Source organism: Ambystoma mexicanum, chromosome 3p (genome assembly GCF_040938575.1).
Source record: "Ambystoma mexicanum isolate Mex_15411 chromosome 3p, UKY_AmexF1_1, whole genome shotgun sequence".
NCBI lineage: Eukaryota > Metazoa > Chordata > Amphibia > Caudata > Ambystomatidae > Ambystoma > Ambystoma mexicanum.
In genome coordinates this window covers 588,235,498-588,307,586 of record NC_090925.1, presented here as the reverse complement: position 1 = coordinate 588,307,586, position 72,089 = coordinate 588,235,498, and positions in this window count along the sequence as shown.

Genomic DNA, 72,089 nt, shown 5'->3' with positions numbered 1-72,089 from the left:
ACTCTGGAGCGGCCCCCTCTGGTATTGCAGAGGACTCCTGCAGTTGCTGTAACTGATTTATATGGACCCACTTGTCTTCACCTTCTGCCACACTACCTTTGGGGATGCGGATCTTGTAGGCAACTGGGGAGATCTTGTCTATAATTTCAAAAGGTCCCTTCCATGTAGGCAAACATTTTCGCTGTTTGGCCTGGTTCCTTTGGAAATTGTATAGATAGACCCGGTCTCCCACATTATATTCCTTCCTGGCGTTTTCATACTCTCGGCTGATCTTTCTAGATTCTGCTGAGCATAGGCAAAAGCATGTTGGAGGTGTTTCCTCAAATTCTCCACATACTCATGAGTTGTGGAGGCATTTATCAATGTCTGCTCTTGGGTCCTGTAGAGCAAATGCTGGGGAAGCACCATCTTGTGTCCAGTCATCAACTCAAATGGTGACATTTTGGTTGCAGATGAAGGGGTAGATCTGATGGCCATTAGGACCAGAGGTAATCAGATATCCCAACTTGGCCCAGAATCTGCCACAAACTTTTTTAATATGCTCACAATGGTTCTGTTGTATCTCTCTACTGCACCAGAAGAGGCTGGCCGGTAAGCAATATGTAGCTTCCTTTTGACCCCCAGTATCTCCCACATCTTTGCCATTACCTCGCTGGTGAAATGGCTACCTCTGTCTGACTCAATCCTTTGAGGTAGACCAAAACGGGAAAAGATGTGGTTAATCATCAGGGCAGCTGCTGTTTCTGCCTTGCAGTTTGGGGCCGGGAGACATTCCACCCACTTGGTAAACACGAATGTGACCATCAACATGTACTTGTTTCCCCTAGACGAGCAAATCACAGGGCTTACGAAGTTGATTTGCAAATCTGACCATGGCAGTGTCATCCCCCTCTTTTGGAGAGGCGCACGGTGTGTGAGGGATGATGGCTGAAATTGTGCACACACCAGACACCCCTTCAAGTATTGGTCGAGGTCCTGCCCCATGTGTGGCCAGTAAGCAACATGCAATCTCTCTTAAGATCTCAAGTGTTGTATGAAACCCCCTATGACCGGCGGTGGTCGCATCATGGGCGTGACTTAACATCAGGCTTCGGAATGAGTTAGGGACCACCCACTGATCATGGCCAGCTTGGGATTTCCTTACCAACAAGCCGTCTTGGATTCGGAACATCTTGGGACATTTCATCAACACTCTAAGGTCCTCTTTCCCAATGTAATCGGTATCCGTCAGGGGAAAGTTCTCAGGGTCCTCAATGTGTTGGTAAAACTTACCAATTATTGGATCCCCCTTTTGAGCCGTAATCAAATCAGCATCGGGGGTCTCCTTACTCCATTGTGCAGTTGAAAGATCATTGTGAGCATTTGTCTGGGACCTAGTGACAGCAGTGACCTGGAGTTCCCCCAACATGGACTCAATCTCTATTAGATCCCCTTGGATGGCCCCAGTTTTGGCCAGCTGATCAGCTAAGTCATTTCCAGTTTTGTCTGGTCCCTCTACTTTGGAATGACCCTTGATCTTTTTCCAGTAGATGGTCATCCCATTCGATGTGACCAGATCATCAATATTTTGGATTAACTTCCCATGTTTCAGGGGTTTGTTATTAGCACATAACATGCCTCTGGTTTTCCAATTAACCAGGTGCTCCACAAACCCGTTCCGTACATAATCTGAATCTGTGATTATGACCAGTTCGTGGAGTTGATGTTGGACAGCAGTGAGGATGGCTTGATACACCGCCATCAATTCTGCCACCTGACTACTTCGGGGACCAATTTTGTACCCAGCGGAGGGTTCTGGGGACTCATTCACCCATGCATTCCCTACGCCGGCCACCAGTTCTTTCTCCCCGTTGTTGTCAACATGGTAAGAGCATCCATCCACATAGACAGTGGGTATTCCTTCACACTTGTCTTCTTCAAAGACTTTGTGTGGGGAATTAAGGTATGCCTCCAAGTTGTCCTTGGTTTTTAGACTTTCGTCCTCGAGACAGTTTTCTCTGGCACAATCATGCAAGTCAGCCAGACCTTGCGCGAGGGGACTCTTCTTGTTTTGGCCATACCTGACCTCCACAGGAAAGCCTTGCATTGACAAAATCCAGGAAGTAATTCAGGAATTACTCACATTTCCGGCCCGGATTCTGTCACTTTGGAGATATTGCAGAGGCTGGTGTGGAGTCTCCACTATGATGTGTTCCCCCTGGATGAACGGGCGGTAATTCTTCAATGCCCACACCGTTGCCAAGAGTGCCTTCTCACAATCGTTGAATTTTTCCTCCACAGAGGATAAAGTTTTGCTCGCATAGGAGATTACTTTATTGACCTTGTCATGCTTTTGGTATAATACTGCCGTCAAGCACGTATTAGAGAACCCTGTCTCCAGGAAGAACTCCTTGTTTCTGACAGGGTAAGCTAGGCAAGGCGCTTGTGAGAGGCTTCTTTTGAGTTGTCTTACTGCCTCGGATTGTTCTGGACCCCATTCCCACTTGACCCCCCCTTCAAGAGATGAATCAGGAGTCTGGTGATCTCTGCGTAGCCCTCAATGAAATTTCTGCTGTAATTAGACAGTCCAAGGAGGCTCCTTAGTTCCCACAGAGTTGTCAATGTAGGGCAGAGGCTATCGGGAAGTATGGACCCGTTTGTTGAGCTCCCTAAGGTCGGCACAGAGTCTCCACTGGCCGTTTGGCTTCAATATTCCCAGCACCGGATTATTGAGGGTGCTGTGTACTGGACGGATTATTCCCCGGGATTCAAGGTTCTTAATTATTTCAGTAAGGGACTCCATGGATGTGAGAGGCAAGCGATATTGCTTCACAAACACTGGAGTCATGCCAGGGTCCGTGGGAATTGTTGTTGTGTGGATGTCGGTGCAACCACAGTCATATGAGTCTACCGCAAAGAGATCTTGGAAATCTAAGAAAACTTGTTTCAACTTTTGCTTGTGTTCCAGAGTCACGCAGGCATCAGCTAGGTTGACTCTCTCTTCCACCATCTGCCTGAAGCCTGGAAAGACTTCTGGTTTTGCTATCTCAGCGGCCTCCTCCAGCTGGGTGGAGAAGTCCCTGGTCAGAGTGCTGATTTGGACAGGAGGCTTCAGGTGGGAAAGGCAGCCCCCATGGACCTGGAAAATCACCTCATCCCCTCTGAAGTCACAAGTCACATCTTCCTTACCATAAGGGCAAGAAGTGTACACCAGGAAGTTCCCCCCATGCCGGGTAAAGATCCTGTCTGGTGTTGTATTGTCATTACTGTCACTGTCAAAACAGTCCTTGGGGATTGGTCCTAACAGTTAATTTCCTAAATCAATGGAGAAATGTCGGTCATCAACCGCCATTCCAATAATGGTGTCCGCGGCTAGAGTAATACTCTTTAAGTCGCTGTTATCCACCTCTATTGGAATGGTGTCATGTTCTATGTTGACTAATGGTGTTGGGTTTACCCCTAACCCTTGCTGTTGGAGGGAAGCATTTAGATGAATATAAGCATCAGGGGTTTTCAATTTTTGTCCTCTTTTAACTTTCACTCCCAGGGAGAATTGTCGGGTCCTTTCTGGGATGGTGACTTCCTCTTTAACCTGAATTTCAACTGCATAAGGTAGCAATTGAGCTGACCTAAATGCTTTTTCTGGATCATCAAAGCCCATGGGATTATCCGCTAATCGGGACCAAGCTTTGAAGTTTATTAGGTCCAAACTAATGGCAAAGCGATTGAGAATATCACTGCCTAAGTAAAAGGCAACAGTGTCGTCTCGCACGACCCAACAATTATGGACTATGCTCTTGTTGCCAATGGAGATTTTGAGCATACACCTGCTTGGCAGGAGATGTTTTGAATTGGGTGTTTCCAGATCCATTTCTCATTTGTCTATCAGTTTGAATGTGGGAATGGCTGGATCTTTTGGGAGTTGGCGGAACATGGCTTCGCTGATGAAGCTCTTACCGTTGTTCACACACACTCGGGCAAGAACAGAGTCCTTCCCATCATTTAACTGAATAGGGATGAACAACTGCTCTCCAATTTGCTGAACATCAGCCAGGCTCTGAGCTGATTTCACCTCTTTCTGGACTATAGGAGTGGGAGTTTCTGATTGTGGATTAGTAAAGAATTTCAGAGTATTTCCTTCCAGTGTGAAATACCACCTTAAACTGGAAGGAAGGTTGATTTTCAAAAATAGAGAGGACCCCCCCATCACCAGTCTGTTGTCCTACTGCTATTACTGTCACATCTGGAATTTGGTTGTTCTGGAAGTGAAATTCTACTTGGTCAGATTTTTGTTCAACCATGTGGCACATGCCGTTTAAACTAACATGGTTGACACTCTGCTTTAATTTTATTGGTCGTCTAGTCTGGGTCCAGAGGACCTTGTTTATGCAATCTATTAGGGATGACAACCTTCTCAGGAGGTCATTCCCTAGTAAACAAGGGGTGCCCTCTGGAGTCACTACTATGACCGGGTGTTTCACCTTGTGTCGCCCAATTTTGATGTCCAAATCTGCAGTCCCCTCGATGGGAATTTCCTTCCCGTCAAAGTTCTGAAGTTGTCCAGGAAGAGAGGTGAGAGGAATTTGGTAATTCTCCCCCTTTCCTGCATTTAGTTCATCAAAGGCCCTTTTGGACAGAAGGGTAGCTTGGGATCCAGTGTCCACCAGTGCCAAAATTGTACCCTGCCCCTGTACTTGTACTGTGGCATAGTATCTTCCCTCCTTCTCCTCAAGGGGGCACAGATAATGCACCTTTTTTGGATAACTGGTGGGCTAATTTTCTGGTTTTGGACATTGCAAAAGAAGAGATTTGGGCAGAATTCTGTGGAGAGACATGGGAATCTGCAAGAAAAAGTTGGCCACTTGAAATGGTTTTGGGTTCCCCTGGTTCCGGTTCTGGGCCGCCACCCCCCATTTTTGGAGGCAGTCACCAGGATGGGTTTGAGCCAGAGGTTTTCGGTCTTGTTGGTTCTGGGATAGAATGATGGGTGGCGACAGCTCAATCCCCACATCTACCCAGTCTGGGTTGGAATCCCTTGGGACCCATTTTTCCTTGGGAGGAGTTCCCCCATCTCTGAAGGAGAAGATCATTTTCCCAGGATCCTCTGAGGATCCCTCTCCCTCAAATTGGAAGACCTGTACTTCCTCCACAAAATGTGTCTGTTTGGGTCCTTTGTTTCTCCTACCTCCTCTTTGCTCCTTGGGTGGCAGACTTTCAGGGGTAGGAGGTTTTGTTTCCGGTTCCTGGGTTTCCAGGGGCTGTTTACAAGTGGGGAAGGAAGCTTTCTCCAAGGCTTTACACCCCCCTTCCCCTTGTGCCTCCTCCCTGGGAACCGGTGGGTTATCAGGGTGCTGCCCCTGTCATTGTTCTGGAGCACCAGGCCCATAGTTTGGGGCATTCTGCGGTGGCATGCTCATCTGAGGGTTCTGTTGAGCTCTCAGTATGTGACCCAGATCCCGGGCCATATTTTGGACCTGGCGCTCAAGTTGGAAAACCCACTCAGGCTGATACGGGGTTCTGTTTTCGCCCCTGGGCTGATCCCGGGAAGGGTAGCTATCCCTTCTCTGGTAATACCCTGGGTTGGGAAGATTTGGGTACCCCTCCACCCTTGGCCTCCCCTCTCCCGGATTAGGTTGTTGGGCTCAGGGAAGTGGGGAAAGAAGGATGGATGATTTTGGGGCTGGAAGTTGGGTGGATACCTGGGGAACAAGTTCTGCCCAGGATTTGGTGAATTTCTGCCCCCCTGTGGGAAGTTAGGAGGGAAGTTCCCTGGGTCAGGTGCTTGGCTGGATCCCCCCCTTGGGCTGGAGGAGTCCACACGTAACCCAGGATGGGTCTGTTTCCCTTGTAGCGGGGACTTACATAGTCAGGGGAGCGAGGAACCCCATTTGTGGGATTACCTCCTTGACCCCTTGTCTGTGACTGGCCCGAGGGCCTTCTGGGCTGTGAATTGTTCGGTGCAGGCAGGTTTTTAGGCCCCCCATCTCCAAATCTAAAACAGGGGCAACCTTTACCTCTGCCACCTTGGCAGCAGCAGGGGTGCTGTTGGTTTTGGGGTTTTTGGGCTGATTCTTATTTTCCACCGGTTTCTGCACCTCATAGATGCGGGTGGCTTGCTCAATGACCCAGTCTAAAGATCTTTTCTCGTGAAAGTCTCTCACGAGCTGGGTCATTATGTATTTGGATAAGGCATGGAAAAACATATTAACAAATTCTTTACTGTCCGTGCGTACCCTTTTTGTAGTCTGCGCAAATGCACGCTTTAACTCCTGCACAAATTCTTGTGGGGCCTGATCCTCCCCACATTGCAAATTGTAGGCTGCCTTGCGAGCCACTTGAGGATTTCTATGAACAGAAAAATGTTTCAAGATTGCCGCCCTATATGTGGACCATCTTGAATGGTTTTGGTCCTCCAGCCCCGCAAAGAAACTGGAGTATTCTGGGGAGAATGTCCATTTTACATACTGAATGCAGCTACTGCTGTCCTTCAAATGGAAAGTCTCCATCATTTGCTCATAAAGCTCTAAGTGTTCCCAAACAGAATACTTGGCGTTCTTGTGATAAGGGGTGATGACACTCCTTATTGCCTTGATCTGCTTTAAGGGGTCCTTAAGCAAGGCCCTTTTTGCCTTATTGGCCTTTTTGGTTCGGGTAACCCTGGTCCATTCATCCTCTGACTCAGAAGCACTGCTCCCAGAGGTGCCTGTCTGATCTTCCAGGCTCTCCCGGATTCTGCAAGCGTGGGAATGGCTGGCAGAATGTGGGGACCTGGTCTCCTGTGTCCTGGGCCGCTCAGAGGAGTCTTCAAATCCCTCCTTGCTGCCAGGATTTGATGGGTCCCCCCCCCACTGACCTAACTGGGCAGAGGTTTTCAGGATGCCCTTATTGGGCCTACTCTCCTGGGGTTCCCCACTAAATTACATTGTGCTTAGGTGCCCATACCCGGATGCCCGCCCATCCATTCCTGGGAGGTACTGGCCTATGAACCCCATACTTTTGTCTGGATAGTAATCTGCCCTCCCTGTGGCCCTGTGCTCATGTGCACCAGGGGACATGGGGGTGGCAGAGTCCAAGGACTGGGAGAGATGAAGGCCTCTGGTACTAGGGCTCCTGAGGTTATGCTCAGGTGTTTCACTTTCCCAGCGAACTTCATCTCTATCAGCCCCTGCTCCCTGTTGCAATGCAAGAGCCTGCGCTTTCAGTTCCTCAGTTAAGGCCTTACTAGACTCTATCAGTCTCTCCTGCATGGCTACCTGTTGCTGGAGCCTATCATTGTGCTGACAGAGAGCCTCATTCTCTCACTGTGCCTACTGATTGGTCCTGGAATACTGCCAGCAGGGTTACCTCCTGAGTCCCATCTCTACTGGCCTGCTCCTTTATTGCCAGAGCATCTTCCACCCTCCTGGTGTGCTCTAACAAGTTCTGATGCTCTTTTTGGAGTTCACCCAGCCCCTGGAGGGCCAGGTGATTTCCTTCATTTTTTTCTTTTTTAATTGGCAGACTTCCTGGCCTAAGGTGTCCCTTTCCTGACTAAGAGCCTGCATCTGTGCCGTCAGGTCGTCCCTCTGCCTTTGAAAGGCACCAGCTTTCTGGCGTTCTTGATCAAACTCTGCCTGGGTATCCAGGTCTTTCAAAATCAATTTATTGCTTTCCTCTTTCTCTCTGTCTAGTCGGATTTGCAGGGTGAATACCTGCTCTGTGCATGCCCTGTTAAAGTCTAGTTGTTGCTCCAGCTTTTTCTGGCTCTGCAGTAGGGAGTCCAAACCTTCTTGGTACTCCTTCTGCAAGGCCAGAAATCTGGTATCCTGGTCAGCCATTTCCTGTTGCAGGATATCCATATCCTCCTTTATTTTAATAATATACTGCCTACTATCATTTTCTGACTCCTGGCTCCTCTGCAGCCTCTGCTCAGAAGAGACCAGGTCAGATTGGGCCTTCTCTAATGCCATCAGTTGCCTATTTGCCAGATCTTGGCCTTCAGCACATTTGTCCTGTATGGCTCCCATATGTAAATATAAATATGCCGCTACCCTGGCAATCTTGTTGTGCTCATCCTTGGCCTTAGGGGCCATATATAGTTTGCAATTGCCTGCAACCAGACCGCCTGGTCCTGATGAGCCCACTCACCTCTCACAAATAGCTTATGTAAGAGGTGTTCTCTGGCTATTTTGATATCTACCAAGGTCATCATTCTGGAACTTGATTTCCTTCCTGACTTACAGAAGTTTGTATTTTATTTTGCAAAACAGACCGTTTCCTTAGAGCGTTCCTTTGAGGGGCGTTTTTACAGTGTAACACAGCGTGGTGATCCAACAGAATTTATATATCCTGTCAGTTAGCACACTGTATTAATCTGCACAAGTGATAGATCTAATCCAGAATCCCCGGCTACGAGCCCCCACTCTGTTAAATTACTTCAATTCAACAATCCCACTAAGTCAGTGCCTCGTCTGGGACGCCCAAGGGAAGCCCTTATTTATATATTTTTATGACAAGTTATACTCTGGATGATAAACCCTTATATAACACCCCTCTCTTTGAAGCCCCCTGACCTCACTGAGCCAAGACGTAGGTTTGTTTTGCAATTTAAAAGATTTATTGGAAAAATTAAACAATATATATATATTACACTTTTATAATAAATTAATATTTGATATCACACTTAAGAATATGACAGTGATCAACACTGGGTGATGTTACACTAGCACACTGATTTAATTACTTAAGAGTTAGTATAGGGAGGAAAAGGTAACTGAGAATCCTTTTATGGTTTCAAGGAAAAACAATGATGGAAAGAATGCAGTACAGAAATAACTGGTAGGGTTTCACAGAGATAATGGGCCTCATTACAAATCAGGCGGTCCGGAAATAACGGTGGCGGTAAACCCACCGCCACCGTTGTTTCCGGACCACCTGATCCCGACTCCTGCAGGCGGGAGGTGATGTTCCCGCCAGGTTTGACCTGGCGGGTTCAACACCGCCCGCCTGCAGGCGGACGAGGAAACACCGGCAGCATTACGAGATGCTGCCAGTGTTTCCATGATCCCCATTCCCATTGAGTCCCATAGGACTCAATGGGAATGGGGATTAACACCATTCCGCCTCCGTGATTCCCGGAAAACCGGGGTTGTAATGCCCCGGTAATTCCGGGAATCACGGAGGCGGAATGGTAATACGAGTCCGGCGGTAACCAGGCGGTTTTACCGCCTCGGTTACCGCCGGACTTGTAATGAGGCCCAATATGTTCACTTTTCCCCTGGTGGCAATTCACACCCCCCCTATGCAATAGAAGATGGAAAGGAGAGCACACAGTACTCAGGAATACCATCAAATGTAGTTCAGTTCCCCCTAGCAAGCTTAGATCACAGGGATGATTTTAAAACACAGGCAAAATCCTTTTAAAAGTGGTGGCAATGAAGTAAAATATGCTAAAAATGGTTTTTAATTCCCTATAAGTGATTCGGGGTGGGTGATAGCTACTTTAAATTAGTTCAGGATCACTTTAGCAATGCTCTATGAATGATTGTCAGGTTGCAAACGAATTTCAGCAAAGGAAAGCAAGAAGCTGCTATTTTGACAAGTGAAGAAATTTGAGCCAAATCGCAAATCGCAGCACTTTTTCCGAGTGCGTCGAGCGCGATTACGGAAAAAGTATAATGAATAGAAAGTCGGTTCTGGGTTCGTTGGAAAGCCTAGAATCTTAGCTTTAAAATGAAAGTTAAATCTCGCTTAAATCTCGCTTCTAGCACAAGAGATACGGACGATTTCGTGAAGGTAGATTTTCAGAAATGAAATAATGATTCAAAATGGCAAAATTACACTTTTACAGGTTTAAAATCGGAGAAGGGACACACGATTCCTATGATGCAGTTCTGGACAGGTTCAAATGTTTTGAATCAGATTATTTTAAGTTAAGAGATTGGCTTTGCACAGTTCTGGCTGAGTACTCACACTATGAATTTGAAATAGGCCGTCAGGGTCTGGTCAGGTTGGGACTGGACTCTAGGCGGTTGGTTCTGAAGTCACAGCTATCTGGGTCAGCTCTGCTGGTCTGGTATGGATCTCTGGTTCTGCTCACAGCAATCTGGTCTGTTCTCTCTGGATACAGCACTGCTTTCTGGGTTTGCTACCGGTTCTGGCAAAAGTTCTTGGCAAAGCATCCAACAGCTTGCCCGGCTGTAGAATAGTTTGGTTGGATTGCTGGATTCTGAAGGCCTGCTGAAAAAGGATTTAGCTGGAGTTCCAGGCCTCTCTGCTTTAAGTTCTGGAGTGAAGTTCTCCATCAGAGTGCTGCGCAGGAATTCAGTTGAAGGTTGGAAAATGAATGTCCCTGTCTGGCTTCCAGTGGCTCTTTTTATGTCTTTTGAAAATGGGTGTGGATGCTAACTTTCTGTGCCCACCCCACTCATGATTTGATAGGTCAAGGATTTCTCTTTGACCTGATTTGAGAAGGGAGCAGTGAGTCATCAGGTGTCATCTTTATGGCATACAGAAAGAACACTCCCCTTTGCTTTTACCTTAGAAAATCATTTTCATAACTAAACACATTTCCCAGATACACAAGTGGTTGACATTACATATACACATCATATATCACATAAGGTAGTTTCTATTCCAACTCCGATGTTTCTAAGAGCTTAGATTAAGAAACAACAACATTTTGCGCTTTTTGGTTGGTTTACCAATATTGGATTTTTACCAAAAATGACACAGATGCACACCGACTTTCTACACATATTCCAGTAAATTTTCATTTTTCTAGCGTGAACCCTGTGTCTGCAATCTCCATAATTCATGGGGTTTTGCCTCGGAACATGGTACAGAGTTCTAACACCTCTTAAAATGTGCACAGAAAAATCACAAGATTAATGATATTAATTATATAATTTTGACAAGTCCGTACTATGAATTATCCATCTTTTTAAAATTATGCTCTGGCCCAGAGGGGTGTGGTTTCCCAAAGCACATGGTGGAATTTCTGGTTTGTCCACCTCCTCCAACTCAAGTTGCTCACAGAGGCACTGCCCCTCCCCGTTTCTCTCAAGAGGAAGCCATTTACGACCCCCCCTAATTTAACATTTGCCTGAGCCAAGGAAGGCTCATTGTTCAGTTTCCTGCAGTCCCCAGCTGCTCCTCCCCTAATCCAATCAGGGAGGTGTCATCTCCTTTTGGTGGGGGCAGCAGAATGCAGCCAGGCATGGGAAGAGTGGCTGAGCAAGTTTCAACTCCTGTGGGGGGTAGTTGCCGGGCAGAATTCACTCTCTTCAAGCCAGGCTTCAGCCAAATGTCACTTTTGATCCCAGTTTTTCTTCATCCAAATCAAACTTACAATTTTTACACATGCAGCTAGAACGCTGATTCTAAGTTCAAAACTATGACATTTAACAGTTGCAAACTATGTGACACTCAACAGTAGGTCACTCATTTATTTTAAACATTTAGATTTTAGTGTCTTTCAGTCCAATTTCACTTCAGCTGCTGACATCCACAGCTCAGCCAGTTTTGTTATAAACATTGTTTTGGGCTCTTCATCTTCCCAGATTTTGTATGCACACAAGAATACATTCTGCCAAATGTCTGCTGGTGTTGAGTGAGATTTTTGAATATCTTGCAATGTTTAAAATAGGTATTTTTAGCTTGCATTTCAGAGAAACAAAGGTGATTTCAAAGTGCTTTTTGAGCCAACCGGCACTGCTATTTTTCCTTTGGCACACATTTCACCCATGGCACTCCTGGCCCATCACGCTCGCACTGGTGGGTGGCAGGTCAGGGGAACATTTTGGTGTGCGCCAAAACTGCACGGTTTTCCTGGATTCTGGCGCAATGTGGGCTTTTTCGGCCATCTTGGATTTTCTAAGCCCACAGCACCAAATGTTGCAGCATAATAGTCCAAACGTGGGTCAGGACACCCAACAACAGCAACCAGTGTGTTTCTATGAATGGGAAATCTGGTGCGCGAGTGTGTGAACTTTGTTATATGCTGAAGGTATTCAAACACAATGAACACAACCAACACAACAAATACAAACACAATATGCATGGTTGACATTTTAATTATCAGACTACTGCGATATGCCCTAATGAACGACTATGTGAAAGTCTGAAATACATTGGCACAGTAGGCATCTACATGAATAAGTAACCGAATAAATTGAGCTGTTTTGCAAAAAAGTTGAATTGAGAATTCAATTGGACAGTTTAGTACTACTGCAAAGCATGAACAGAGATTTCTGAAACTTTCTACAAAACCACAGAGTGGTCTTTAGGGAGTGCAGCCCTCACCAATGGCTAGATAGCCTTGGTCCTTTTTCCAGTTCTTTCGTACTCAGAGGCACTAATCATAGTGTATGCACCACACTCACACATTTGTATCTAAATGAAAAATGATCAAACAAGGCTGTCGGGGGGGGGCAAATAGAAGAATTTAGCGGTGCCCACTCACCAAACATATTCTTTTTGGTTGCTGCCATCCCAAAACATTGTACAGATTTAGTTGTGGGGTCAAGTATAGGTTTTGGACACGGACAGATTCTTCAGTTGAACTCTTTGACTTCAACATCCTTTAGTTTTCTTTAGGCAAATCCCACTTTAGCATAGCGCAAATGAGGCCTTTTTCCATCCTGACATTTAACTTAATAAAAGTGTTTATTTTTAACTTTAAATCTGTTGTCTGTGTCTTGCTTCATGATGCCTTCACATTACCTACTTTAATACGTAGATCCTCGGTGTAAGGAACCGATAGGAAAGCCCCAGAGAATCCCTGTGTGTCCATTGGTTTGCCTGACAAGGGGAACTCACCTTCCTTGATGAAAGATTTTGAAGCCCCTGTATTGACCATAAATAAAAATATTTGGTCACATACCAGTACACCTATCCAGGGTACCGTTTCTGGATTGGCAGTAATAGATAGGACTCGACTCATCAGAGATCCCTGTGGGCTGTCCTAATTTGGGTACCTATTAGCACCGGGAGCAGAAAAGGATTCCATCCAAAAACACTTGCTATAGTGCAGTGAGGGACCGTTCCTTAGGGTAAAGGATTTTTCTTCCATGCTTATACCACTGCCTGTGCCGGCAACGTCGGTTGAAACGCATAGGATGCCGGGTTCTGTTCAGCCCGCACCACTGTGATTGCACAGAACCTGGGGAATAAGGCATGGTTGTGGGTTGCATTTGCTGGACACCTATGTTAAAATACTGAGGCCTGCTCTGACAATCTTGTGCCATGTGTCCCATCCTTCCACACAACCAACACTGGACCCCATAAAACCCTCCACAATTATTTTCCATTGGCCTGTTTAACTGAGGCCCCATCTGAACCTGTCAAATGACCCACCACCTCCTTTCAAACAAATCTTTGCTAACTTCTTCTTGACGAGCTTGGCCTCTGCCTTTTGTTCCTGCTCTATGCTATCCTTTTCCTTCTCCTGTCTCCTTTGACAGCAATGCACAATATGTGCCTACATTTCCGGCCAACTCTTGGCCTCCACCGCTACTACTTTATCGAGGTCATGCTGGACTTATTTAGAAAGTCGCTTTTTTAGTGTGTAGTTAAAAATCACCACATTCTTATCCCACGCTTCTCCCGTCTCTGTCCACCACATTTCCTGAATTACCTCGATATGTCCGGCAGGATAATCATCTACCTTCATTGTTTTGGCCAAAATAGAATTCTTATCGGGCTTATCAGGATACATAACCCATAGGGCCCCTGTGAGGGGTCAGAAATGTGAGGAGGAAAAGTATATAGAGTAGCCATTTTATTAAATAATAAGGGTGTGATAAACGCCATTTAAACCTAAATCTACAGATGGGAGCAAGCTATGACCATTAAATAATAATAACACAATCCTAGTGGTGTCTTGTCAAATAAAAGGGCCTATACTAAAAAAGAATATTGCCAATCCTTACCTCTAAATACAAATAGTGTGGGGAATAATGTTATGAAAAAAGAAAGAAGTGTTAAAAAACTGTATGTCAGGTTTTCAGACCGTTGGCCTCCCTTCCCCACATTTTCAGCACAGGTTAAGGCAGTTCACTCGAGTGTAGCAGTCTCTGACTTCTTTAGCACAAGGTTACAGTTCAATCATCAGCATCAGGGCCTTCGGAGCGTAAGTCTCCTTGCTTCTCAAAGTCTCTTAACTCAAAGGGCCTGATATAACCAAATAAACAACAAGTTCTTTTCTTCTTCAGATCTTCACAAGTATACACATCGGGTGAGCCACTCTCCACCCCGGATCCCCCACAGCCAGGCTCAGAACTCTTTTGCATAAAGTTCTGTACAGGCTTCCCTCTGCCGGGCTCGGGCCTGCCTTTCAGTTGTCACTTTATCACACAATGTTTGTAGGTTATTCTTTTTCGGGTGACTCACGGTTCATCCTGGATTCCCCCTCAACCGGGCTCAGATCCCTTCAACACATTTAGTCTCCCTCAGCCGGGCTTGGACCAATGTCAATTTTACACCAAGTATCGAAGACTTCGAATGTGCACAGGGTTAGGCTTAACCCGTTGCAGGACACCTTCGATTTCACAATCCTCTTTCTTTTAACGTCCGCACCGTTTCAGTTGGCTACCTAACAGAGACTTTCAAACAAGCACCCACGAGATGCCGGACCACTCTAACTACAGTATCATATCTTAGCTTCAAAGTTCATTCACGCATCTGCTGTTTTAATAATCTGCTTTATACAACATTGCCGCTTGCAACTTTGGTTTCCACACAGACTGGTCTAGTATCAGTCTCCCAAACTCACTGGCTGTGCTGACTTCACTGGTGCTGCTTTGTTGTCGGAGCCAAGGACAGTACCATGGCTGCAAACGCTTCTCCCCACCTTGACTAGCGATGCAGGAGAGCCCCTGGTACCTCCGAAACACCACAATGCAGGATTCTTAAGTTTTAATTTCAGTTCTTAAGTTTTCGATTCTTGGCGGTCTGCTAAGAGTGGAGGGATCTCGTGCAAGCTCTTAGCAGACCGACGAGACTGCAGCATCAGCCTCAGGTGAATCCACACCCAAGACTGGGACCCAACAAGGAAACTCCCAAAGGGGACTCAACCTGGGGCAACATCCCCACATCCTTCAAACATATACCTTGCTTTGATAAAGACCCCTCGAGGTCGAAACACGTATCGGCTGACAACTACCAGACTATAAGTCTAAACCAAAATAAAAATGTCACTGTAAACAAACTGCACTTGCGTAGTAATGAATTCATATAAAGGAGTCTCTAATTTCATGCATTGCGAGTTAACCAGGACTGTCTCTCTAGATTTCAGAACAAGTCTCATATGCGCTTGCAACCTGGTAGCAGTTTGCATAAGGGGAATGAGTGCCTCTTCTCTTTATTCCCAGGTCTCCCATAGAATATCTAGGACATTTCTAGGTTCTCTACCATAAAGTAGTTCAAAAAGAGAGAATCCAGTAGATGCCTGAGGGGTTTTCCTTACTGCAAATAGTGTCCAGGGGATCATACAGTCCCAGTCCTTCCGGTCCTTTTCTACCAACTTTCTTAGGATCATTTTGAGTGTCTTGTTGAATCTTTCTACCAATCCATCTGTTTGTGGATGATAAACTAAAGTTCATAAGGTGGTAATATGTAGTAGCTCCTTGACTTCACCCATGAGCTTGCTCATGAAATTGGATCCTTAATCTGTCAGGATTTCCTTTGGAAAGACAACCCTGGAAAAATATGGTAGGAGGTGCTTTACAATCTGCTGAGTGGTGTTGTTCTGCATAGGGAATGCCTCAGGGTATCTGGTTGCGTCGTCGACAATCACAAGGACATATTTGTTACCCATTGTAGACATTTCTAAAGGTTCAATGATGTCCATCCCAATTCTTGAGAAAGGGACTTCTAACATTGGTAAAGGATTCAGAGGGGCAGCAATGGGATGTGAGTACTGGTTTTCTGACATATTTCACATGTATGAATAAAGGTTTTTATATCAGCATGGATACCTGGCCAGTAAGACTTCCCACTGATGTGTGCCTGGGTCTTGGATTGTACTAAGTGTCCCCCTCCCACTGATGTGTGCCTGGGTCTTGGATTGTACTAAGTGTCCCCCTGTCAGATATGAATGCGTAATCTCTAGTACGAACTTCCAGTGGGATATGGTGATTACTAACTGAGTTTTACTTAGGCCTTCTGTGGATGTTACTTTTCTATATAGCAATCCTTGCTTTAAGAAGAAAAAAGGACATCCCTTCAATACTCCCTCTCCTTCAGGAATTGCTTGTAAGAAAGCATCAGCGAGGGCTGGGTCATTTCAATGGGTGAAGGCCAGGTCGGGAAAGATTGTAAGCTCTTCTTTTCTTTTCTCTTCAGTGATAGATGGTTCGTCAGCTTCCCCAAAGCCTAAGGTACCTCTCTCCATTTTTTTGGTTCACCATCTTTAAAACGAGGAAATAGAGCCTTTTCAAGAATTCCTTCTGCAATTTTATCCCCACAATGTACTTCAAATGGGATTTCACCATGGTTCTGTAAGAGAACCTTTATGTCTCCCTGGAAGTCGGGATTGATGACGCCTGCTAGAACGTCTATACCGAACTTCAAGGCTTGGCCAGATTCTGGGGCCAATCTTATATAACACCCAGGAGGGGGTATCAAAACTAAGTCTGTGGGAATCATTCCCCTTTTCCCAGGAGGAATAGTAGCCGCTCTCCTGCTACAGATATCAAAGTCCTATTGACTCTTTTGTGGCAATAGAGGGGTCTGAGGCTCTATGACTAAGCTTCTGGAATTGTAGGGTTCCCCAATTTGTTTCAGTTGAGTCATATCCTATTCCTGACACCACATGTAAGGAAGGCATGGCATCAACAGTAAGACAGACACAAGTGACCACAGTTCAAGGGTGTTGATTCAACTTCAAATAAGGGTGTGATAAACACCTATCTAAACCTAATTCTACAGATGGGAACAAGCTACGACCATCAAATAATAATAACGCAGTCCTAGTGGTGTCTTCTCAAAATGAAAGGCCCTATGCTACAAAAACATTTTACCAATCCTTACCTCTAAATGCAAATAGTGTGGTAAATAATGTTTTGAAAAAGAAAGAAGTGTTCAAAAATGATATGTCAGATTTTCAGCCCGTTGGACTTCCTTCCCCACGTTTTTCAGTACGGGTTAAGACGGTTCACTCGAGAGTAGCACAATCTCTGGCTACTTTAGCATGGGGTTACAGTTCAATCATCAGCATCAGGGCTGTCATAGTGTAAGTCTCCTTGCTTCTTAAATTCTCTTCACTCAAAGGTCCTGATGCAATCAAATAAATAACAAGTTATTTTCCTCTTCAGATCATCACAAGTATTCACATCAGGTGAGTGACTCTCCACCCCAGATAAACCTCAGCCAGACTGTGGGGAAGTGTGATGGAAATCAGGTGTGTGTAACGATCAGTAATTGCCTGACCCTGCCTCACCATCCAGGTGATCCTCCCACACTGGTCCACCCCCAGGAACTTGATTCAAAAGTGATGGCTGTGTCTTGGCCACCTGGATGACAGATCCCCAGAGTCTAGCGGGTGAAACACCTTCAGGTTTTTCACACAAGCCTAACGAGGATTTCCCTGCCTGTTCAACTAAGACTAAAGGAAACACTCTAAAAAGGAATCTGTCCCTCACACTTATACATACAACAAATCATACATGTATCATAAGGCCGGTTCAACTTAATAACATAACAATAATATTCAAACATAAACTGTATAAACATTTATCCTTGTAACCAGGGTTGAATCCCCTTGCTCAGGATTAATTCAGGATTCTCCAAACCAAAGTTCAGATCAAGAAAGTTCCTTTCAATAGTCAGGTTCTATTCCAGGTACAACACAAAGTTCTTTTCACTCCACAAGTCTTTTACTTGGCACTTGAACTGTCTTATTGTTCAACAAAATACATCAATCTTCAAAATGCTTGTCACAATTCCACAGCTCTTGCTTGATAATAAACAAAAGACCTTCCATTCAGTTTTCAATATAATTTATCTGCTTTGCAAAAACACAGTTAGTTCAGCATACTTCTTTATAAACAACAAGTTTTGTCAGGATGGTTTTTCAATATAATTTCTCTTCTTTGAAAAACACAACTAATTCCACATCTCTTCTTCAAAAACAACAATGTTTTGTCAGGATGGTTTTTCCACAGTTCATTGCACAATTTTATGTATGTTTCCACTTTCTTGCAACCACAACTTTCTACCACTTTGCAGTACTTCAATTGTCTTTTTCCTGGTCCACTAACCTGCCAGGACTAACCACTAACAGACCCTTTCCTGGTGTAGTTGCCTGCCAGGATAAAACCCCTAGCGCTACTACAAGTACTCTGTGGTGAGGTTGCTTTAAGCTTTCAACACTTCAGTCCGTAATGTGGAAAAAGTAAAAACCCAACAACTGTTTTATGAATAGATCTCAACACAATGGCAATGTTTCTCACTTTGATTAATTTGCCCATGGCAATGCAGATTATATTCCTCTCCCCTTGATATTGGTTACAAGCAGAACGTCTGCTCTGCCATCCTTGAGTGTCCTCAATTGCCCTTCTTTGGCTTTGGCAATACTTGTTTCCTTTAATTGCCCTTCTTTGGCTTTGGTAATATCGGTTACAGTTCTCTTTTACAAATGCTCTTTCTAAATCATGTTCATCTTGTTTGACTGTTCTTCCCTTTTGGCTTTGGCTAAGGTGGTTACAATGTTTCTCAACTTGATCTCTCTTAATATAAGAGGCGCGCCCACTTTGACAATGGTGGATACAATGTTCCTCAATCTGTCTCTTTTAACACAAGAGTTATGCATAATTGGCTTTCATTCAATAGTTTGGTGTCCAAAACATTTAGCTGGAATCAGCGTTCTATTTTGCAGCACCGCAGGGTTCCATGACAGAGGCAACCTCACCGGACTTTCCGTGCGCCTCCAATAGACCTGCTGCTCCTTTTCCCTTAATCGGACTAGCACATGTGTCTGACAGCTCCGGTAACGTTTCCCTCACTCGTGCCTCCTGTAGCTGGAGCTTTCTCTGCTCCTATTACACTCCGGTGAATGCAAAACACCAAGGTGGTATGCAGCAGAACCAAGAGAGCTCCTCTCTCCCTCGGGACAGCCAGCCTCTATACCACTTCTGTAAGGAACTAATGGTGGGCACAGTAAAGACAGAAACAAGTGATCACAGTTCAAGGGTGTGTATTCAACTATAAAATAAATGCAGGGTGGAAAAACGCCTAAACTAAACCTAAATCTAAGATGGGAGCAAGCGTTGACCATCAAATGAAAAATAAGACAGTCCTTCTGGCGTCGTTTCAAAATAAAAAGGGCCTATACTAAAAAAAACATATTGCCAGATCCTTACAACTAATCTCAGAAAGAGTGTGGGATAGGGTATAAAAACAAAGGAAACAGTATTCTAATAATAAGTCAGGATGTGATTACCTTCAGGTCTCCCCTCCCCACGTTTTTATCACAGTACAAGGTGGGACTTTGGAGCACAGCACACGCTCGAGCCTTCCCAGCACGAGCTAACAGGTCTGTATCAGCTTTCAGGTTCTTCGTTGGTTAAGTCTCTTTTCAATAAAAGTCTCTCGCCTTCGAGGCCTGATGCTCTCTACAAACAAACACAAAAGTTCTGTTCTACGAACATTTCAGGTGATGGCTTCACCTCTGGGTCCCCCTCTTCTGGGCGCTGACCCTTCAGAACACTTTGGGTAACGGCTTCACCCCTGGGCCCCCCTCTTCTGTGAGCTGACAATGGGGATACTTCCCTTGCCCTTGCCTTGCAATACTTCTTGCTTTCACATTACTTAATGTCTTTTTAAACAGCACTTCAGGCTTCGTCTCCGATTGTCAGCTTCCCTGTTCCGGGTTCCCTCTCGCCAACTTTTACAGACAGTTTACTCAGTTAACTCACTATTCATAGGGACTTCAGACTTCGCCCCTGTCTCGTTAGCATTCCTCTACCGGTTTCACTCGTGCTAACTTCTGCAACAATCTGTTCAAGGGCTCACTTCATCAAGCGGAATTAATTTCCCATGCAGTTCATGAGTTAATGGTCACCATGAAGGATTCACTTCCCTTAGCTTTCTCAGTCATCTGCTGGTCAAAGACTTTAGACAGTACAGAGGATTTTACAAGTGCCCTGTATGAACACTTTGACCTTTCTTCGCCTCTTCCCAAGGGCTTCTGGTTACAGTAGTTTCTACCTTTGGGTAATCGGCCAGAGTTTCCTGCTTGAGCACCCATGTGGTGCCGTACTCCTCTGGTGCTGGTTTTTTCTTCTTTTATCAATGTATCATTAAGCCTTTCAAAGTTCAAATTAGCCGTTGGCTACTTTCAGTTCAACACAGTTTGGTTTCTTATAGATTCTCCCCTTGACTCACCGGCTGTGATGAACCGCAAGCCTTTCCTTAGCCTTGGAGACAAGGTTGGTACCACCGAGACCAGCATCTTTCCCCAGCTTGATTATCAGTAGAGGATGGTCTTTGGTACAGTAGACATCTGCTGTAACACACGCTGGCTATTGTTCGCGGTCTTATACTTTCTGCTGAGGTTTCACAGGCCTCGGTTGGAAAGGGCAAGGTCAATTCTCTCCTTGTCACCCTCTCTGTCTGTGACTTCTTTCTCCTCCTTTTGAACTGCCATGCTGAGTTAACGCTCACGTTGTGCGGTCTGCCTTGCTCATCTTGTGCTCCACCTTTTATCCCTGCGGGGAAGGGAAAGGGCCGTCAGGTGTGTGTGATTCGGGTCAATTGCCTGACCTTGCCTGACGCTGGTATTGGGAAACGCCAGGTAAACGGCTTTGGTGTTAGCCTGTTGTCTTTCGTGTTGTGTGAAAGTGTTCGTGCGGAAAAGGGGGAGGCAGTGTTTTTCAATATCCGACCAGGTAGAATGGGGAAAAGGTGTCAAAAGAAGGGGAGTACAATGTCTCCCCCGTCGGTTTCCCACTGCTACTCCCCAAGGGCACCCCATCCAGGACATCCTCCCTCACTGGTCCACCGCCAGGAACTGGATCCAGTAGCGATGGCCATGTTCTGGCCACCTGGATGCCAGATCCCCAGGGACCAGCCACGGAGAACCCGTCAGGTTTATCATACTTACTGCTGCATGTACTCTTCATCCCACAGGACTTCCAACTTCTGCTTCTTCCATGACACGGGGTCCGGCTTCCAAGCTAGAGGCGGCTCCGTCTTGTCCCACCTGCCTCAGATACTCACACTGCTTCTTCCACAGCTTCTTCCATGGCTTCCTACTAAAGGCCTGCACATGAGGTGGTTTTAAATGTTTTAAATTCCCGCTCAGGTGTGGGTCATGTGAGAAACCTGAGGGCATCCTCACATCTACTCTCCCTGGGTCCTCTTCTCAGGTGGCCAGGGAAAGGCCATCGCTTTTGGATTCTGACCCTGGGGGCGGAGAAGCAAGAGAGGATGACCTGGGTGGAGGGTCCTTGGGGATTGGGGACAAGACACACTCAGGTGAGACACGATTTTCAGCATTTCTATTTCCTAAAGAACCCTCTCTCCCAGACGCAGTTATGGGATATTGTTATCCGTATCCTACTGACCAAGAACACGTCAGGAGATATTATCCAACCAGAAGCACCAGAAAGAGGGCCAAGCAGAGGGGAGTTAAGGGTGAGGTAGGTGAGACATTGTAGCCCCCTTTTCCCTCTGAAAACCAACCTAACCCTCCCCCAACCTTTATTGGCCATTGTAAGACATCTCCCCTCATTTACCCCCCATTTGACCCATCTCAGTACTGAGACGAGGAAGAGCCGACTGGGAGTAGAAAACACCAATAGGTATGTTCACCACTCTGGTACTGAGACAAAGAAGACTCTGAATGCATATCATTGGGAAGTCAAGCATATTCCACAAATAAGTTGACTAGAGGTCAAGCAATTGATCATACTGACCCACACCCGTGGGCCATTAATACTCCTAGGGAGTATCAGAGGTGGGCAAGCCTGTCATTGTGGGGAACCGGTGTGCGAGCAGGGAGAGCAGGGGACGAACCGGCTGGAGAGAAGCAAGTAGGAGCCAGGACTGTGGGCCATGTGAGTCCAGAGGAGAGAAATGCATGGGCCGAGTCCAGGCGCTGAGAGGTTCTAAATATCTGGCTGATCTCCAGTTGCCGATAGCAACCGCAGGAGGCTCTGCTCCACCCGAAGCCCACAGCCACTGCGGCAAGCAGGAGAGTGAAGGAAGCTCTCGGTGTCTGCAGCAACGAATCAATGTTCGTTTTGCCAGGAGGATCCCAGAAGTAGAACAAACAAAGCTGCAGTGCAGGGAGCGGTCGCGCATTACCGGTGAGTGTAATCAAGGGAACACTCTATCCAGAGCGCTCTGCTGCCGTGTATTATGAGAATGCCGAATGAACTGAAATAAGAAAACTATGAATGTTGAATGATCTGAAAGTAATTGAGCATAGTTCTGGTTAACAAAGCAAACATTTTTGAATATTAAACAAGTGGTGAACTTGTGAGAAGGAATATTAAGATAACATTGAATAGCATACTGAATAAAAATTTTATGGGCAAAGCTGTGAGATGATGAAAGGCAAATGGGAAGGTGCCCATTCATTTAAAAGAGTGCATATAGGAAACAGCCTAACATAAAGGTGGGGAATAATTGAGACCACCACAAAGTGAATTGGAAAAGTCAAGTAAACCTTATGAATTACTAACATGTGGCAAGACCAAAGACTGGCAGAAGTTGTGTGGCATATTGTGGCTAATCAGGAGCAGCCAAGAGAGTGTGAACCCGCACATACAGCCAAGAGGCCGACAAAAAGAAAAGAATCTAAGTGAATGTGAATCTGCACACAGGGGCAAATATAGAACAACCTATGTGGGCTGAAGAGCCTAGTGTACCTGGTTGCGCAAGACATTTGTGGAACTTTCTTGAATTTGGGGAAGGGGAGCTAAGAAGGAAGCAACGAGCTAGAAGAAGCTCAGAACGTTGTCTGATCACTGTTTCTTTTGTTATTGACATCCCTACACATTGTTTAGTTTAAGTTGGAAGGTAAAGGATAGGTTTCAGACAAAGACACACTTTTAAGTTGAACTTTCTTACTCAGACTTTCCTTAGTTATGTTCAAGTAGGGAAATCCCACTTTAGCATAGGGCAAGTTGGGCCTTCAACCATCCTGACATTTAATTTAAAAAAAACATTTTGTTTTGAACTTTGAATCTGCTGTCTGTGTCTTACTTCATGATGCCTTCACAGTCATTAGAACAGCTAGACTGCACAATATAGTTCTGCACCTTTGAGCCCTTCTTCCTCGTCCAAGTACCTAGAGCATTATGGGACTTGAAGTCCCTAATGTTCTTGTTCCGTTTTACATCATTTCATTCCCTCTGACTTAATGATTGATTTTATAATTCAAACCTAAGGTGGAATTATAACTACCAGAAAAGGTGGTATTGGTTTCCTGATCCCTACATCTATCCTTTCCACATTTACCATAGGGTTTTTTAGAACTGACAACTTGAACAAAAAAGGGAAGGGAAGCATTACTATGACAACAAGCCACTAGGTATTCCGGTATTAGAGAAACCTCACACTCAGAAGTGGATAAATACTGTGCCTCTCCTAATGAAGCCATCCCATTCCATTGGGCGCCTTCTCCTCCCAGGTGATCCACCAGACGGGGCAGCCTTCCCCTGGCCATCTGGCAGGAGGCTTTCTGCAAGGATTCTGTGAGGACTCTGCAGGATTCATCGCACCCCCCCTACCTGTGCCCTGTAATTATTGAATGCTGCTCTATCATGGATGTTTGTATCCAACTGAACTCCCGGATACCCTACTCGCCTCCAAAGATCGTCTGACCATTCCCCCATTAGAGCCATGAATAAGCTTTTTATGTCCCCTATGGCCAACATGACACCAGCAGTGTGTTTCTTGAATGCATAAATTCACTTCCCTGCTCCTGCAATGAGCGATGGGAGTGTCTTCATTAAATTAATCTGGTCCATGTGTGACCACAGGACATAATACTACGCCCATCGCTGTCATGATTCCTGCCCCTCATGTCCCCAGCCCTCCAAGATGTCAGGCTGGAGCCAGGCCATGATTACCTACATGGCCCCAAGGGCCTCTCCATCCCTCCAAAGACCCACATGGAGTCAGACTTGGCACTTGTGGCACCACTCACTCACTCCCATAGGATAACATTGGGGATTGGACTTGTAGTGCATTGATGGGGACAAGATGGATGCCCCCACATATTTCGGTTCCCAGAACTGCATGTGCAGTCTAGTCTTTTGGGTGTGGTTCAGCCCAGAGACACCTGGGATACCCAGAGACTATTTAAGCCACGCCCAGGCTGAGAAACATGCTTTGTGTTTTCTGCACCTGCAGCGTGACACTCACTGTGTTTGGATCGGTCTCCAGTAGGCCTGCATCTTTCTTCTGCGCTCAGCTCCTGCAAGAACAAGATCACCGTTAGGAACAGCCTTACCTTGCGGCGCTTCTGCCCATCATTCATCGTTTCTTCTGTTCTGCGGGCATCTTCGGCGAGTCATTCCCATCCCAGCACGCTGTTTCCTAAGGAAAAGGGAAAAGAACAGAAAAAAGGCATTAGTAAGCATTCAGCAAATCTTTGCTTATTTTTAAAGACTGTACAAGCTTCAAACGCTTACCTGAATCCCAGCCGCTCTGGGGAACTCTCTCTCCGGAACTTCTCATCCAACTGCAAGAGGGAAAAGACACTCCAGGTTAGCGTGGAAACATCTAGAGGCGCTGCATACCGTGCTTACTCACCGCATTTCTTCTTCATAACCGGCAACCACACTGAAAATGTTGCGGCACCTAAAAGACACAGAAAAAGAACTCAGTTCAATACAAATACGAAAGGGTCACCGCACATCGCGCTCTCACTCACCTTCAGCGCTACTCATCTCAGCAGCATGTGGCCATCCCGGATGCCGGCCATCATCTAAGGAAGGAAAGGAACGAAGTTAGAGAACTGTTCAAAAGACTCATTATACTTACCTGTCGGACTCTTGCCAGTGAACTAACTAGGCAGCAACGAGCCCGCATCAATCAACACGCCCCTGCGCTGAAAGCAGGACGGAGAGCACACTTTCCAAGAAAACAAGGTGAGCTGTGGATCAAAGGGAAGGGTTGGACCCCGGGGAAGAAGGGGTTCAAGCACACAGAGACAATAGGGAGTTAAACTCTACCAATCCTTTGTTTCAGGCTCAGTCTCCAGTCGAGTAGACTCCAGGGAAGGGTTTGAGGTTGTAAGAGGTCAGAACAGGCTGAGTGATGTCCCCGTGGATACCAGGTAAGCTTTACAGAACACAAAGCCTCACAGCAAAATCCACCTGGGCGTCATGGAAACATCAGAAATCGACCAGTTAGCCCACATGTTGGGGCAGCTACGTTCCGAAGTACATGCAGCCAGGCAGGAGATCAACACCCTGAGGAGAGAGCTGATAGTAGCCAAAGAACGCACTGATGATTTAAGCCGGCAACTTCTCCAGTCACAAGCAGGGCATGCACCATTGCCGGGAAGCGTGCCCTCGATGCCAGCACCATCAGCCAATCCTGTTCAGATAACCCTTCCTGGGGCAGTTCCCTTGGCTCCGCCCGAACGATTTATGGGGGATCCCAAGAGGTTTGCAACATTCATGAACCAGTGCCGCCTGCACTTCCTTTTTAGACCAGGGGCCTTTCCGAATGACCAATCACGGGGCGCTTTTGTGCTATCCTACCTGAGTGGTAGCGCCGCGGACTGGTCTGTACCCTTTGTGGCCCAAGACGATCCTTTGCTGCATGACTTCAGGGGCTTTCAGCAGGAGATGGAAAAGATGTTCGCCCGTCGTACTCATGAGCAGGCATTAGACAACGAACTTCTGTCCCTACGCCAAGGGAATCAAGACCTATTAACATACATAGCCACGTTCAATAGACTCGTAGTTGAAGCAGAATGGCCAGTGGAGAAGAGAACCACGTTATTTCATCAGGGGTTGCGGGGGGAGCTCAAGGATGTTCTCGCACAAGTAGTGAACCCCCCGAAAGACTGCTCAGAATTAATTGACCTTGTTGTTCAACTGGATCATAGGTTGCAGGACCGAAGAGCAGATCGAACCAGACCGGACTCTCGCCCTATGTATGTGCGTTCAAAGGACAATATTGCCCGCACAACGGAAGGTTCAGGAGAACCAATGCAAATCAGGAGGGTCAGATCCCCCTTGACTAAAGCGGAAAGGGATAAAAGGAGACAGCAGCAGTTATGTCTGTACTGTGGAAGGTCAGGTAATTTCCTTAAAGAGTGCCCTGTGGGGCCACGGACAAGGAAGATACCATCAAGGAATCGGAAAACTCCCCAGCCCGGCAAGTGTAGGGGTCCACTTGTCGAGCAAAGAAAGTGAACTACAGACCTCCCATTTTGCACTATCTGTGGTCTTGATCAATCACCAACAACTATCTCGGATGCACGCAGTAAGAGCGTACATTGACAGTGGAGCCGTTGGAAATTACATTGACCAGGATCTTGCGGCAAAGATGGGGCTTCCGTTAGCCCTAAATCAACCACCGACACTGTTACCACTGTCGACGGCACGGAAATAGCTTCTGGTCCAGTATCCCAATACACTGCAGCTTTAACCCTTCTGTGACAGGATGGACACCAAGAATCTATCGTTTTCAACCTCATTAAGGCACCACAGTTCTGGTTGATTTTGGGAATGCCATGGTTGGTAGCTCACAATCCTCGAATCGATTGGCGAGCAAAAGAATTGGCCTTTCCCGAGACTTGCGCTCACACGTTATCGCCAAGAGAAACAACCAATAGACACCAGAACCTCCACGCTTGCGACTGTGGCAATCGGCACCCTACCAAGTGAATACCAGGACTTTCAAGATGTCTTTCAGAAAGAACAGGCTAATACCCTGCCACCGCATAGACCATACGATTGCCAAATCGAACTGATAGCCGGCGCACAAATCCCTTGTGGGCGAATTTACGCACTCACGGAACCAGAGAACCAGCACATGAAGGCCTATCTTGACCAATACCTGGCCATAGGGTTCACCCGTTCCTCGAAGTCTCCAGCAGCCAGTCCTCTATTCTTTGTACCGAAAAAGGAGGGGGACTTGAGAACGTACATCGACTATCGCGCACCGAACCAGATTACCGTAATAAACCGCTACCCCCTGCCAGTGATCCCTGACTTGCTTGATCAAGTCAAAGATGCCAAAATCTACACAAAACTAGACCTGAAGGGGGCATATCACCTTGTTCACGTAAAACAGGGGGACGAATGGAAAACCGCTTTTCGCACCAAATACGGCTTGTATGAATATCAAGTAATGCCCTTTGGCCTTTGCAACTTGCCTGCAGCATTTCAATACTTCATGAACAATGTCCTACGGGAATTGATTGATGTCTGTGCTCTAGTGTACATCGACGATATTCTAGTATATTCCGCATCAAAGCAGGACCATGTTAAACACGTCTGATCCGTATTGGAGAAACTCCGTCAACACCAGCTCTACGCCAAGCTCGAAAAGTGCTCACTCCACGTCTCCGAGGTGGAATTCCAGGGCTTTATTCTCAGCCCGAATGGAATCCGAATGGATGTACACAAGGTAGATGATATTCTGAACTGGCCATCCCCAAATTCATTCAAGAGGGTTCAAAGCATGCTGGGTTTTGCAAACTTCTACGGCCGGTTCATACCAGGATTTTCGCAAATCGTGCATCCCATCACGTCATTGCTAAGGAAAAGCAACAAAAAGTTCCAGTGGACAACAGAAGCCGAGGAAGCTTTCCAGGAACTCAAAGCAAGATTCACATCTTCCCCAATCTTACGCCACCCTTGCCCTTATCTCCCATACCTGGTGGAAACGGACGACCTCAAGCATGGCTAGGGAGCTGTGCTCTCACAAAAGGACACCGAAACGGGCCAGTTACACCCTATTGCCTTCTGGTCACGTAAATTCACACCCCCTGAACTCAATTACGCTATCACAGACAAAGAACACCTGGCCATTAAGTCAGCCTTTAAGCCATGGCAGCACTACCTCTTGGACGCCAGACACACAATCACCGTAATAACTGACCACCGGAACCTCCAGTACCTAAAAACAGCAAAGGCCCAATCCTCACGACAACTACATTGGGATCTTTTTTTTGCTGAATATGACTACGTGATTACATTTCGACCAGGAGTGAAAAACGAGAAGGCCGATGCCCTTTCCCGTATGGGGGTGGAAGAGCAAGGGTATCAGACCCCTGACCCAATAGCAATCATCCCGAGTGACAAGCTCCTAGGAATCACAGCAACCATAACTCAGAAAGAATTACATGAAGAAATCCAAAACCTGATGAGTCCGGAGTAATTACAAGTGTGGAGTGCACAAGGAGAACATTACATGATAAAAGATCAGTTGCCCTACTTCAGGAATCGTTTATTCTTACCAAACCAAGAACTACGAGAACAAGTCATGTCCGGTTATCATGATTCCTTGATCGAGGGCCACCCCGGAATCGCTAAAACCCTAGCCAAGGTAAAACGAAATTATTGGTGGCCCACGTGGCATAAAGACATTATCCAATTCATCCTATCTTGTGGAGTGTGTGCTCAAAACAAGTCATCCAAATAGAAACCGGCTGGGCTATTACAACCATTGGAAATCCCTCCAGCACCCTGGCACACGCTGTCCCTCGATTGTATTACTTACTTACCACACAGTCAAGGGTTTAACACTATTCTTGTGGTCGTGGACCTATTTTCAAAAATGGCACATTTCATTCCTCTTAAGGGGCTCCCAAATGCTTCCACTCTGGCAAAGGTATTTCTTGAAGGCATCGTACGGCTCCATGGGTTTCCTTCAGTTTTAGTCTCAGACTGAGGTACTCAATTCGTATCTAACTTCTGGAGAAAATGCTGCTTTCTGGCCCAGATCGACATCCGGCTATCCACCAGTCACCATCCCCAAACAGATGGTCAAACTGAGAGGACAAATCAGACGCTCGAGCAGTATCCACGTTGCATGTTACACCAAGCTGAAGGAAGCTGGTTCGGCCTATTATGGATAGCTGAATATGCTTATATTAATTCCCTACACACCAGCACTGAGCAGACACCCTTTTATACCATGTATGGCAGGCACCCACGTACTTCTGAGTTGGATGTTCCTACAACCCTGGAAATGCCAGCAGTCAAAACCTTGCACACGACCATTTCTCAAACCTTTAAAAGGGCAGCTGAACACCTACTTCAAGCTAAGAATCGCCAAAAGAAGTTTGCTGATCAACACAGAGCAAAGGCCCCCAACTACCAAGTGGGAGACAAAGTCTGGCTGGCGTCTAAACATGTGTCCATTAAAGGAACCCGAACTTATCGTCCAAGGTACCTGGGTCCATTCACCGTCACCTCCGTGATGAATCCTGTGGCGGTCAGACTAGCTTTGCTGTCAAACATGCAGATTCATTCTGTGTTCCACGTGTCTCTCCTTACACCTGTTCAACCTGGGACCCAGGTATCAACGCCACAGAGGCAGTAGTAGTCGCCGGGGAGCCAGAATTCGATGTCAAGGACATCCTGGATTCAAAGTACGCCAGATTCAAATTATACTACTTAGTAGACTGGAAGGGGTATGGTCCACAAGACAGGACATCAGAGCCTTGTGAGTACATTCATGCACCTCGCTTGCTTAGACGATTTCATCAAAACCATCCAAACAAACCAGGACCAGACAGAAGAGCCACCTTGAGAGGGGCCTTGGGGGGAGCGCTGTCATGATTCCTGCCCCTCATGTCCCCAGCCCTCCAAGATGTCAGGCTGGAGCCAGGCTACGATCAGCTACATGGCCCTCAAGTGCCTCTCCATCCCTCCAAAGACCCACTTGGAGTCAGACCTGGCTCTTGTGGCACCAGTCTCACTCACTCCCATAGGATAACATTGGGGATTAGACTTGTAGTGCATTGATGGGGACAAGATGGATGCCCCACATATTTTGTTTCCCAGAACTGCATGTGCAGTCTAGTCTTTTGGGTGTGGTTCAGCCCAGAGACACCTGGGATACCCAAAGATTATTTAAGCCACGTCCAGGCTGAGAAACATGCTTTGTGTTTTCTGCACCTGCAGCGTGACACTCACCGTGTTCGGATCGGTCTCCAGTAGGCCTGCATCTTTCTTCTGCGCTCAGCTCCTGCAAGAACAAGAAAACTGTTAGGAACAGCCTTACCTTGCGCCGCTTCTCCCCATCATTCATCGCTTCTTCTGTTCTGCGGGCATCTTCGGCGGAGTCATTCTCATCCCGGCACGCCGTTTCCTAAGGAAAAGGGAAAAGAACAGAAAAAAGGCATTAGTAAGCATTCAGCAAATCTTCGATTATTTTTAAAGACTGTACGAGCTTCAAACGCTTACCTGAATCCCAGCCGCTCTGGGGGTACTCTGTCTCCGGAACTTCTCATCCATCTGCAAGAGGGAAAAGACACTCCAGGTTAGCGTGGAAACATCTAGAGGCGCTGCATACCGCACTTACTCACAGCATTTCTTCTTCATAACCGGCATCCACGCTGAAAACGTCACGGCACCTAATAGACACAGAAAAAGAAAGGGTCGCATTGTGCATCGCGCTCTCACTCACCTTCAGCGCTACTCATCTCAGCAGCACGTCGCCATCCCCGTACGCCGGCCATCATCTGAGGAAGGAAAGGAACAAAGTTAGAGAACTGTTGAAAAGACTCATTATACTTACCTGTCGGACTCCTGCCAGTGATGTAACTAGCAACAACGAGCCTGCATCAATCAACGCGCCACTGCGCTGAAAGCAGGATGGAGAGCACACTTTCCAAGAAAACAAGGTGAGCTGTGGATCAAAGGGAATGGTTGGCTCCCGGGGAAGAAGGGGTTCAAGCACACAGAGACAATAGGGAGTTAAACTCAATGAATTCTGTGTTTCAGTCCCAGTCTCCAGTCGAGTAGACTCCAGGGAAGGGTTCGAGGTTGTTAGAGGTCAGAACAGGCTGAGTGATGTCCCCCTGGATACCAGGTGAGCGTTACAATTGCTGGCCTTTCGGTAGCAATGGAAATTGAGTCACACATGACTTTACTGGGGCTTTCCACTGCTGCTGACTATGGCTACGCAAGTACAACATTGTGTCCTAAGACCCCATGGAGTAATGTCTGTCACTTCTACTGGAGCGTGAGGTGGGGCTACTACACCCTGTTCTCCCTGCTCAACATGTGACTCCCATTCATCCTTATCAACCCTTAACCCCTTAAGTGCCTCGGACGGGCATGCTTTCCCTTTTTGCATAGACTTGCATAATAGGCTGGCACTTAAGGAATCTCTCTGCTAACCTGGCAGTCGGGGAGCTATTCCCTTCCGCTATGAGAAACCAAAGGGTGTCTCACTTCCTAGTCCCCGGGGATCTCCCTCTAAGGTGGCCAGGGCACCACCTTCACCTTTGGATCCAGACCCTGAGGTTGGACCAGTGTGGAAAGTTCACCTGGGTGGGAGATCTTCGGGGAGTAGGGGTGAGGCAACCGATGGTGAGACGTAGTATCCCCCCCTTTCCCGTGCCCATACCCCATTCTATTCCATAGGACTCTCTAACGTCCCAACTCCCCCCCTTTCTACACAAACACTGGGCCAAGGAAGAGGGTGACTGAGAGTAAAGAGGCTAACGCTTACATATCTCATTGGACATTTCCCATTAATCAGGTCAAGCAAAGTCAGGCACTTGACCTTAATCACATACATCTGATACCAATTATCTCCCCCCCACATGGATAAAAGGCAAAACATAGAGACACACTCTGAGCAAGGTGAAACACTAGAAGTAGCAGATCTTCCGGGCGAAGGCGAACCCACTGGAGCAGGAAGACCGATCGAGGGACTAAAGCAAAGGGTAGGGAAACCCTGAAGATCCCTGCAGGAGGTTGCTGCCTCCGGGAAATGGTGAAGGAGATGCAGAGGAAGCCAAATCCCAGACACGAAGAAGCCTGCATTGTGTGTCAAGGACGCCAGCGACCCTCCCGGGTGAACAACAGAGTTGGGAAGATGAGGCCAAGCCTGTGGTATCAACCTTGACTCGTGAATCAAAGCCGCAGAGTCAAGAAAGGAATGCACACAACCCGTGAGTTAGCGAAATACATGAAAGGCTGGTTTGTGTCAAGGAAATATTGAAGCCTCAACAGTGTATCTCACAATTCAAGGTTGCACGCATGCTGATGCGACACAAAAGAAAGCAAACCAGTAATGAACTTCTAAGTTACAGATAACTGTGAAGCCAGTGATAATGAGTAGCGAAGTGGTCAGGCGAAAAGGAAATAGCCCACTCGAAAGTCTCCACAAAGTGTTTGATGTCTTGTTATAAAGCGACAAAGTAAATTAACTATGAAATGCGTAATGGTGAAGATCAATCACTTCGAAAGGGGAAGTTAAGAGGTGATTGTTTTAAAAGAAAGATTTCTTTGAACTTTTCTGATTGTGTTATGGACTCTACCAAGACCTAGAGACACTGGGGCAAAGAACATAAGAGAGAGCTGAATTGAAAGTCAAAGTGGTCCTGCAGAGGTCTATGGAAAAGGCCTGGCATATTCAAAAGTCTTCGACATCATTGAAAGGTCAGAGCCCGACTGAGGGAGACCAGGAACAGGAAATTAGTTAGGGGAAGGGAAAACCTAACAAACGTGAATGAAGCTTGGAGAAGGAAACCCCAGCAAGTGCTGTGTTTGCGAGGTTTGAGCCCAACAGAGGGAGACCTACGTGAACATTTGTTGAACTGTGAAAGAACTTTTGGTGAACTGAAAAAAGTGATTTTAACGTGGAAGGCCAAGCTGGCCTCGACCCACGTTTTGAACTGCCTTTTTTTGGATAACCTGAGGCAGAGTGTGCCTCCTATCTATGGAGACCACCTTATTCTGTGCTGTCCAACGTGGGGAGGAGACCTGACCCAGCCACCTTGATCTTTTATGTTATAACACTGATTTTCCTTTGCATACACATTCCACTTTACACCATTTTGTATAAGAGATAGGGCAAGCAGATGTCTCTTTAATCAGGATTTCATATGATTTTGCGGTTGGGTTAAGCCAAGTCTTTTGCAAGGCAGAAATTGCTTTCCATGTCACAGTGTTGTATAGTGATTCGATACGTAATTTGTGCTGGATCACTGTTATTGAGATATGTTGTGGCAGTTTAAGCACCTTGCGCCAAAACTTTCCTTCAAGTTTACACCAGATGTCAGCGTTAATGTTCCAACCTGCTTCACGCCCAAATGTTATGGCTGGTACAACTTTTTGTAAGTAGAAAGTCAGAACAGGTTTGATCATGAATTTCCTGTATGCCACGTGTAATTTGGCTCCTGGTAAGGCGAACATCTGCATTTTTGCTTTTAGATCTTGAGCCCAAGCCCATTCACGTATCGAGGTGTTCAATATTACTCCTAAGTAGCTTCTTATTGGTTTCAATACTTCTTTGTCGATCCACCATGAGAATGTTTTGTCTCGCCTGTTTTTTTTTGGCTCAAACATCATTATCTTCGATTTCTTGATGTTTATTTTTAGGTCATTTTGCTCGAGATATCAGTGTAACGCTGTTAATAATCTTTGTAGCCCAATTTGCGTGGAATCCATCAAAACGATCTCGTCAGCATATATTACATAGCTTAATTTCTCTCTGTTTACTTCAGGGGAAATAACCTTAGATGTGTTTGGTAAATCAACTCTGAATAATTTCAAAGGGTGGATACTGCATCTCACCATCGGCTGCCTAACCTCCACTCCCAGAAGATCCCCTAACCAGATGATCCTCCCGCACTGGTCCACCCCCAGCGTCTGTATCCAAAGGCGATGGCTGTGCCCTGGCTACCTGAGAGAGAGATCCCTGGGGACTAGCAAGTGAGACACCCTTTGATTTCTCATAAGACGGACAAAAGTGGCAAAGAGGCTGCCCCTCTGAAAAGGGGATATTCAGAGGAAGAGTGCCTTGCTTACTTGAAGGTGTAGTAGTACCATAAAACTATTCTTGTCATATCTGAAAAACTGTTTAAAGACACAAAGTACTGAAACCGCAGTGGTGATTTGGTTGTCAGTAGATTTGATACTTCAGAAGCACAATTGAGGTGGAATACTATAAGGCAGAGGAGTACACCCCTCTAGAAATCACTTGAATCTGAGAATTGCTTAGATAAAAGTAGAAGTGCTGTGAAGGCATCCTGACAAAGATGAAAACTGTGATTCCCAATATTACAAAGAAAGATTTACTAAGTGTTAACCAGAAGATGTGTTTCATTCACATTACCAAAAGTTGTGTCCATTTGAATCTAACAAGGAACTGTGGTGTTTCATTTTTGGACATGTATAAGTTGTGGCAAAGCAGCTAAGCTGGAAGTAACACTGATGCTATTTGATGACATGGAAAGTCTTTATTCTAGCAAGAGGAGACGTTTTGTTGGTGTTTAAACTTCGGTTAACAAAACTATTATTTGACTCATTGAACTGTATTGAGACTTTATTACAAATCCAGATTTCCTTGTTTCTTTTTTGTTGACCATTGTGACCTTGAAACCTGGGGAGTTCACCCAGGTTACCAAGAAAGACTGTGAATATCATTGTTGATGACATCGTGAATTGCCATATATTTATTTATGTATTTGATGTTTAAGTGTGAGGGCCAATATCCTATGTTAGTGTAGGGATAGTGAGGCGTTTGATGAAACTTATACTTTAATAAAATGGCAAAGTTTTAGAAATCATCTAAAATTTGTGTGCCCCACATTTCGTTGTTTTATTTTTATTTATTTTGTATTGGCATTTTGCATATTAACAAACAAAATGAGCTACACGGTCCTTCCCCCCAGCCGCACCCGTTTTCCTCGCAATGCATGATACAGCCCAACCTTGCATGCTAAGTTAAGCAATACCTAAAATTCAAAGTTTCTGAGGGCAATGCGAAATATTGTAGTTTCTCTGGAGAAAGTCCAACACAATGTCCCAGTCACTGATACATTTATATTGCTCTCCTTGTATAGAGTATGTCATCCACTTGAGAGCCACAAAGTTCCATACCTTTACAAACCATTCAGTGATATGTGGCGGGTTTTATGACCTCCAGTTTTGAGCAATTACCAAGTGCCGATAATTGTAATATAACAAAAGCTTTGCAATTCCATTTAGCGGTATGTCTCAATTCCTTTTCGATGAACACCAGAATACATGATCTAAGAGTCCTGGGCCCTTGCAAGGAAAACGTTTGTGACATATTGTTGTTTACTTTTTCCCAATACCTTCGAAGCACTGGGCAGCCCCACTAAATATGTACCCAATCCCTCAACGCTCCACATTTCCACCAGCATCTATCCGAAGTAGAGAGCTTCATTTTGTATGTATGAACTGGTGTATAGTGCAATTGGGTCAATACTGTGTACCAAAATTCCCTAAATTGGATAGCCCTGGTATATTTGGGTATATCTTTCCAGAGACTTTCCCAGTCGGCTTCTGATAACTGCTCCCCTAAGGACAGATGCCAGCGTTGTGTATAGTTCAGAGGGGTCACAGAAGTAATATCTACCATAATTGTATATAAATTGGAGATAAGAGCTACTTCTCCCGAATTGGTAATTACACATTTTTCTAATGGGGTTAGGTGACAAGTTGCTGCTTTCTTGTTTGGGGGAGCTACAATCCAGTGCCTGACCTGGAAGTATTGAACTCGGGCAGACTTTTGAAGCCCCATTTCCAACTTGCATTGTACAAAAGATTTGGGTTCCGTGTCCTGAAATAGTGAAGCCGTCCCACTTTCATGCTACGAATGCATGGGGCTCCAAGCCTGGCACGAATTGTGGGTTGTTAAATATAGGCGTAAGAGGTGAAGGGAAATTTGTTAGATGGTATTTCTTAACCGCTGTGTCGCATACTTCCTCGACCTGCTTCATGATCGCACTTTTATGAATAATTATGGGTCGATCTTGTTTTGGTAACCACAGCATGTTTCTGAGCTGCAGCCCCCCCAGTGCCCGCTCCATCTGAGTCCATCTTTTCTCACAGTCTCCCACACACCAATCTTTCAGGACCGGATTTGAGTAACTTGATAGTATTTGAAAAAATTAGGCAGACTCAACCCCCTGCTTGCTGTAGACATCATTAATATATTCAGAGCTAACTGTGGGGATTGTGATCGCCCTGTTCAATTTATGGAAAAAAAGGGGGGAACCCGGATTGGTAATGCCTGAAACATGTATAGGACCCTGGGAAGAGTGAGCATTTTTACTGAATTAATCCTACCCCACCAGGACACCGAAAGTGGTCCCAATTTTAACAGTTGACCTTGTATTTCTTTTAGTAATAGAGGATAGTTGGCCACAAAAAAACCAGCTAGCGTAGGTGTTATATTTACACACAATAACTGAATTCCTGCCTGCGCCCACCGGAACTGCATACGTCAGCATAATTGTAGCATCTCTGCCACAGTGAGGGACAAATTTAGAATTTCCGATTTTGTAATATTTATCTTTAACCCTGAAACCGACCCAAAGCTCGCTAGTTCCAGCACCGTCTATTGCAAAGCGAGAAAAGGACTCAAGGCCAAAAGTAACATGTCGTCTGCGTAGGCCATAAGTTTATGCGGGACACCCCCGAAATCAATTTCAATGGATTGTGTCCGTTTGTCGTATCTTAGCGAGAAGTGGCTCCAAGTATAAAGCATACAACAGTGGAGTGAGTGGGCACCCTTGTTTGATCCCACGTTGTAGAGCTATGGCGGGAGATAATTGCCTGTTAATAAGTAATCTGGCACTAGGATAGATATAACTTGCCCATATCATATCTATACATTTCTGACCAAAACCTATCTTTTCCATCATCAGGAAGAGAAACAACCTTTTCACCTGGTCAAAGGCTTTGTTACGCTCACCTGGTCTCTGCGGGGACATTGGGGCATGGTTGGAGCCCTCCCTGGATTTGGCTCTCCTGGATCAATTCTCACCCCCTGCTGCTGCCCAGTACACTGTTCTGGATGCTGATACTGCCCCTGCGGGAACACGAGAGGTAATGAGAAGGGGGTGGATGTATTGTGACTCTGTTCGGATCTTTCGTGCCAAAACGAGGTGACTAAGCATTTACCCGTATAGATACCTGGTATTTAGTGAGGGTGAGCTCTCCGTCCTGCTTCTCATCCGCAGGGGCGCTTCCTGATGGCCCAGTTGCTTCACTGGTCCGTTGATGTGTTGGCCCAGACCGGCTGTGACCGAACCACTTTGAAGGTAAGAGTTTTCATGTTGATTATTGTTCATATGAGTATTAATTCCATGTCACATGATTTAAGTTCGTTCTCTTATAATGTCTCTTTCTCTCCTACAGGTGACGACGACCCAGCAGAGCCGTTACATCGGTGCAGGACTTCGAAGTGTTCCCCAAGTGGATGAAAAGTTGGAATCTTAAGGTAAGCGCGAGATGCAATGGCGTGCAACCTTAAATAATGTCCCAATTAGGTTTCTAACCTTATTTCTTCTTTCCTCCTGCAGGGATGGTCTGGCGGCGTCCTGAGAAGAGTTGCGGAGGTCGGACCTGACGGTGGTGAAAGAAGTCTGAGACCGCGATGAAGCTGACCGGTGAGTTGGTGCTCAAGTAGAGAGTTAGGTAAGTGCGCTCTGGCCGGTCCAGGATGGAGTCACTGCAAGCAGCTAAGAGGCGCTTCAGCGATGATTCGGCTGGTTTTGATGGTGAAAAACAGGTGAGTGCGCCTCCGCGATGGTTTTGCTGACTCTGCAGGTAAGATGCTTCTCCGCTATGGTTTTGCTGTTTCTGCAGGTCAGATGCTTCTGCGCAATGGTTTTACTGTTTCTGCAGGTAAGATGCTTCTCTGCGATGGTTTTGCTGTTTCTGCAGGTAAGATGCTTCTCCGCAACGGTTTTGCTGTACAACAAGTAAGTGCTTTCTCCGAGATGGGTCGTTGGAGAACAGGATGGATGCTTCGCCGAGATGATTGCTCAGGAACATAGGTAAGGTGCTTCTCAGGTGGCGGTGAGCGTTACGCTGCTTGGGCAGAATAACGTGAAGCCTAGGCCTGCAGGAAGGGCAGGCTTAAATAGCCTGGTCGCAGCCACGCCCCCTTGCTTTGCTAGATGGTTCCACCCTGTCACTCCCAAATGCTTCTGCACGTGCAGCTTCTTGGATTCCTGTGGCCATGCCTGGCCCAGATGCAAGTGGCTGACTGAGATGGAATGGAACAGCACGTGCCCAGGGGAAAAGGTGTGCAGAGCACACTTTCTTATGAGCCTGGCGCCAGCTGAAACCTTTAGGGGATGAGGACTGGGGTTCTAGTCCAGTGGCCATGACAGGCTTTCTCCGCGTCTCGTTTGGTCCCATGTTGTAGAGCTATGGCGGGAGATCATTGCCCGTTAATTAGTAATCTGGCACTAGGATGGATATAACTTGCCCCTATCATAGCTACACATTTCTGACCAAAACCTATCTTTTCCGGTCAAAGGCTTTCTGCGCGTCTAATGATAACACAACCGCTGGAATGGGCCTCTTTTCAACCCTCTCCAAAATATGACATACTCTCCTGATGTTGTTGTGGATGTGACGCTGTTTTATAAAACCGGATTGATCTGAATGAATTCATGAGAGGAGAAGGTCTTCCAGCCTATTAGCCAATATTTTGGTATACATTGTGGTGTCTAAGTTTATTACAGCTATTGGACGGTATGACCCACAACAACTTGGATCTTTGCCCGGTTTGGGAAATAATACAATTTTTGCCCCCTCCATAGAGGGTGAAATACAACCCGAAAGTCTGAAGGAGTTACTGTTGGGTGTCTTGGCCCACATTCAAGTTATTATGCTGCAACACTTGGTGCTGTGGGCTTAGGAAATCCAAGAGGGCAGAAAAGCTCACATTTGCGACAGAATCCTGGAGAACCGTGCAGTTTTGCGCACAGCAAAATGGTCTCCTGACCTGCCACCCACCAGTGCGAGCGTGAGGGGCCAGGAGTGCCATGAGTGAAATGTGTGCCAAAGGAAAAACAGCAGTGCCAGTGGCTAAAATAAAAAAAGCGCGTTGAAATCACCTTTGTTTCTCTGAAATGCGAGCTAAAAATGCCTATTTTAAACATTGCAAGATATTCAAAAATCTCAATGAACACCAGCAGACATTTGGCAGAATGAAGTCTTGTGTGCATACAAAATCTGGAAAGAGAAAGAGCCCAAAACAATGTTTATAACAAAACTGGCTGAGCTGTGGATGTCAGCAGCTGAAGTGAAATTGGACTGAAAGACACTAAAATTTAAATGTTAAAAATAAATGAGTGACCTACTGTTGAGTGTCACATAGTTTGCAACTGTTGAAATGTCATAGTTTTGAACTTAGAATCAGCGTTCTAGCTGCATGTGTAAAAATTATCAGTTTGATTTGAATGTAGAAAACTGGGTACCAAAGTGACATTTAGCTGAAGCCTGGCTTGAAGAGAGTGAATTCTACCTGGCAACTACCCCCGACAGGAGTTGAAACTTGCTCAGCCACTCTTTCCAGGCCTGGCTGCATTCTGCTGCCCCGACCAAAAGGAGATGACACCTCCCTGATTGAATCAGGGGAGGAGCACCTGGGGACTGCAGGAAACTAAACAAAGCACTGTTCTTGGCCCAGGCAAATGTTAAATTAGGGGGTCGTAAATGGCTTCCTCTTGGAAGGAAACAGGGAGGGGCACTGCATGGGAGCAAGCTGAGCTTGGGGGAAGTGGATAAACTAGAAATTCCACCACGTGCTTTGGAAAACCACACCCCTTTATGGCCAGAGCATCATTTTAAAAAGATGGATAATTCATAGTGCGGACTTGTAAAAATTATATAAATAACATCATCATTCTTGTGATTTTTCTGTGCACATTTTAAGAGGTGTTAGGACTCTGGGGTATGTTCTTGGGGATAGTAGCGGAAAAAAGGTTGTTACTCCAAATGTATGCATGTTAAAAATCTGACACTTTATCATCTGAAACCCACATCCCTGGTGCACATTTGTGTAAAATCTGGAAAGGTTTAGAGATCGTTATCTGGATGAAAAGGGCACAATTCTGTCTTAAGTGGACATGACATCTTACAAAGACAGGGATCGGATGGTTTGGTGCTACAGAAAATATGTTAACTGGACGTATAATATTAGAAAAATGGTACATAGATAAATATGTATTTGGATCAGAAATAGATTTGTGTGCAATTTGACAAGGGGAGGATCCTCTGACCATAAACCTACCTCATCACTCTGACTCACAACTCAGTTCCCCCAATCAAGGGAGAGAGGAGAAACTGGCCAATGATAAGTTGAGAGGGTTGGGCATAGAAGATGAGCCGACCCTCCCACTTTCTAAACACATAAAAGGAGACTATGCAGGACAGGTAGGGACATTCACTTCCCACTTCAAGCTGATTTTTTGCAGAGCGTTTTGCCAGAAGACACCAGATCCAGCACTTAGACTTCAAATGCAGACAGAGACCAGAACTTTGAATTCAGACTTCAGAATTTGGCAGCAGGCCTCAAAATCTTTTGCAAACTGATTCACCCCAGACGTCCAAGGGGCACATCAGAGTAAAACAGCCGGGCTGAGCTGTTTGAATCTGGCCTAAAACCCTGTGCCAGAAACACCCAGAAAGCAGAGCTGTACCCGGAACCAGAAACCAGACCGCCGTGCAGTGCCAAGAACTTTTGCCAGAACCAGAGATCCAGACCGCTGTGCAGTGCCGCTAGCAGAGCTGACCCAGATCGCTGTGAGCAGAACCAGGCAGAGACCGTCCGTGGCGAGGGGGAACCGCAGTCCAATCCTGACCCGATCCGTGGCGAAGTCGCATTCCTGTCCAAAATATAGTGTGAGTACCGCCAGAACTGTGCAAAACCCAATCTCTTAGTTTGAAATCATCTAATTCAAACTATTTTAACCTATTGAGAACTGCATCCTAGAAATCTTGTGTTCCTTCTGTGATCTCAAACCTGAAAACTGTCATCTGTCATTCTGAGCTTGACTTTTTGTCATGCCCGCACCGCTGGCACACGCATTGGCAACCATCATGGACTACTTGGTACTCATTTATCCTCCCAATACTCTTTGAACAACTCCTATTCACGCCTTGGTCTTTAATTTCCATTTGCTCGACTTTGGTTCTTTCTTCAACTAACTACATTTACCACAATGCACCTTGCTACAGTCCTCAATTCCTGGCTATTCTCATTCATCGTTATTGGGACCACAATCCCCAGAAGCCCTAGCGGCCAGTGCTGCTTCCACCTGCTCAGAACCAGAGAGGGAGGAGGCAGATTGTCTTTAGGTGTGCTGCTCCAGGTGCTGTCAATTAGCCTGCCTCAGAACAGGGCAGGGCTGTATATAAGCAGCTGCCTGCAGGAGCACAGTGTCTTGCATCTTGAGATCTCCCCGCTCCTGTTTGCCTTGACCCTCTACTTGGTTTGCTGTTCCTGTTGCTGCATTTCCCTGTTTTGGATCCAGTGCCCTGCCGGGCTCTCTACATTGCAGCCGATCACGCTCTGCTGCCTTCCAGCCTCCGCCCTTGCCCTGCCGAGCTCTCTACATTGCATCTGATCACGCTCTGCTGCCTTCCAGCCTCCGCCCTTGCCCTGCCGGGCTCTCTACATTGCAGCTGATCACGCTCTGCTGTTTTCCAGCCCCCGCCTGTGCCCTTCGGGGTTTCCTACCTTGCAGCCGATCACGCTCTGCTGCTTGCTACCTACCTTTTTCCGCTGGGTTCTCAGCCTGGCAGCCTACTACAGTCCTCTGCAGCCCTCTACAGTCAGTGACCCTGCTCCTCTGGGCTCACTCCCTGCGGCCCTGCTCTTCAGGGCTTCCTACCTTGCAGCCGATCAGGCTCCGCTGCTTGCTACCTACCTTGTTCAGCTGGGTTCTCAGCCTGGCATCCTACTACAGTCCTCTGCAGCCCCCTACAGTCAGTGACCTTGCTCCTCTGGGCTCACTCCCTGCGGCCCTGCTCTTCAGGGCTCCCTGCCTTGCAGCCAATCACGCTCCGCTGCCTTCTACCTACAGCCCTTGTCCTCTGGGCTTCCTTCTACAGCCTTCTACAGTCCTCTGCAGCCCTCTACAGTCAGCGGCCCTGCTCCTCTGGGCTCACTCCCTGCTGCCCTGCTCTTCTGGGCTCCTTGTCTTGCAGCCTGCCTCACTCCGGCTGCCTACAGTCCTTGTCCTCTGGGCTCCCTGCCTTGCCGCCTGCACCTCTTCGCTGCCTACAGCCCTTGTCCTCTGGGCTCCTTCCTTGCAGCCTGCTCCCTCCGCTGCCTACAGCCCTTGTCCTCTGGGCTCCCTGCCTTGCGGCTTGCTACACTCCTCTGCCTTACAGCCTGATTTACACTTAGCTGTCTAAAGCCCTGCTCCTCTGGGCTCCCTACCTCGCTGCCCTATTCTTTTGGGCTCTCTATCTGTCGCCTACTACTAATCTCTCTCTGTCCTGTTCTTCTGGACTCCCTGCCTTGCAGCCTACTACAGTCCTCTGCAGTCCACTACAGTTTGCCTGTACCTAGTGCCACTCTTGACTGCAGACCTGCTTCCTACTTTGCAGCATTTCTGTTTTCATGACTGCTGCTCCCTTGTTCTCTTCCTTGAGTCCTCTGTACTCCACCTTAGGTTATCTACTTCAGTCTAACTGCCTTTCCTTCATTTCCTTCTGCTAGATTGCTCATTGACTTCCTTTTCGCTGGATATTTCTTTTCTTGTCTTCTTATGCGTTTTATGTAATCCCTTTGTACAGAGCTTGCCCGTTGGTTTCCGGCAGGCAACCTCTGCCCCTTCTCTTGGGGCGTTTTCAGTGTTACAGACACCCACTGCTGTTGTTCCCAGCCATGAGCATTCAGCGCGGGCCTCTGTTATAGCAATCTGTGCAGAAGGCTGGAGTTTCCTAAGGTTCGTGGAACACTTTTTCCCATTTCAGCATACACCCCAAGAGGGAATCCAGTTTGTTTGTACCTTTGTATCTTTTGCCCCTTTTGGCTCCCAGCTACAGTTTCCTACTCTTCTTTCTGGTTGAACTTCCTGCTGTGTGTGCTTATCTGCTACCTTACTTCAGCACAGCCACCCAAACCCTACCGGGGTGCCCTGTGCCACTCTTGACAGAGTGCCATTCCTGACACTTTTCTTTTGAGAATCTACCTTCACGAAATCGTCCGTATCTCCGGAACCGTTTGTCCTAGGAACGAAATTTTACTTTCATCTTAAAGCTAAGATTCTGGGCTTTCCAACAAACCCACCTTTCTTTTCATTATACTTGTTCCGTAATCGCACTCGACGCACTCGGAAAAATTGCCGCGAATTGCGATTTTGGCTCAATTTCTTCACTTGGCAAAATAGCAGCTCCTTGCTTTCCTTTGCTGAAATTCGTTTGCCACCTGACAATCATTCATAGAGCATTGCTAAAGTGATCCTGAACTAATACAAAGTAGCTGTCACCCACCCTGAACCTCTAGAGGGAATTAAAATCATTTAGCATATTTTTCACTTCGTTGCATACCACCTTTAAAATACTTTGCCTGTGTTTAAAATCATCCTTGTGATCTAAGCTTGCTACGGGGAAACTGAATTTGGATTGTACTCTGATTGTATTCCTGAAGACTGTGTGTGTCACTTCCACCTCCTTACATTGCATAGAGGGGGGGTGAATTGCCAAAAGGGGAAAAGTGATTATATTATGTTTTGCTGAAATCATATCAAGTTTATTCCTGTGCTGCTTCTTTTCCACCTTGCATTTCCTTGTACCATATAAAGCATTCTTAGCTACCTTATCCTCTCTACTACTCCTAAGTAATTAAACCAGCGTGCTAGTATCACATCATCCATTGTTGATCACTCACTGTCATATGTTTAAGTGTGATATCAATTATTAATTTATTATAAAAGTGCGATATATATATATATTGTTTAATTATCAAATAAACCTTTTAAATTTGCAAAACAAACTTACTTCTTGGCTCAGTGGGGTCAGGGGGATTCTAAGAGACGGGTGTTATATAAGGGTGGTCATCCAGAGTACACGAACTGGACATACAAATATATAAATAAGGGCTTCCCTTGAGCAATCCCAGACAAGGCACTGACTTAGTGGGACTGCTTGATTGGAGTCTTTAACATTACATAAGTGAGTTAGTTTAGGGACCAATGTGTTCCAAAATGTTTCATAAAACTGGGATGGGTATCCATCTGGGCCTGGTGATTTGTTTAATGTTCCCTATCCTTGGACGTGAGCTGAGGTAGGGTAACCGTGTTACCTTAAGTTACCTTATTTGAGACTGTGGGTCTGGTACTTCTGATAGGTATAGGTGCGAGTAAAATTCATGGAATTGTGCGATAATGTGAGGGGTCTCGGTAACCATCTAACCAGAGGGGAGATGGATCATTTGTATAGTTTGAGCCACCATTTTTTGTCAGAGTTGTTGGCCCAATAGACGATCTGCCTTGTTGGCTTTAATGTAGTATATTTGCCTAAAATATAACATGTTTTTTTCTGCGTTTTTGATCTGAAATAGGTTCAACCTGCCTGATGCCCTTCTGTAAGCTTTTTGTGCTGCCGGCCCTGTATTTGTTTCCATAGTTTTCATTGCAGATCGTAAATCTTCCTCTAATTCTAGTTCAAAGGCCCTTTTTGTTTAAATCTATTGGCCCCTTCTGCTATTAATACCCTCAGTAAGGTGGCTTTAAAAGCATCCCATGAGCAACACTGCTGCTCCTGTTCTCTTCCTCACTAGTGTGGTGTTTTCTACTATAATGCCGTCTTTCCCTGACTACAGGAAGATTTCCTTCACTACTTCGACTAACCAAGAAAAGCGAGGTGAGGTCATAGTCAATAAAAAATTAAGGGCACCAGGGGTGTACTCCAGAAAGGTATCTATGGGTGGACTTACTATAAGGTGCCACTCCACCCTTAGGTGAGGGCTCCAGCCAACCAGACAAGCATACTGAAGGGTATCAGGGAAAACCTCACAATGGACATGCTGGTGCGGATACCACCTCATCATGAAACTGTTCATTCACTACTCCAAAACACTCACCGTTCAAATCCATGTAACCTCATCTAACTTCACGCATGCACGTCTGCCTCACCCTTTCCAAAAAACCTTAAATCAAAGGAAACCCGTTCTTTTTCCCTTATTACCCCCTTGCTTTACCTGCCAAAAGTGCACTCACATGAAAATGAACTCTGAAGTGCTCTGAAGTGCTGCTCCTTCATTTCGCCCTGCACAGCTGGGCCACGACACCAAGCCTCTGGGAACAGACAGTCCTCTAACCAGTATTGCACCTGTAGACCGCTATTTTTCACTGTACATGGAAGACTGGTCCACGCAGAAAAGCACCACAGTCGAGTTGTGTGGTGAGGAGATCCTCAACGTGTCTGAAAGCGTGGAGCCCACCCAGGGACGCCAAATGTGCAGGTGGATTTCTGATCACCTTAACCCAAAGTAGGCCCACCACTTAAGGAATGAGTGTGAATTTGCCTGTAAAGCAAGTTTATTGTACAAATGACCAGGAGGAGCTAGATGACACTATAGAGTCAAACAAACCTGAGTCTCCCTGAACCACACACACATTTCACATTATATGCATTTTGCAACAGTTAAAAAACTCCCACATATTTGATTACAAATCATCCCCCCCACATATGATTGGTCAAACCTATACAAAAGAAATCCAACCTTTTCTAATTCCCACGTTCTCATTGGTTACATTTCTCTACCATCATCAGCTCATATTCGTAACACACACATTTGCTGGGATCTTCCGTGGTAGGTCATAACATCATCACATGGTTACACATTCGCATACAAACATAATTTGTTATTAGTTCCAGCTGTCCTGGGACCTTCTAACCTCGGAAGTGATGTACATGGTTTGCAAGAACACTTCAAACAATATAAGGAGTGGGAGAATAAACAAGTTCCCTTTGAACAGGCGCCCAGTGTCACAGGTTTCCCCCCTTCTCACCAGTTGCTGTTGTTTACTGGAGCACCTGGAAGGAGTCTTCTTGCGCACAGTCCGGGTCTTGTATAGTCCCGTTTGGACATCTTTGGGTTCCAGCGTGCGATCTGCGCTTCGACTCCTGGAACGTTCAGTAAATCCGGGAAATCCAGGAAATGATGAAGTGTACTCGGAGACGGGTACATGGGAGTCCAGGATACAGGAGGTAATGAAAGGAAGGGACTGAAAGAGGAAGAGACAAGGGAACCAGGAACTGGGAACAGGTAGTCAGCGAGAGCGAACTACGGCAACGCACGTCTAGCCACTGCAAGCGGTAGCGTTGAGACGCGCGGGCCCGCAGGAGCGTGGCTTCTTTATAGTGGTGTGCTACGTCCAATGCGGAAGCTGATAAACAACGTTCCGTGTTTGACGGCCATGTTGGTAGTACTACTGAGTGCAAGCCTCGATGTGTCAGGGACCAGGAAGTCCAAAAGGGACGTGTCCGACGGTTCATGACAGCATGCCTCCTCCGAAGACCCGCCCCTCCGGGTTTGCCCGGGTGTATGAGATGATACCTTCTGAGTAATCTGGGAGCATTTAGATTTGAAATTGGTTCCCAGGTGCGTTCACTAGGAGGCTACCCTTTCCACTTAACCAGGTATTGTAGCTGACCACTTTGTACCTGGAGTGACATATCCTGGACACTTTGTATTACAGCTGCTCACCGATAATTACTGGGTTAGACCTGGGGGCAGTCCGGGAGGACTGGATGTATGGCTTCATTAAAGACGTATGAAACACTGGGTGGATCTTCTTCCAAGAGTCTGGTAGTTTGAGCCGGAAGGCCACTGGATTAATGGGTTCCTTTATGGAAAAGGGGCCATAGTACTGGGGAGCCAGCTTATTCAGTTGTAGATGTCGAGGCAGTAGTTTTGAGGATAGCCAGACCTTATCACCCACTGTGTAGGATGGTCCTGGTCTTCATTTGGAATCCGCATAATGCTTGGTGTGGGTTCGGGCCTTTTCTAGGTGTTCCTTGGCTTCCTTGTGTACATTGATGAGAGTTTCGATCCAGGTGTCGAGTGTGGGTACTGGTGTAGGATGTGGGAGAATGAAAGGTAGGACTGAAGGGTGGAATCCTTAGCTGCAGTAAAAAGGGCTGGTCTTGACGGCTGAGTGGTCCGAATTGTTGTAGGCAAATTCAGCCAGGGGTATTAGGAGTGACCAATCTTCCTGTACCTGGTTAGTGAAACAACAGAGATACTACTCTAGGGTTTGATTCACCCATTCCGTAGCTCCGTTGGTCTGTGGATGATAACCTGAGGAGAGGGCGCGTTGGATCCCTAGTATTCGGCATAGTTCTTTCCAAAACTGAGAAATGTATTGGGGCCCTCTGTCTGATATAATCTTGGAAGGGAGTCCATGAAGTCGGAATATGTGTTCCAGGAAGATTCCAGCAAGTTCTGATGAAGATGGTAGTTTATACAGTGGAGTAAAATGAGCCATGTGAGTGAATAAATCAATGGTGACCATGATGGTCGTGTATCCCCTGGAAGGGGGTAATTCTACTATGAAGTCCGTAGCAATGACTTCCCAAGGTCTTGTCGGTAACGAAGGTTGAAGTAGGAGACCTGCCGGCTTCTTATTATCATGTTTATTTTGATTGCAGACTGCACAGGCTTGGATATAGAGCTGAACATCAGTTTTCATTCTTGGCCACCAGAATTGTCTATGTATCAGACGAAGGGTGTTGGTGACGCCACGATGTCCTGAGTGAAGGGTATCGTGACAGAGATTTATGATCCTTTGTTGCAGTTTCTGTGTGGGAATGACCAGGCCGTTATCCTTAAAAACAGATACCCGTCCTTAGTTCTTAGACTCCAGCGATTCTTCCCTGTAAATTCCTTCCAGAGGTCAGAGGACTGGGTTTGTATCCGAACATCTTCCAGGAGACTGATTGCTTGGGCTACAAACATTGTGTTGGGAAACATCTTTGGGAAGGACCGATCCTCAAGAGTTTCATAGTTGGGACGCCGGGATAAGGCGTCAGCAATTATGTTTTGTGTTCCAGGGACATGGTGGATCTGGAACTGATATTGGGCAAAGAAGAAGGACCAGCGAGCCTGACGGCTGTTTCTACATTCCAGGGACTGTAAAACTTGAAGATTCCGTTGGTCCGTGCGGACTTGTACAGGATGCTTTGCTCCTAGAAGTAGATGACGCCACTCTGTGAAGGCTTGACGGATGGCTAACAATTCCATTTCCAGAACGGAATAATGGGTTTCGCTGGGAGTTAGAGTTCGGGAAAGGTAAGCGATGGGATGTTCTAATGTATCCTCTAATTCCTGCTTTAGAACAGCTCCAATGGCGTATTTTGAGGCATCCGTTTCCACTAGGAATGGTCGATTGATGTCAGGTTGAGCCAGGATGGGGGCTTGTGTAAACTCTATCTTTAACCGTTGGAATGCTTCATCTTGGGATGTGGTCCAGCGAAAGGGAGTATCTTTTTTCAACAATGTAATGATCGGTTGAACTATCTCAGAAAAGGAGGGTATGAATTTCCGATAGAAGTTGGCAAGCCCCAGGAAGGATTGGATCTGTTTCACAGTAGTCGAAACAGGCTAGGATAGTATAGCCTTTACCTTTGATTGGTCCATTCCGATTCCTTCTGGGCTAAGGATGAATCCTAGATAGTGAACAGTGGAGGCGTGAAAAAGGCATTTCTCGGGTTTAGCCAGGAGCTTGTGTTCACATAGCCGCTGTAATACTGCCTTAATATGCTCTTCATGCTGAAGATGGTCCTTAGAAAATATTAGGATATCGTCCAGGTACATTATGACGAAGAGGAACAGCATATCAGAGAACTCCCGATCCATGAAACGTTGGAAGACCACTGGAGCATTTGTGAGCCCAAAGGGCATGACCAGGTACTCAAAGTGACCAAAAGGCATTCTAAAGGCCGTTTTCCATTCATCTCGTTCCCTAATACGGATCAGATGGTAGGCACCTCTGAGATCCAATTTCGTAAAGACTACAGCTCCTCTCACTGCTTCCAGGATGTCTGAGAGTAAGGGCAATGGGTAGCGGTCCTTCAGGGTGCACTGATTTAACCCACGATAAACAAGACAAGGCCTAAACTCTTTGGTGTCTTTTTTAGGAACGAAAAACAACGAAGCTCTTGCTGGTGATTTGGATGGTTGTATAGTGCCATTTTCAAGGTTGGTATCCAAATATTCACGGAGGGCTCTCTTTTCCGGTTCGGATAAAATGAACATTCTTCCAAAGGGAATCACGGCGGAGGATTCAGTGTCAATAGCACAATCTTCAGGTCTGTGAGGTGGTTCGGCCTGAACTATAGCAGTTGAAAACACATCGGTGTAGTCCTGATAGGCCCTAGGAACCTGGATGATATTTGAGACCGTGAATGGGCCTTGCTGGTTTGATGGTGTACCTCCAGAAGGTTTCGGCGAGGAATCCAGGAATAGACAATGAGACATACAATGCTCTGAACCCAGGAACAAGGAACCTGCTGCCCAGTTGATGTATGGGTTGTGCTTTTGTAACCAGGGCATACCCAGCATCATTGGGTAGTGAGCAGACTTTATGATGTCAAACTTGATTACTTCTCAATGGTGATTTATCGAGAGCTGCAACTCCTGGGTTTGTAGAGTTATGGATCTAGAAGAGTTATGGATCCAGAAGAGAGGGGTCTTCCATCAATAGCCTCTACAGGTTGCATGATGCCTCGAGTTTCATATGGAATGTTGTGGGCAGTAACCCAATTTTGATCTATAAATATCCCCAGGGCTCCACAATCCACCAATGCCAAAATGGGGTAGGTTTCGTTCTTGGATGGCGATAGAAAGGCCTGTAAAATCACAAGATTATTTTGTCCAGGAGAGTTCAAGGATGGAATAGACATGGAGCAAACATCTCTCTCCCGAAGCTGCGCTCCATCTAGGATCGGTAGCTGGCGTTTCCCGAACGCCGTGGAGGAGCTAATGGACACTCTCTCACTAGATGTTTATCTGAGGCACAATACATTCAAAGCCCGGTATGAATCCGTCGCATTCTTTCTTGCGGGGATATGGGTCCGCGAAAGGCCCCGAGTTGCATGGGTTCTGGTTCATTAGCAGGTGTAGGAGTGTGCTCAGCCTTCGAGGAAGTTTCCATGGAGGTCTGTTAGAAAGACATTCTGGTCTTCTTCGTTTCTGCCTTCCATTCCTGGATACAGAACTCTATCTTTAGTGAGAGATCCATAAGAGCCTGTAATGTGCCTGGTCGAGCCACTCTGGCTAGCTCATCTTTTATTTCTTCATTTAGTCCTCTTCGAAAAAGGGTAAAGCAGGCTTCTGAGGACCAATCTGCTTCTTTGGCCAATTGCTTAAAGCGTGTCACATATGTCAGCATGTCTTGGGAACCTTGTTGGAAATCCAGTAGGCATTCCTGGGCACTATAGACCTGTTCTGGGCGGTCACACATGGTCTTTAGAGCCTGTACGAATCCATCGTAGTCATCCAGGAGGGCATCCCCAGAATTAACTAAGGGCGTGGCCCAAGTCAAAGCATTCCCGCAGAGATGCGAAATCATGAAGCCCACCTTTGCCCTGGGGGTAGAGAAGTAGTAGGGCTTGAAGGTGAAGTGGACTAAACACGAGTCAAGGAATCCGCGAAGGGTTTTTGAAGAACCGTCGTATTTATCAACTACTCGGCCCAACAATACGCTTTCCTTGGTCATGGAATCCCGGGACAAGACTAATTGTTTTAACGCGGCATTCTCAGCCTTAAGATTCTGCACTTCTGTTGTTAACTCCTGCATGCCGCGCATAAGATCATGAAGCGCCGCCTCCATGTCTGTGTCTATTTTGGTTTGTTGGCGTCTCAATCTGTCACAGGTTTTCCCCGTTCTGACCTGTTGCAGTTGTTTACTGGAACTCCTGGAAGGAGTCTTCTTGCGCACAGTCCGGGTCTTGTATAGTCCAGTGTGGACACCTTCGGGATCCAGCGTGCGATCGGCGCTTCGACTCCTGGAACGTTCAGTAAATCCGGGAAATCCAGGAAATGATGAAGTGTACACGGAGACGGGTAAACGGGAGTCCAGGATACAGGAGGTAATGAAAGGAAGGGACTGAAAGAGGAAGAGACAAGGGAACCAGGAACTGGGAACAGGTAGTCAGCGAGAGCGAACTACGGCAACGCACGTCTAGCCACTGCAAGCGGTAGCGTTGAGACACGCGGGCCCGCGGGGGCGTGGCTTCTTTATAGAGTGTGCTACGTCCGACGCGGAAGCTGGTAAACAACGTTCCGTGTTTGACGGCCATGTTGGTAGTACTACTGAGTGCAAGCCTCGATGTGTCAGGGACCAGGAAGTCCAAAAGGGACGCGTCCGACGGTTCATGACACCCAGACTTGCTGGTGTCCTTGTTTCCCTCTAATCTAAACAACTACCAATTCAACACGCATGGCCTCCGGAAGAATTGACCGAAACCCATAAAAGCATTTGTCAACTCTGCCCTAAGCAGCTTTTGGACCGAGTTTATTGCTTGGTCAAAAGCAGATGGCCGGTCTATACTGAACAATGAGTAACAGACTCCCACGTACCTAAAAATATCACAGCTCCTTTCCGCAATAGTACAAGTCGTTAAAACCCAGCCTGGTTGTAACTGACCATCTGATAATGTTGCAGTTACTCATTCCCTTCCCACGGCCTCCAACCTTGCAAAATCAGTTTTCCCAGTCACACAGTTCATCTCGCAAACCCTGGCTACAGGGCCTGGCCAAACTATGAAAGAGCATGCAGCATACAGATTCTTACATTTCCCTTGTACCTCAACTATCTTAAACATATGTCCCTTAAAACCCTCATGGATGTATGTCAGTCCTTGCATGGGCAAGACTACCGCGCCCCCTTTACCGTGGTTTCTTCATTGCAAATCTCTTTTCTTGTATGCACATTATGAAGCTCCCCTTTGTCCGGTTTCTAGGCGCTTTGTGGTACACCCTATCTATATTGCATTTATATTTCATCAGCAGTTTTGACATTTATCTTGCTGCATGCGTGCAATCTAAAATGTATTAACTTAAACACAATAGTAACACTAAAAGTAACACATATCCCATTCCCATGAACTACACTAAATATATGTAAAATTGCAACATTGCCCCAACTTCGTCATTTCCCCCGTCATCAATATGGAGTGCGCAACCCGAATCCCTCTTTCTCATTGGGATCTTTACTGACCACCCCAACACAGCATTGCCACAGCAGTTGAGGCATTGGGATCTTTACTGACCACCCCAACACAGCATTGCCACAGCAGTTGAGATTTTCAAAGCTATAGAGCTGGGACTGGTTTATGGACAACACCTCTACGAACATGGAGAAATACCACTCCTTGAGGAATCTAATTGCTGCACAAATTCCTCAGGTATTTGTACTTGTGTGCCCATGCCATCTACTCCACTTGGTAGCTAAAAAAGCCTGTGCAGCACTCAGTGTGGATTTCGATAATGTTGTGGTGTCAACGTATATGCGCTTAAAGGAAAGAAATGTAGAAAAATGTTGAGCTAGCAGATGTAGAGTATAGGAACATTTAAAAAAAATGTCCCTATACAGTGGTTGTTGTCCTTGGGGAAAGCCCTAAATTGCATTCTTCAAAAGATGCCACTGTTGAAATAATTTATTAGCTCTGAAAACTGTGAGAAAAATAAGAGGGCACAACATTTGAGGGATACCATTTGTGGCCTCATACTGTCCCCATTTTGAAAATATGAACTATGTGAGGGGTCAGAAATAAGAGGCGGACACAAAGTTATAATATTTTCATTATCAGGCATCTTTATTAAAATAAAAAGGGTTGGATAAAGGCCCTTCTGTCCCCATCCTGAAGAGGGTTTCCCTACCTAGGAAACTAAAACTAAAGGCCAGTCTGTGTCGAGTCGTAAAAAACATATAAACTGCCCTTGTGTCCAACACGTACTAATCTGACCCTCACACTAGAAATAAACAACTAAGGGTGCAAGGAAATGTCTCTGATTAATGTTTGCCAAAAAGTGTTCATAATTAAAGCAAGTAGATAAATCCAACAGAAACTGTCTTTTCGTAGGAGAAACCCTTGGATCCAGAGAGTGGTTCCCTTTCCCTGGATATTTAGGTAGGATTGCAAAAAGTGTCTCTTTCAGGCAACGGTTCCTTAAGGATGGCAAAAGTGTCTTTTTCAAACAATAGTTTCTTAAGGATGGCAAAATGTCTCTGTTAAACAACAGTTCTTCAAGGATGGCAAAAGTGTCTCTTTCAAAATACAGTTAGTTTGGTTCTTTATACAAGACTCATAATGTTCCTGTGCAAACAATATGTCCCATACCATTTAGCTCTTCCTAGATTTCATTGCACTGAGTACACAAAAAGGATCTTATTCAATAAGATGTTCCATGTAAGGTTCTCTTTAACCTCTTTGGTATCTTGATTTTCTTGTCCATCGGGAATCCTCCTGTGAGCTCTTCGGTTCTCTGGGTATACCCCTCTGCCAGGTACTTTGAACTCAACATGAAATGGTCTTTGTGTAACTTCAGAACTTCAAATGCTTGCTTTCCTATATTCTCTAGTATACCTTTCTACCAGGTGTTTTGCAAAGTAAGTTCTTTTCTGTGACTTTAGTGGACCTCCTGGTATGCCCCCCCTGCCAGGAATCCTCTAGTAGGTTCTTCATATCCCCTGGTATATTCTCCTGCCAGGCATATTTTCACAATTTTAAAGTCTTGTTTAACTTCAAAGTACCTTGTGTTTTGATTGCCAGGGCTTCCTTTCATCAACTCCTTAGATACCATGGTATACTCCGCTGCCAGGTATCTTGCCACAATGTCTTATACTTCCATAGACTTTGAGCAGATTGCCTGGTATATTCACCTGCCAGGAACCCTTTTCTTTCTGGGGCTTGCAGATCCCCTGGTATACTCTCCTGCCAGGTATTACACCCCCCACCGACCCCCAAAATAATATTCACTGCCTGATGTGCTCCGTTCACCAGGACTTCTCTGTTTCACTGCCCTTTCACATAGCACAGTTGTCTTACTCAGACCCTCCGGCATACAGGGATTTTGCAATCCCGTAAAAGAAACTTGAAAAATGCAATTTCTGCAAAAGCGACTGTTTAAAAAAAATAAAAGACACAAGGGGCAAGGTTCTCAAACCTTCTTTTGACGCAAGAAAATAAATGCGCAAGCACATCTCATCACTTGCGCCAAATTAAAAAGAGCAGCACAATCCACTATGGCATCTGAATGGGTGCATCTTACATGCACCCATTCAAATGGCCTTTTTCACTCCTTTGCACAAATCATGGAGCGTTTATGCACATCCCAAATTTACAAACAAGATGCGCTTTTAAATGTGCAGAAACTGCAGGCAACCCTATGTAACTGCTTTGGATAGGCACACATTGGGTGCCACTGCATGATAGGGTCTTTCCTGACCTGGGCATTGCAATATATTTATTTTTTTATGTGACAGCAGAGTTATGAACCACTGTTGTCTCACATGCACTTCTGTTCCTTAAATGGGATAGAAATGTGTTCTTTGGGTCACATTTTACAGTGGCAGGCCCCTTAAAGGCATGTCACAGAGAAATGCGCTCGGAGACCGTAGAACATTGTCAGGAGAGCGTTTCCAATACAAACGTATTCAAGGCAGCTGGCTAGCGCGTCATTTGCGCTACAGCTCAGCACCGTGGAAATACGCAGGTCACCTTTGAGAATAAAGTGGCCTGCTAATTCCCAAAAATGGGTTATCTAAAAGTAGCATATACTATGCTCTATTTTCAGATGCCCCATTTTTGGAGGATCTGGGCCAAAATATACATTTTTTAAAAATTACAAAATGGTCACAATATGAGGGACAGAAGAGAGGGGGTGATGGGTGAGATGTAGAGTGGTAGGCATGAAAGCAGAGGGAGAGTAGTGGGTCAGAGAAGGGAAACGATGGGCAAGAGAGCAGAGTGAAGCAGTGGGGCGGTGTGTCAGGCATCAGAGTGGGAGCAGCGGGCCAGAAATCAAAGGAGCAGAGATGCTGTCATGATGCCTACCCCCAGGCATCTGGACCAAGCCCATCAGCCCCGGGAGCAGGCATCTAGACATTTATTAAAACCTCGGCAGCCTCGGCTAGGGGCTATCTGGGTTCAGTCCTGGTGCCTTAGGCGCCAGGCTCATAGTAGAAATCAGTCCTGGAGCCTAAGGCGCCAGGCTCATAGTCATTACTTACCTCAGGCAGACCATGCTGCAAATGACTCCAATCCAACGTGAAGCCTGGAAGGGACTATTTTTCTACAGGGACTATTTTCTACTCGGGTGTGGTTCTAGGGACTTCTTACCTGGGACTACTTTTGAGGCTATTTAAACCACGCCCGACCAGCAACACACGCTTCGTGTTATTCTGCATCCAGCAGCGTAACGCTCACCGTGCCTGCAAGTCTGCATCCAGACCTCCGTCACGCCCGTCCTGAATCCGGAGCTCCTAGAGAAGAAGGAAAGAAGAGGCAAGGTTAGAAAACGAACTTTACTCCAGTTTCTCACCTGATTCCGGAACCATCACGTCTCAGCACCTGGAAAGGACATTTTTTCTACACGTTTCACATTGCCAGTTACAGCGCCGCGCCATACTCACCAGTCCTCATAGCACCTTTCGATCCGGCGCTGCCTCCATCATTTCTTCGCCAGGCTCCGGCATCTGGGGACAAAGAAATAACCAGGTGAGCCGAAAGAGCCAACAAATACAATCTCTCTTACCACCATAGACTTACCTGATTTACCACCGGAGGCATTATTCTTTAACTCTCCACATCTTCAAACGCCGCATCTGAAAACGGAGAGAAATCAACACGTTAAATACATGCATCATTTACCGGACAGCATCGGGTAATACAGACTCTTACCTGAACGCCATATAGCACCACGAGACCATCTTTTCTCGAACTCCACTGCAAGATAAGAAAGGAATGGGACAAGAGTGAACATCGGACATATTGAACTCTAGGAACTTTATACTTACTGGTCTTTGCCAGGAACCTCAGAGTCAACTCTCGTCCGGAACTCCCCAACGCCTTCTAACCAGTGAAGCAACTGGTATCTACGCGCCCCTGCAATCCATGCAGGATGGAGAGCTCATCTTTCAAGAATATAAGGTGAGAGTGCTGGAAGGGGATTTCGGAGGTGATTAGTGGGGAGCGCAGGGAGGTGCCATCACTAGAATCCACGGGTGGCTAAATTCCTCTCTCCACTTGCAGGAGAATCCTTCTATGGGTCAAGCAGACGAGATTAGGAGGGCCAGTCCAGTCTGTCATCTCTGCACTACGCATCACGTTGGTGGAGGCCGCAGCAGTCCGGGTCCGACCGACGCCCCTATGGGAGCCAGGTGAGCGTAACAGGTACAGAAAGTAGAGGGAGCATGGTTTTAGGAGGAGCAGTGGGCCAAAAAGCAGAGAGGGAGCGGTTGGCCGGAAAGAGGCAGTGAGCTGCAGATTGGGAGAAAGGATGAGGGAAGTGTGCGATAGAATACGAGAAAGGATGCACAATGCAGAAGTAGCATGAAAGAATGAAGGACTGCATATTGCGTGAGGAATTGGGGAGCATAATGTGTGAGTTGGGAGTATGATTTGGAGTGTGGCAGGGACTGTGGAGTTCAAACTGTGACTTGGCAGTGTGAAAGAGCACATGAGTATGTGTATGACTGAGAGTGAGTGGTTTGCGAATGAAGTGATGGGGAATTGGTGAGATGTGTGACGTGTGTTGGTGACAGAGGTGTGTGGGTGTTTGGGGATTGGGGAACCTAGAAGGGGATAACTTTCAGCATTACAGCAGATAATGATCAATATTGTCAATAATATTAAATGAACAGCCACATTAAACCAACAACATAGCCAAAACAAGCACTGTTCTGGCAAGTCATGAATATCTGGGACTCTTCCTATTAAATTGATACAAGTCAAAAATTATGACACCCTGACACTCTTGTAGCCTTGCACACTACCTCTTTCCTGCAATGTGGCAATCTTACATCCTTCAGTCAATAAAAAAGGTGCTGCAAAAATGCTGCAATAAATAAAAGTTTGTGCCACAAATTTGCCATTTCATGCCGCAATATCCTGGAGGGTCCGAAATTACTTCACTGTGCTGCCACTTAATTAGTATTGGTTTACTTGGGGTAACACTTGTTCCAACTTCGCCCACATTGACATCTCATACATGAGAACTTGTTCAAGTTCTATATTTGTACCTTAATTGGTTGGTATTCAAATATTCTTATTTGCTTACATGCCTGTTGGTACGCCCCGGGTTCCCCAATTGCTTTGGGCAGACTCACCAGTGTCTTGCAGCGTTCCTGACTGTGAGAAACCAGAAGGTGTCTCACTCGCTAGTCCCCACGGAACTCTCGCTCAGGTGGCCAGGGCACTGCCATCGCCTTTGGATCCAGACCCTGGGGGTAGACTAATGTGGGGTGATCACCTGGGAGAGGGATCTTCGGGGAGTGGGACACTGAATGGCGGATGGGTCCCTCCCCCTGTAACACCTTTTTCCCGTCCTACCAGGTAGGAAACATGGGAACTATACTCCTCCAAGGCCCCTTATCCCTACACAAACACATTCACACCGACAACCCGCTCTGGGAGGTAACAGACTAACACCCAAGCACTATACTTGACATATCCCACTACAATGGTCAGGTGAGGTCAGGCAATTACTGGTGATTACTCACACCTGACTTCCATTAAAATTCCCACCCAAATGGATAAAAGGTGGAGCACAAAAGTACACTCTGAGCGAGGCAAAGTACACGAAGGAACAGCAGTTTCGAATCGGCAGCTGAACGAAGGGAGAAAGATGGCAAACCACGAAGGGTTCACAAGGAGGGAAATACCCTTGACCTTTTTGACAAGAAACCGTTACTTTCAGATAGTGAAAGTGTAAGGCCAGGAAACCAGACTGAAGAATCCTGCATTGTGTGACAGAGATATCAGAGGCACTCCCGCGTAACTGACCAAGGCGGTGAGGGGCGGCAGCTTCTGTGACATTATCCTTGGCTCCAAGAACAAAGTAGGAACTGTTTCCTCGTGGCCGAGAAGCCAGAGTGTGTGAAGCTCAAAGTGTCGCCTTGTCCTGTGATGAAAACGAGGGAAAGGGAAGCCAACTGCTCAACTATCCTGACATACTATTTCTTGAACACTTTCCTTTTTGCATACACAATTGTCCCACACCCTTTTGTATTTAGAAGTAAAGATTGGCAATACGTTTATTATTATAGGCCCTTTTAGTTTGACAAAGACTCCACTAGGACTGTGTTATTATTATTTGATGGTCGTAGCTTGCTCCCATCCTTAGCATTAGGTTTAGATGGGCGTTCTACCAACTCATTGAAGTTTAATAAACACCCTTGAACTGTGATCACTTGTGTCAGTCTTCACTGATACCATGCCTTCCTTACATGACCCATGGCACATTGCTGCGATGAAGCTTCCTCTCTGGGATGGCCTCCATCGCACTGCAGACCTTCCTTCAGCATTCCCAGCAGCTCTCCCGCCGGCTTCTCTCTGCAACTGGGACCAAAGGCTGCTGCTTCTAGGACAACATAGTTAAGAAGATTTTGTTTGGATTGTGTTGCAGGTACAGAAGGGAAGAATGCAGGATCTTGAGAAACATATGGTGGAGGTTTCAGCGCTTACCGGTTGGGGCGCAAGTTTAAAATTGAGCAAGTCGCAGACAAAGAAAGAGGAAGGACACAGAAGGACAGGAGAGGATAAGGGACTGTGTTGGATGGTATTGGTTGAGAAGGTCATGTGACTGTAAAGTTCATGGACATAAAGAGAATGAACTACACCCAGGGAATTTATTGTGGGAAATATAGGTTTTGGTTGTATTGTTCTTCTTTATATGTTGGGCTGTTAAACATTTTGTATATGCTGCTCGTGCTTTCAGTAAAAGAAGAAAGCATAATCCTTTGCCTCCGTGTCTTTACTAGAATCTTGACTTTCTATAAAACTAGTATGGAAAATCAGTATTGTCCAAGAACATGCAATATCAAAACATTTTATTTGATCACTAGGACTTAAAGGTTTGTGATTTTAGGGAACATTTATATCAATGAACAACAAATGAAAGAATGGCAGCAGCAACAATTGTGCCAATTCCCATGCTTGTTCAGCTGTTAGGGTAAGCACATTACTACATCTGCCATGAATTTCCACAGTATATGCAGATTGCACCTTCCTGAGGATAATATCTTGCATTACATGGGTGGGATAATCCTTTGCCTCCGTGTCTGCAATAGAATCTTGACTTTCTATAACACTAGTATGGAAAATCAGTATTCTTTGTCAAGACCGGAGGCTCGGATTATGTTTGTTCAAAGCTTACCTACCACCAATGTAGACATCCTTTCAATGGGCCTGAAATAAAATTGTTTAAACGTCGACTCCTTCGACCAGTCAACGCCTTGAGAATATCCTCCACTCGAACCCCTGTATTAAATGCCTTGGATGCCATTGCCCCTCTAATGGAATGAGCCCTGTACACTTCAGTATCAATGCCTGCCTGGGTCATGCACCATCTAACCCATCTGGCTAAGGTTGGTCCTGCAACTCCCTTGAATGGTTTCCTCAGAGCTATGAACAACTGTGAAACATCTGCGGGCCAAGAGCATTCCTCACCTCCTCATATTTCTTTAAACACCTAACCGGACATAATTTAGGTTGGTCTGGGAAAGCCGTATATGACACCAAATCGATGCCCGTCTTCGTTCTCCTGCTCACCTGAAAGGTGACTCCTTCTGGATTAAACGACTTCCTGTCTATGTCCAGAGCCCTGACATCTGAAACCCTTTTACATGATATAAGGCATAGAAGAGTCATGAGTTTTGCTGATAATGCTTTCCTTGTTAATCTATCAACATCTGGACAGCTAATGGACATGTTCAATACTAAATTCACATCCCACATCCGGGTGTATTTAGGTAACGGGGGTTTCAACATCCTCACATCTCTGAGGAGCCTACACACGAGAGGATGTTCTCCTACATTATCTATTTTAGGGTGACCTGCTAAAATGGCTGATCTACAGGTGTTCACTGTTCTATATGCCATGCCCTGCGCCAATAGCGCTGCCAAAAAATTCACAATCTGAGTGGCATCTGCTCTGTTGGGATGTATCTGCCGTGCCACAGACCAGATAGTCCACCTTGACCATGCCAGTCTATATGCTTTCCTGGTGCCTGGTTCCCATGCTTCTTCGATAAACCTTGCAGCTTCTCCCGATAGACCTGGCTTCTGCCAGGCGCTCCCGAAATCGCCCACGCGATCAGTCTCAACTGTCTTGATTGGTTCAATGGGTGACACTCCCCACTGAATTCAGAATCAGTTCCCTGAACTGCGGTAACACTAGCAGGTTTTCGAAAGGCATTTCCAGAAGATCCGGGAAACCACACCTGACTCTTCCAATCTGGCGTTATCAATATTATCTTTGCTTGTTGTCTCCTGACCTGTGCTATCGTTCTCGGGATAATAGCGAATGGATGAAAGGCATACTCCTTCCCCAGACCCCATGTCTGTAAAAACACATCCATTGCCGTTGCTGCCGGATCTGGTTTCCAACTGAAGAACCTCTCCAACTGTCTGTTCAGCCTGGATGCAAAGAGATCCATATTGCATGGGCATCTCAATACCATCAGGGATTCGAAGACCGACCTGTCCAATTGCCAGTCACTGGCATCCCTCAGGTGTCTTGAGTTCCAGTCTGCCACTACATTCTGCAGCCATGGGAGATATTCCGCTGTGACACTGACCTTGTTCCTTAGGCACATGTGCCAGAAATATTTCGCCATCACTGCTAACAGTCTGGACCTCTTCACTCATAACCTGTTTATGCAACGACCTGCCCAGATATTGTGCATCTTCAGCAGTACACAACAGTTCACCTTGTCCTGGGTCCAACACCTCACTGCAAAGGAGCCCGCTAGTAGTTCCAAGCAATTGATGTGGAGCTCTAGTTCCTCTCCTGACCATCTTCCTCCCGTTGTTAGTTCTCCACATCGAGCTCCCCAGCGGCTGGCATCCGATTCTATGGCCAGGTCCGGGGCAGAGCCAAATATTGCTCTCCCGTTCCAAGCCTCCATGTGGTCGAACCACCACCACAGTTCTGTTCTCGCCTCCGTGGAGATTGGCACCTTCTGTTTGTAAGACAACTCCTTCTTCAGATGCTGAATTTTGAGGCGCTGCAGTGCCCTGTAATGTAATGGGCCCGGAAAGACTGCTTGGATGGAGGAAGCTAGTCTCCCCTCTAGCCTGGCTAGTTCCCCGAGAGATATTTCTTCTCTCGCAATCGTCGAGCTGATTTCCTTCTTGATCACATTCACCTTGTCCATGGGTAGGCTGAGTGTGGCTGCTTTTGTGTCCATGACAAAACACAGGAATTCGATCTTCTGAACCAGAACCAACACTGACTTCTCCCAGTTTATCAGGAATCCTAGCTCCTTTAATAAGCGGGTTGTCTGTTCCGACTGCTCCATTAACCTCTGCTTGTCCTGTCCCATCAGGCAAAAGTCGTCTAAGTAAATTATCAACCTGATGCCCTGCTCCCTGAGATGAGCTACCACCACTCGCATCAGTTCGTGAAGGCCCAAGGGGCCGATGCCAGACCAAAAGGTAGGCATCTGAACTGCCACCTCTGTTGTCTCCACCAGAACTGCAAGTATCTCCGGTACTCTAATGCTACTGGAACCGTCAGATATGCGTCCTTGAGATTTATCCTAACCAACCAGTCTTCTCTCTGTAACACATCTCTGAGTAGATGGATGCCCTCCATCTTGAAGTGCCTGTACACTAAAAACTTGTTCAGGTTCCTCAGATTGATCACAGGTCTGTGCTTCTTCTTGCCCTTGACCAGGAACATATTGCTCACAAAACCCTTCTCGGGATCTATCACTTTTTCGATCACCATTTTCTTCTCTAGCTCTGCAATCTCTCTGTCTAACAGTTCTTCATCCTCTCCTGATAACCTTATGGGGCTCGGTTCTACTGTCTGGATAGGGTCCCGCCAGAAATCTAACTTGAAACCTCGGACCGTTTCTTCGACCCATGTATCTCCTGACAATTCTGCCCATTTCTCTAATACTGAGCTGTTCTCCCCCCTCCTAGTGGGGTCCCCTTTGTTACCTTGTGTGTGTGTGTGTTTCTGCAACTTGGCTCACCTGTATTAGGCTGTTGGCTTCTGTTGTTTCCTCTCCAGCCTCTCCCCCTGCCCCTTCCTCTGGATTGGAAGAATGGGTTAGGTTGACGTTCCTCTTGATTTCTCCACTTGCCTCTACTACTGGTGTAGGGCCTGAAGGAGGAGAAACAGCTGGCAGAGTGGCCCCTACCTCTGCCAGCCCTGCCAAAAATCTTGCAGCCGAATTCTTGAGCGAGGCCTGCGACTTGTCTATCGCTTCATAGGTACTGGCAAATGTTGCCATCTCCTTAATAAAGGCGTCTCCAAACAGCTTCCCTTTACTGTTGGAGGTCGACTCTGCCATGGCCAATTCCCCCATCTTTGGGTCCATTTTTACCAAGTTGGACCTCCTCCTCTCAGTTGTAACTGCGTTGTTGGCGCTGCCCAACAGGCATATAGCCCTCTGAGCCCAGCCTGCCAATATCTCTGCTCGGGTTGCTTGGCCTCTTCTGCCATTTACTAGCTTATGGTCAATGGGCCCAAGACATCCAGCAGCTTGTCCTGGCAGGACCTCCTTTCCTGATGTCTCTGCCATAACGCCCCATGAAGGACATCATTTTCTCGTCTATCTCTGGCATCTCGGCCATGTTATCTGGGACCAAGGGCCTGGCACATTTCGCCCTTAACTTACTTGTGGCTTCCTTGGAAAGGGAGCACCTTATTCTCTTCTTTATGTAATTGCCAATCTTGGCAGCCTGCTCCCACTCCGCTGACCTGGGGTGAATGAGCGAGTCATGGTCAAATACTTTCCCCATCTCCTCGTCAACCCTTATTTTCCTTTTCTTCGCAGCCTTACGCCTTAAAGGGGGGCTTGAAGATGATGTGTCTGCTTCTTGTGAGCCACATTCAGATGAATCGTCCCATTCCTCCTCCATTTCTGTGTCCTCAGAATAGGACTCGTCTTCCGTATATGCAGTGCCCCTCCTCTCCCAAAACCTCACTCTCTTTTTGCCACCTTTAGGTCTATGTGGCGAGCCCGGGGGGGGGGGTTAGGTTGCTGTGGACCTTTCGGGCCTTCTTCCTTCCCCCATGCCTCTCACAAAACTTTTCTGGGGCCTCCCCTCTCAGGGCTTCCATCCCCTGAGAGAATCCTGCACCAAGCTCCTGCCATGTGCTGCGCCCTCCATACCTGTCCCCAGTACTCATTGTACTGCTCTAGCCTCATTGGCTGTCGACCACTGTCTGCTGGTGTGGGGTTCCTCGGCTTCACTGGAGCTATACATTCTTTTTTTTTTTACTGGTGGGTTATCTGCAGGTGTCTTGGGCCTGCTCCCGTCTATTAATGCAGCTAAGTGGGTCTGAGAGTACTAACAAACAGGTTTTCCTAGGTCTGTGCCCGTTATCTGGTGCTTAGTAGCACTTACTGTAATCTTTGGCTGCTGCCTCTGTTCTTGCACGAGCAGTTACTCTCAATTAGGCCCTTCTGTGGTGAATAATTTGGTCAGCCACTAGATGGCGCAATGGAGCCACTTTCAGCTGCTTATCTCCGCCATCTGATTGTAATAATTCTTAAGGGAGTTGTAATGTTCTAAAAGCACTCTATCCTCAGCACTGCGTTTCGCCTGATACACTCTTTCATGTTGCGAACACAGAGCGCTGGAACTTCTACGGTCCCGTCGCGCTCCTGTGTAGTCACGTGGCACAGTGCCCCCACTGCTGAGCTAATGAGGTTGCGCCGCCGGAGCTATGAGGCCCCGTCGCGGTTGCTGCTCTGATTACTTACCGGTAATCTTCATTACTCCTAGTCCTACTCTTCCTCGTCACAGTACTTACTTCATGAGGCACCTGCCTCCGACACAGGACCTTCTTCTATTTCTTTAAATCTCTATAACTCCTCCCCCACATCCATGTCATTCAGTTTCATATTACCAAGCCGGAGCATGGGACCTTCCCTGGAGGGAGGGTGAGGAGGGTCGTCAGCACTGTGACGAGGAAGAGTAGGACTAGGAGTAATGAAGATTACTGGTAAGTAATCAGAGCATTACCTCCACGTCCACTCTTCCTCGTCCCAGTACTTACTTCATGAGGTATACCAAAGCAGCAACGGGGAAAAGGTCCCAGTGAGACACAGAGCCAAAAACAGTGCAGCAAAACACACCCACAATAACTCTTAAATCACATCCCCACAGACAAAACTCCAACCACGAAGGAACCAAAGACGGGCTCAAGGAACTGGAAAACATGCAAGACGCCACGTGCCCCATAACTTCAGCAACAGGCGAGCCGAGACATACTGCCTTCTGAGAACCCAACCCAGAACAGCCAGCAAGCGCCCCCCCTGCACAACATCCAGAGTGCGCTCTCCCCAGACGTCCGGACAAGCAGTGCAGGGTCTTGAGACCCATAAGCAGGTGACACATCCTAGAAGGCATAGGGACCAGGAACACCCGCAAGTAGAAAATTTGACCCTGAACAGGGAGAGGAACGGGCAAGACGGTAACCCACAACAACCGTTCGGAGAGAACGGATCCCATGGCCAACTACTTGGACCGTGAGCTGGGCACCAAAGTCTTAACCATGCAAACCTGGACAGGAGGAGACAGGAACGGCAACTGATACCCCCTCCAGAAGGAGCCCATTACCCAGGAAGCCGAACCCCACCGGTCCCATACACCTCCGAGAAGATAGAGACGAGGAGCCAGGGAAAACCGCCAGTCACTGCACTTGCACCAGAGGGAAATCACAGGACGTTGAAACAGGCCTGCGCCACAATATAACAGCATGCTTGTCAGCCCACAAAAAGATCTGACCTATCAAAAGGAAGATACTGGACAGCCCAGAAGTCCAGCAGACTATGGCCCCCTCAGCTGACAGAGGAGCCACCAGGCTGGCGTCAAAAGGGCAGAGTACTGTCACAAAGCGGGGCAAAGCAATCCATCCCGGATAGCCGACATCAAAGGCAACCCCCTACCTGAGGTATGCCTATACTGGAAAACCCACTGAAGTGACATCCCCCTCCACCAGGGGCTCTGAGAACCCCTCTAAGCACAGATATGTGCCACCATGTGCCCTATTCTTCCCACAAGTCTGAGAGGAGGCGTGAAAGCAACACGTCGGCACCGGAGGACCTAGGCCCTAAAAGAAGAGACACTGGGAACCCCCTGCATGGCCGTTACTTCCATGATGCATTTTCCATAATCCCATGCCGGACAAGGGAAAAGCAAATCAACTCCTTCGACTTTCCCTCGCGCAGTTTAGAGGAAGAGGACAGGACAAGGAGTCTGCGTCCATAGCTAGCACAGACCCAAACACACCACTAACACGCCACATGACTGAGAGGTGGCTTGAGCCCTGTATCCAGTAGCTGTTAGCCCCATGCTCTAGATCGTTCCAATGCGTCGGTCTAGGAAGGTTGAAGGACCGAGTCAGCACCGCTGATATTCGAACCCGAAGTGTAGACTATGCCAGGCCGGTACCCTTCCGGCCGCTTGCAGACGTGTCCAAATCTGCGCCGTATTCACAGGCACCACGCAAGGAATGCAGCCAACATCCGGTGCATCCTGGGCTGTGTGTGTCTGAGGAGCGGGTGGTATGTGACATGCCTGTGACAGTACAGAGCCCCCACACTTTCAAATACTCTGTCACAGACACCCCACGACAAGAAGCAGAGAGGCCTCACAACAAAAAGGGAAGGCTAGCCCATACTGCCAAGTGCTTGCCATCATTTTCAAAAAAGATGTGTACACAGAGCACGATGTAACGGCCTTTCGAAGGAGTCAAGATGGCCATACCAGCAAGAGAGGGGAAAACATCAAGCACAGTCCTCCCCTCTCCTTACCTTCCCCCAGATAATGCAGCTAACATCCGGTGCATCCTGGGCCGTGTGTCTCTGAGGAGCGGGTGGTATGTGACATGCCTGCGACAGAACAGAGCCCCCGCACTTTCAAATACTCTGTCATAGTCACCCCACGACAAGAAGCAGAGAGGCCTCACAACAAAAGGGAAGGCTTAGCCCATACTGCCAAGTGCTTGCCATCATTTCCAATAAAGATGTGCACACAAGGCACGAGGAAAACGGCATGTTGAAGGAGTCAAGATGGCCACACCAGCAGGAGAGGGGAAAAATATCAAGCACAGTCCTCCCCTCTCCTTACCTTCCCCCAGATAATGCAGCTAACATCCGGTGCATCCTGGGCCGTGTGTCTGAGGAGCAGGTGGTATGTGACATGCCTGCGACAGAACAGAGCCCCCGCACTCCCAAAGACTCTCTGCCACTGTCACCCCACGACAAGAAGCAGAGAGGCCTCACAACAAAAGGGAAGGCTAGCCCATACTGCCAAGTCGAATCAAGACGGCCAAAACAGGAGGAGAGGGGAAAAACATCAATCCCAGTCCTCCCCTCTCCTTACCTTCCCGGGGCCGTGCAGGACCCGGGACACAATGCTCACGCTGCGGTCCGGAGCCCATCAAAGAACCGAGCGAGGCAATCCAGCTCAACTGTGACCCCAAGCCCCGCAGGGGGCCCAGGAGCAGCGCTGCACCTGAGGGAGCCGAGGGCCCCCGCCACACAGCCCCCCCCTGGGGGCCAGCAATCGGTGCTCCCTGGTGCCCCGCACCGGGAAGAAAAAGGCCAACCTGCCGGAGGCAGGAAAAATTAAAAACTGAGTGACATGGATGTGGGGGAGGAGTTATAGAGATTTAAAGAAATAGAAGAAGGTCCTGTGTCGGAGGCAGGTGCCTCATGAAGTAAGTACTGTGACGAGGAAGAGTGGACGTGGAGGTAATACTTGTTATCCTTGCCGTGCGGATATGCTCCTCGAAATCTAAACACTGGGTGCGCGATCGCGCTCCGCTAACCCAATACTTAGTTAGCATGAAATATCAATACACTAAGTCATTCACCACATATAAAACACTCCTTAAATATGTAAACAGAGAAAGGCACTTATCTGGCTGCCCAAGCAGCAATGAAAGAGGAAGAACACAGAAGGACAGGAGAGGATAAGGGACTGTGTCCGATGGTATTGGTTGAGAAGGTCATGTGACTGTAAAGTTCATGGACATAAAGAGAACGAACTACACTTGGGGAATTTATTGTGGGAAATGTAGTTTTTGGTTGTGTTGTTCTCCTTTATGTGTTGTGCTGTTAAACATTTTTTGTATGCTACTCAACTTTCAGTAAAGGAAGAAAGCATAATCCAAGCCTCTGGGCTTGACATATGGCCTCATTACACGGATGGCGGTAGGGATTTACCGGTACCGGTAAAATACCGGTACCGGTAAATCCTTACCGCCTTACTACGAGGTCCCTTTGCGGGTTGGGGTATTTAACGCCTGCTTTTTGCAGGCGTTAAAATCCAACCCTTTAAGGGACCTCGGAGCTAATTACGGCACCGCAAAATTGCGGTGCCATAATTAGCACCTTCCCCATTCCCATAGAGCCCTATGGGGAAGGGCAATGGCGGAAGGGGGATTTACCGCCCCTCCAACCTTGGAATGGGGCGGTAAATCCCTTTTCCGCCAAGGCGGTGCAGGTATTTTACCGGCACCGCCTACCATGTAATGAGGACCATAGAATCACATTCTATTATTCCACTGTAAAGTACACACTGCAAAAGTGTTTCTAATGGTAGCTACAACAACTGAGTTCAGCTTTGTATCATGTTGGCGGAGCCTTGTGTGACAGTGGGCAGGGCATACATCTCAGGGGTCTTTGATTTTTAAATGTAGGTAGGTATGTGCTCTGCTCGCGCCCCACATCACGAGCGCTGTGCGTCACTACCCCCACAAATTGGCGTGAAAAAAAACAGGACTTTGTGTAATAACTTCTTTACCATATTTCATTAACAGATATCTAAAGAATCAGGATTATCCATAGTTTCCACTGGTTATTTATTGTCAAACTGAGCTTTTCCTCAAACCTGATGAGAGACCCCAATCTTGGGGGTCTCTTAATAGTGTACCATGCTTGCTAAAATCATGAAACAGAGGCAACAACATCCCACCGACATTCTAGTGTCAATCTAGGTCCCATCAAAAGTAACATATAGGGCCTCATTACGATTCCGGCGGTAACCGTGCCGGAAATTCTGGCAGGTTACCGCCGGACTCGTATTACCATTCCACCTCCATGATTGCTGGAATTACCGGGGCATTACAACCCCGGTGACCTGGTAATTCCGGAGGCGGAATTCTGTTAATACCCATTCCCATAGAGTCCTGTAGGACTTCATGGGAATGGGGAAGTGGAAACACCGGCACCATGCTGTAATGGGGCCGGTGTTTCCATGTCCGTCTGCAGGCGGGTGGTGTTAAACCCGCCAGGTCAGACCTGGCAGGAGTGATACCTCCCGCCTGCAGGACTCTTAATCAGCTGGTCCGGAAAGAACAGTGGTGGCGGATTTACCACCACCGTTCTTTCCGGGCCTGCTGACTCGTAATGAGTCCAATAGTGTTTCTAGTAACAATCGTGTACTTTATTGCGAATTGTTCAACGTATCTGTTGTGTCCTCTTTCTGTTTTCATTAGTTAATCACTTGTCAAGAAGCCAAGTCTCCTTTGCGTTGTTCTTGTTCTGGTGGGCTGTGCCCCACGTGTTATAATAGGGCCGGGGCTACTGCCAAAAGTCAGTAACGTTCTAGAATAAAGGAAGATCAGACGCACCATCCCTGATCTTCTTGATTTATTATCTTGTCTCATTTACATTTGTCGTAATCGTACAGAACGCATTTGTGATACACTTAACAATTCAACAATGGTGATGAGGATTATTTGCAAAGCGCTCAACACACATCCGCAGGTGAGGCACTGAGACCCTGCAATCAGTGAGGGCAGCAGCACTCGAAGGTCGCATGCAATGCAACCGCGCCGACTCACGGAAGACTCCATCTCTCATGCCTTATTCTCAACGTCAAGGGAATCATTTGTCTCAACGGTGCCACCGCGGAGGAAAGCAGTGTCACGCAAGTGTTTGCATTCCACGCTACGCTCTGCTACGGAGCAGGCCCCTCATCACAAGACACCGCCACGGAGTAAAATGGACACGTACGTCCCAATCATCACGAGGCACACGTGAAACACAAGGCAAGCATTCTATTTCTTCTCTACTGCCTTATTAAATACAGGAATACTCAGCACTCCTCAAGCACCTCAATCAGAAGCGTGCCACAACACGGATGACAGCATTCACATTCAGTCCCTGAGCTAGTCGAGTCAGCCACACGTGCAATCACTATGTCGGAAGAAAACTCAGACAGCGGGCTTCAAAGCCCTCAGGCCAGTTCCACACCACGACATGCTAACCCCAGGGAAGAGGGAACACATAGTCTCTACAACTGCAAGCTGTGCCTCACTTTGAGATGTCAGACACCAGCAGCCTAGCACCCAGGTGGGCCAGGTGGCTGAAAGAACTCCACATCTACATAGATGCTTCTGGCGTGAGAGAAGAACGCCGCCTACGAGGCATCCTACTACATTCACTAGGACCCACAGTATGTGACGTTGGGCCTCATTACGAGTTTGGAGGTAGCCATGCCCTTAAAAAGGGCATGGCTACCCCCAAACCTGGGTCCGGCTCCGGGTCCCCCGAAAGGGGAATTACCGGGCCATTCTGACCTTGGCAGGCCCGGTAATTCCCCTTGCGCGGGACCCAGAATGTCCCCATTCCCATTTGAGCCCCCATAGGGCTCAATGGGAATGGAGAAGATGGTAGCAGCGGTACTGTTCATAACGGTACCGTTGCTACAATCCTGTTATGCTCGTGGGTGCCGCTCTGCACGCCTGGTCTGACCAGGCGTGCAGAGCGGCACCCGCGAGCAGAACTCGTAATGTGGCGGCATGGTAACAACGGTGCGTGTAGCACTACCGGCGTTGCCTTACCACCACTATTGTAATGAGGCCCATTGTGTTTGAAATGCCTGAAGTAACACAGACTAATTTCAAGGTATAATTGACTCATTGAATACCTACTTTGCGCCATTAAGAAATGTTGACTACGAAAGACACATTTTTCACACCACCACGCAAGAAAAGAGTGAAAGCATGGACAATTTTATAATGAGGCTACGAAAAAGAGCCAAATATTGTGACTTTGATCGGTACTCGACTGATGAAGCTCTCGAATCGCAAGCCATTGCAGGATGTGGATCTCCAGAATGCCGCAAAAAACTCCTCCAGAAAAGTAGAACATTGGAAGAAATACTCCAACTAGCAAGAGCGGATTCAGCACTAGCTTTGCAGACTGGATCACTTGACAACATCACGCAAACGGCCACGGCAGCCACAGTGTGCCCCATTCGCAACCCGAATGACACGACAGAGCAAAAGAAATGCTACAGGTGCGGTTTTAAATTTCCTCATGTGAGGCCGTGTCCTGCAATAGGTCACCACTGTGACAAATGCGATGTTGAAAACCATTTTCAGTCCGTTTGCAGAAACATCAAATTCTTTCAATCACCAGACTCTAGCAAATAATCCTGGAGACAAGATGGCTGTAATTCAAGGCGGCAAAGCCCGCGCCCTCGCACAAGTTATTTTTCTACGCCCAGTAGGCGTCGCTCTCACAGCTCATCACGTGATCAACCACACACCTCCCGACGATGGGAATAGAGGAGAGACAGCTCCAGTCGTCACAAGTGCAGACAAGATTCTCAACAAAGAAAACCGAGACAACGAATCAGATATCTAGACGAATCACCACAAGGGAGATGCTTCTCTCACTCATCTTCATCCAGCGCGGACCTCAAAAGAGCCTACGTTCATGCCATCGGCAACAACGCAGCGGTCGAGTATAGCCCAACGCTATTGCTTCAATTAAATGGACAGAATCTAGAGTTTCTAATTGATACTGGAGCAACAGCAAACGTAATCAATGACGATGTTTACAGATCTCTCAACAAGAAGAAAGATTTGAAACAAGCCGACACTCTAATATACCCATACGGCTCCAACAAACCACTCAACTGCCAAGGCATGTTCACTGCCACCCGCCAAAACAAAGACCAGTGTCAAAAGGTAAAAATGTATGTCATTAAGGGAGAACTCCCAGGTGGAAGCATACTAAGCTTCAAGACAGCCATACAAATGGGACTCATTCACATAATGTACCAAATCATGTCCACTTACACCACCAACTCGAAGGACATGATACAAAAACATTTCCAAGCCCTCTTCAAAGGATTAGGCAGACTAAAGGACAGGCAAATTAAACTACATATTAACCCACAGATACCACCAACGGCTCAACACTACCGAGGCATTCCCCTCAATATCCAGAGACATGTTGAGGACGAAATTCAATCCTTACTACAAGAAGACATTATCGAGCCAGCATCTGGGCCGACGCTGTGGGTATCACTGATCGTGCTGGTGCCCAAAAAGGACAACTGAACCAGCATACGTATCTGCATAGACATGCAGGCCCCAAATGTGCCCATTGAAAGAGAGCGACACCTCACACCCAGAATGACAGATATGATGCACCTATTGCATGGTGCCAAAGTATTCTCCAAGTTGGATTGAACAAATGCTATCATCAGCTTGAATTGCATCCATCATCAAGGTACATCACCACTTTCTCAACACATCTGGGTTTATTCGTATACATAAGACTCAGCTTCGGGGTGTCATCTGCTGCTGAAATATTTCAAAACAAGATCCATCAAGTAATCAAACATATTCCAAATGGCTAAACTATAGTGATGACATCCTGATGTTTGGCACCACTCAAGAAACACATGACAACACCCTCAGAAGGGTATGCCTGGCGCTTGAAAATGCACATGTTACGCTCAACCCGGACAAATGCGAAATAAGCAAAACCACTCTAAAATTCTTTGGACACATATTTTCGAACAATGGCCTGCAACCAGACCCTTAGAAGGTACAAGCACTAGTAGAAGCCCCCACCTCCACGTCCACATCAGCTGTACGCTCATTTCTAGGAATGGCCAGTTACTGCACAAGGTATATCCAAGATTTCGCATCGGTAAGCACCCCTCTTAGACTACTCACGGGGAAAAACC